The sequence below is a fragment of the Aphis gossypii genome, chromosome 3, assembly GCF_020184175.1.
Source record: "Aphis gossypii isolate Hap1 chromosome 3, ASM2018417v2, whole genome shotgun sequence".
NCBI classification, from domain to species: Eukaryota; Metazoa; Arthropoda; class Insecta; order Hemiptera; family Aphididae; genus Aphis; species Aphis gossypii.
The window spans coordinates 5,066,307-5,129,451 of NC_065532.1; the positions used below are offsets into that span (position 1 = coordinate 5,066,307).

Here is a 63,145-nt window from a genome sequence, read left to right on the forward strand (position 1 = left end):
TAAATCAAGGGAAATACACGGTAAATAATTATTTTTCCAAATTTTTTTATTCATTTCTATTTTATATATTATTTTGTATTAATTTTTGGTCGTGCTTTTTATTTGCTTTTTTAGATTTTGCTTTATCCTCAAACGATTTTAATTATTTGTAATTATTCAAAAAGTATAAGTCGCGCGTAGTCCGTAAATAGGTACCTGAAAATTTTCTAATTATTTAGATTAGTTTAATTAAAGTTTAGATCTTTACACGATTTAATTTGAAAAATATTTCGCTTATTTTAATGCTATTTATAATTTGAAATATTTGTTTTTCTTTAGTTTTTCTTTCTTTTATAAATATCGATAAATTTTTTTTGTTGCGTCTAAATACTTGAACTTTTATAATACAAATTTCCTCTAAATTATTTTTATAGTGATTCAAAAATTATAAGAATACATAGGCACAATTTTTTTCTTTATTAGCGTTTAAAGTTCAAATATTGATAAAAATTCGTTGAAATCATAATTATTTGAAAATTATTTTGTGGGTAAAATACATAAGAATGTTTGTAGAAGTAGATAAGAGTTGAACATTTAATACAAATATAAGTTTGGCTTACAACAATCATAAAAACTTAAATTTTGATACATTCAAGTCATTAAAACCAATTACCTTTTTTCACCACCTAATTTTAAATATATAATCTATATAGAATAGATGGAGTGTTACTAACTTGATCACACTTTTCTCAAGTATTTTTTTTTTTTTTTTTTGAAACGTCAATAAAAATCTTGAAAATTTAATACAAAATTGCTGAACGGAGTGATGAATGTATTGATTTTACAATGATGTTTTTTTTTTTGTGTCTGTCGACAACATTTGGAGCAGTAAAAATGCTTCGATTTTTTACTTCAGCCCCTCTTTGAAATAGAAATTGAATCTTGTTGGTACTTTGGGGGGTTAAAAGTTAAAAATTTTCAATATTTTTTAAATGAATCGGGAAAAACCCTAAAAAAATTAGGGAAAAACGGGATTTTTTACGCAAAACCAGTTTTCGTCAAAATCGAATTTTTTATTTTGCTTTACCTAACTCAAAAACTAATCGATGTAAATACTTGAAATTTTCACCAATTGTTTATATTAGCGTTCTCCATACACAGTTAAATTTTGATTTTTTTGAACTATTTATAGACAGTTGAAATTTTCAATTTTTCTAAGTAATTTTTTTTTTAAATAACGATAAACATTTTTTGGCTGACCAGAAAATCTTGAAAATCTAATTCAAGGTTTCTTATAAGTTGTTCTTAAAGTGATAAAAAAAATCCGGAATCGTTAGTTACAATTTTTTTTTTATAAGTGCTTAAGTTCGAATTTATACGAAATATGTCAAAGTTGCGAAAATTTGCAAGTAATATTATGATTGGAAAATCGTAAAAATTTTTTCTTTTATAACTAAGTTTTGAAAATTTGGTACAAGGTTCTCCATAAATTTTTCTTCAAATATCTGTAAAAAAACTCTACCGGATTCAGACAAAAAATTTTTATGAGTATTTGAAATTTAAATTTTTACAAAACCGCGTTAAATAACGGTTTAGCCTCAAACAATTTTTGATATTTGTTGTTATTCAAATAGTATGAATCGTAAATACTTAAAAATTTTACCAGTTATTTAGATTGTCGTTTTCTTTACGTGATTTGATTTTCAAAATATTTTGAGTTTTTTTGAGCTATTTATAGACAACTGAAATTTTCAATTTTCTGAAAATTTTTTTTTGAAGTGTCGATAAAATTTTTTTGGCCCTATCAAAATACTTGAAAATTGTATACAAAGTTCCTCATATGTTATTCTTATAGTGATTAAAAAATTATAAGAATACATAGGCACAATTTTTTTTATTAGCATTTGAAGTTCAAATTTTGACAAAAACTCGTCAAAATCATGCATATTTGCAAATTATTTTGTAGTTCAAAATTCATAAAATTGTTTATATTTATATCTAACGTTAAATATTCTGGACTGACAAATCATCTTCATTCAGAATCGTTTTTCGTATACAATGATACCTATCATTGCATTCAAATTTAACCTACTCTAGTCCGAGGTCCATCCCATCCCCTAATGTACAGTAGAGCGGTACCCACTTGCCGACTTTTTAATGTCGTTCTTGTTGTAGTTTAAAAAAAATCGTTAGTCACAATTTTTTTTTTTTTTTTTTTGAAATAAGAATTTTCTAACAATTTTCCAAAAAAAATCAAAAAAACAAAAAAGTGACGGAAAAACGGGAATTTTTACGTAAAACCAGTTTTTGACAAAATCGATTGTTTTATACAATATACGGTTGTGTCTCAAAAATGTATCACTGTAAATACTTGAAATTTTGTCTAAATGTTTATATTAGCGTTGTCTATATACAGTTAAATTTTCAAAATATTTTTTTGAGCTACTATATTATAGACAACTGAAATTTTCGATTTTTCTGATAATTTTTTTTTGATATAAGTCGATCAAACATTTTTGGGTGCCCAAAAAACTTGAAAATTTAATACAAGGTTTCTCATAAGTTGTCCAGTGTTCTTATTGTAGTTAAAAAAAATTAAAAACCGTTAGTTCCAATTTTTTTATTTTAAGCGTTTAAAGTTCAAAATTTTACAAAATATGTCAAAATCACGAAAACTTACAAGTAATTTTGTAGTTGAAAAATCATAAAAATGTTTGTGTTCATTAATAATTAATATCTTAGGTTAAAAAATTCAACTCCTAAGTTTTTTATAGGGTTTCCTTCAAAAAGTTTTAGAGAAAACTCTAAGTGTCATTATAGGAAAAATGTTATGAGCGTTTAATTTTTTACGAAATTACGTAATGAAAACAAATTATCCTAAAACGATTCTAAGTAATTATTTGTTATTATTCAACAATTTTACCAGTTATTTGGATTGGCATTTTCTTTACATGATTTAATTTTCAAAATATTTCTCTTAATTTAATGCTCTTTATAGGCATTTAAAATATTATTATTTGTTTAATTCTTTTTTTTTTTTTTTTATAAATATCGATAAATTTTTTTTTGGCTTAGTCAAAACACTTGGAAATTTAATACATGCTAAGTTCTTTGTAAGGTCTTAAAGTAATTCAAAAATTCTAAGAATACATATGCACACAATTTTTTTTTATTAGCATTTCACCGCCCAATTTAAAATATAGGTATATCCTAGGCTGACAAATCATCTCCGTTCAAAATCGTTTTTCGTATACAATAATAGTAATACTATAAATGGATTAAAATTTAACACTCCTATGTATAATAGTGACACGACAACTAATGTACAGCAGAGCGGTACTCACTCGACCACCCTTCTTTTTTATATTGATAAAAAAAATTTTAATTTTAAGTAAAAATATCTACAAGTTAATAATTATGAAATCAAAATATTTAGAAAATTATTTTAAATTTTGACACTGCATACATATTCGTTTTTGAATTACAACAAAACACCAAAATCGTTAAAGGAAAAATATTTTTTTCAAATAATTATTAAAAATGTAAGTGACTTTCCAGTTCTAATTTTTCTTATAGGCAGAATAACTTTTAAGAAATCTTATATTCAATTTTGAGATAGGTTTGGTTAACTAAGTAAAAATAACTATTTCAGTTTTGTGGTTGTAATTAAAAAAATAAATAATTTTCCTAAAACTAATACCACTAATAAATTGTCTTAGATTATAAACGTCGAATTTTTTTGTTACATTATTTTGGATACACATACATCAACATTTTCACCTTCACTTTTTATATACATACAAATATCAGGTTAGGTTAATGCCCTAAGGGGCAGGCATGAACTAAAGTCAAGTTGAATTCTTCAGACTGATATTTAAAAGTAGATAACCATGATTGGTTTAACCTGCTGTTGCCGTTGATTCTAATTCTAAAAGCAACGGAAAAGGTTTCTCAATCATTGAAGTTTTTAATGGCACTGTAGGTTTTGATTTTTACCAAATGGTATTTTTTACTATTGAATTGTATTCAATGTTTTACTTCTACTGTCACCATCACTTTTCTTTTGAGTATATTTACTGGAGTTTTACAATTTCAAAAACTAATAAAATCACTAAATAAATTTTTAACAATATTAATATAACATAGTGTGATGAATCGAAAAAATAAAAATAAAATAAAATAGATAGATGGAGCAAAAGAAAGGAATAATATTAACAGACTAAGCTAAATTATTGATGTTTTATTTTATTATTTTTTAATTAAATAACATTTGAATTGACTTATTGTCCATGCATTTTTTACATTTCAGCATACAATAGTTAGGTATCTTAATTATAAATAATAGTACATTGTATACTTTCACATTAAGTGATTGTTTCATATTTAGTAAATAGTAAATAGGTATAATAAGTAATTTAGATAAAAAAAAAAAAAAGAAAAAAACAATATTTGGCAAATGTTTAGAAAACATTATACAAATAAAAAATAAAAGTATATCAAGAGTACTTTTAAAAATATTGCGAAAAAACTTCAATACAAATAAAATTAGACTCCAAGTGGAGTCTAAATGATTAGGATATTTAGTGATCACTTAGACAATATGTATGTATATACAATACATACATTATATTTATATATAAACATATTGCCTCATTGATGTACACATTACTTAAAGCTATTAAATAGAAAAAAATACCTCTTCAATTGAGTAACAATAATAATAATGATAATATAACAAAGAAATGCACATGTAATTATTATTTACTACATGATTAATATAAATATTATTCTATTGAAAAAAAAAAAAAATGAATAACATTACTCCTAATATAGGAAATAGTATCACGAGAGCACTAGTAACAAGTTAACAATATAAGAATAAATACCAATAAAGAAAAAAAAAAATTAACATTATAAAAGTTTATTTTACTTTTTTCCGTTTTGTGTCTTTTTGTTTGGTAATAAAAAAAATTGCATACCCTCAAAACACGTAGCTTAAGTATTTATTTTATAATTCTGTTATAATAGGATATATTTAAATAAATATCCATAAAAATAAAATATTTTACGTAATATATATAATATTATAATGTGTTTAAACATAATGCCTAACAAAATTTAACTCTAACCTTTCAGTGAAACATTTCAACAAAATTGATTACTTCAAAACTGTATTCAAAATAAATTATGTATGTTTACTTAATTCTAATAATAACCTTAAGCAAAATTAGTAATATAAGACTTGACATTTTGAAAAATTAAAATACTTTGTGACATTGTAATATACTGATATCACATATTATTTTACTATTAATTAATTTTTTTGTTCAGTTACATGCATATATAATATATATAAATATAAATACATTTATATTTATTATTTTTACATAATAACTATGCGATAAATGTAATATAAATTAAAACATCTAGTGAACACATAAAAATAAAAGTGAGATCCATTAATATATCACTTTATCTCTTAACCTAATAGACTTTGTAAATGTAAATATAAAGAAGTTTTTCTCCGGGAAAAATATTTTGTTTAAAAATCAAACGAATAAAAATACTTTATAGTTATTTAGGAGTGAGAGTCAGTCCTGATGTAAAAAAAAAAATATTAACTTATAAACATTTTATGAATTTAATTTCTTTTATCTTTATATATATATATTGACGTCTTTCGTTTTAAAAAACTATTAAAACCCATCCTGGACAATTTACATGTTCTAATGAAAACGATCACCACTCAATTGATGAACTAAATGTTGATTTTGATCACCTAAAAACCGAAAATGGAGTATTTTGTATACTTGATTACTATAAAAACTAATTTCTGTAGAATTATTACCTTGATCGTTGGTATTTGATAATTCATTGTTGCCCACTATTGGGCAGCAAAACTGATTGTCATTGTAATGATTGTTATTGTTGATTGTAGTGATGGGTTTGTACTTGTCACCAAACGGAGGACACAATTCAGTTGGCATGGGCACCTGCGATGGATGAGGAGCTTGTGGCGAAGTACAGTTTACCAGTGACATAGGACTCATGTTGAATATGTTTGGATGTAACTTTAGAGCTGGAAGTTTTACCACCACAGGTGTCTAAAAAAATCATAAGATTGGTAAGAAAACAAAATATATAGATTATTTTTATTTGTTTTTTTTTTAATAATATGATGATCTTTAAGTTCAGATACAATTAAATCGCTCCCGAGAGTTGATCACATGAATTGGTATTTATCTACTGATCAAGCTGTACTAGAAATCTGGAAGTTGAATAAAAACCTCTACGGATTTCTCGACACACTTTACATAGTAAGCAAATACCTATCATCAGCTCGGCCTATTGAAATATCATCATGTCTTTATTTTGATCAATCATAAACATACACCACAGTAAACAATTTCTTATTTTATAATTATTTGGCTGAAAAAAATTGTAATATGCATATATTTTTTAAATAAGTTTCTGTAATGTATAAATTATTAATTAAAATTTTAAAATTGTTTGTACTTCTGCAGGTGTTCCCCAAGGCAGCAGTGATATCGCTCCTTTCTTACATACAATCTACACGTCGGACCTACCCACATCTATAGATACTACAGTTGGTACATATGCTGATGATACCGCCTTATTATTGGCCATATCATAGCATCTCAACGACTGCAAACTCGTCTGAACACTCCACAATGATTCACCAATTGGAACACAAAAATTAATTAATCCAAGTCTTCCTTTGTCACTTTCTCATTCAGACCTCATAACTGCCCAGCTGTATAAATAAACAACATCAACAACCTCCACTACACTGAAGACAAACACTTGACAGGAGCTTAACCTGATCTCCTCATCTTAAGAATAAGCGTAAGAGATTCAATTCCAGACTCCATTTGTTAAAGCCCCACTAATTCGCTCTTTAACTATACCAGTAATCATTTTTTTTATAAGTCTTCTTCGACCAATTTGGACCTATGGTATTGTAATTTTGGGCTCTACTAAAAACTCAAATAACCAAAGTATACAATCATTCCAAAACATCTGTTGACGTGTAATCACTGGTGCAACCGGGTTCGTCTCTTGGAGTCTTTAAATTCCGACCTCAAAATTACCATCCATCAACAACACAGCTGCTAGCTACTACGAACACTTCTACTCAGAAATTCATATTCGGAGGTGTCACAAATGTGTGATTTTCCCCCCTCGTGTATATAACCTGTAAAATATCTGTTAACTATTTATATTACCTATTGTACAAAATGTATAGATTGTAATTCTTCAAAATAAAGTCAAATATTTAAAAAAATAAACATTTGTGTAAATTAATACCATCCATATACAAAATCAGAATTTGGTAATAAGCATATAGTAATAAGTTTTTTTAAACAAAGGTAAACTAGACTAAACACGTCAACGGATCTATCATGTTATAATCCATTTTTATCATATCACCCCAAAGTTCATCATATTTAGAGTTCAATGTAAATTACATTTTATTAGATGACATTTAAAATATAATAACCCCATCTAAGTCATCCAACAACTTCAGAAGTGGGGGATGACTTATGAAGTTGGTCAATAATTAATTATAAAAAAATGAACTGGGCTGGTTCTAACACATTTACAGAAATAAAAAATCAATTAACACTGTCGTTAGGCACAGTACGTGGCGCACACTATTGTTCACACACTGCCCGAACACTGGTTGACAGTAGACTGACTATATAAAATAAAATATGAGGGAAGTCCTAATAATATACCGATACCCTACATCTTATCTTACAATATATATGTTACACTATAGACATATTTTTAAATATAAAGCTAAAATATATAATAATTACTAATTAATATTTTTTGTGTAAATTAATACCATACATGTACAAAATCAGAATTTGGGAATAAGCATATAATAATAAGTTTTTTGAACAATGGAAAACTGGACAAAACAAGTCAACAGATCTACCATGTTACAAACCCATTTTTATCATATGGCCCCCAAGCTCATCATATTTAGTGTTTAATATACATACATTTTTATTAGATAAAATAATAATACAATAACCACATCTAAGTAATCCTACTTCTGAAGTTGTAGGATGACATAGATGGGGATTGAACTGTACTGGTTCTAACATATATATATATATTATTATGTATAAAAAAAAATACTATAGGTTATAATGCATTTACAGAAATGAAAAACACAATAGATTATAAAATAAATTACCACTGTCGCTAGGCATACATACTGCCCGAACACTGGTTGACAGAAGACTGACTATAAAATAAGATATGAGCGAAATCCTAACTATATATTGATAGCCTACACCTTATCTTATCTTATAATATATCTTTATATCACTACAAGCATATTTTTAAATATGTAACTGAAATATATAATTACCAATCATTATTTTCTGTGTAAATAAATAGATATTTATACAAAATCAGAATTTGGGAATAAGCATATAATAATAAGTTTTTTGAACAAAGGAAAACTGGACAAAACAAGTCAACAGATCTACCATGTCATAACCTATTTTTATCATATGGCCCCCGGGATCATCATATTTTGTTTATTAATTACATCATAAAATTAATTTTAATTTTTAATATTGATTCGTATTATACAAATTTAATACGATTTTATTCATTAAGGTTTTTAACTAGCAGTAGGTTATCAAAAAGTTAAGCGTAAGACTAAGTAGATACTTAAATGATTGTAGTAAATGTGCATATAAGAATGATCAAAAAGGTTAACTGTTAAAACTTAAAAATATTTGTAATGTTGATCAGTTATAAATCGCTTCCGAGAATGATCACGCAAACAATGTTTTTAACAGATTAACATAAATTGCTCAATATTGGGAAAATGATCTCGACCAACAGAGATTAATATGAAACCTTGTTTAATACATCAAGTCAGACTCGGCCTGTTATCATCATTTTCAACATTTATATACATTTATGATTTATTCAAATTATTTATTAATATACACTGTTGTCTTGAATAAAAATAAAAATCTGAGTAAAAATATATTGTTACCTTATTCTCGTCTGATAGCAAAACATTGTTCTCACTGAAACTCTCATTGAGGTTCATTAAGCTCGTATCAGGTTTACTACAATGATTCTTTTCAGTTTGATCTTGCATGGGCGATTTCATTATATTGTTAGGCAAATGAATACCTACGCCTGTTTAACAAGCATTAAGTTTTTAATAGGATTTATTATAATTATCACAATAATATATTATATGATAATTGCATTTATTGTACTCCGTGATCCAAATGACTTACTGGCAAGTTCTTTGTTGAGCACAATGTACCGTTTTGGTGGCTTGTTTTCAATGAGGACTGTATGTGAAATACTATTTATCAGTGCCATTACGGACTGATATCCATAAACAGCAGGCTGGATGGCAGTGCCAAATAGACGTAAATAAGCGGCTTCAAGGGATGTCAACAACAATCGACCATCTGAGATCATTAACAGACGATACATGTCTTGAGCGAACAATTGTAAAGGTGTCAACTGTACATATTCTTCTCCAAATTTAGTCTTGACAATCTAAATACACACTTTGCTATAATAAAAAATATCTGAAACATCACTAGAATTCTATCTATTATTACCTTAATAGTTTCACTAAGTTTCTCTTGCATGGTTTCAATGTTTATGGATTCGCCAAACATTGTTTGGTACACAGACTGAAACTGCAATACAGACATCTTATCATTGGACGAGTGTTCCATCAGTACACGACGAACTTTCAGAGATAATCTTTGGGCCTCTTTGCGATCCACTGCTATCAAAAACAATTCACCATGGTTGTCTATTACCTATAACACAACAAATTTTTTAAATTATTAAAAAAAAAATTCATACAGTCTATACTACATAAGCCTATAATTTTCATCAAATATAGAGTAAAATATACTATAGAAAGGATTATAGGGATAATAGACTAAAAGGCTAATGTTCTTTAGAATTAATTAACAAATCACTTTTCTAGATCATAAAATTCATAAATCATAATTTATGTAGACACAATCAAAAATAATGGCAAAAAAACTGGCATAAAATAAATTCAGACTAAGGAAAAACAAAATCACAACACACGAATAACTGAATCTTGAATTTCAAAAAATAAAAGAAAAACAATACTTAGAGAATTAGACGCACCAGAATAACACATGGTTTTTTGTTTATGTCAAATATCTATGTATATACCGAGTAACACTAAAAATCAAACGTCATCTACTGACAGAATATTTTATACACAAAGAAGAGCTCAACGAATGCAAAATACCAAGATAACCTAAACACAGTGGTAGATCCCAAGCCTGAAGCCTGAAAACAACTAAAATTTATTAATATTATTATTAAAAAAAACCAAATTATACAGTTAATTAAAATTAAAAAAAAAAGTATTTAATAAAAAAGAGAACTACAAATGTAATTAACTAACGTACAACATACTATAAAGTATATTTCAATACTTTTTTTTTTTTTAATCAAAGAAAAAAATATTTAAATATTGATTGGAACAAATAGTTAATTACATTTGTCAGTTCTAGTGGAGTAATATATCACTCTATATAATTGTAAACTAAATCATAGCTGGTTATTTCAATTCAATTTACAACAAAATTAAAACCAATTAGACTGAATGAAATAGTGACAATTCATTTTTTTTTTTTTAAGTTAACAATTACTATTTATAGTTTTATTCAGAAAAACCATCATTATCAATATTGGTTTCAAAAAGCTTAATTATCTAATCAAGACCAGTTATACAAATATTCCGTGTTCTAAATATAATAATTATCCAAGATTTATCAACATTCAAGTTCAAATTGTTATAACCTTCCAATTGTTTTAATAAACATGACATTTCATTGGAAGCTAATAATCTAGCGGTTTCTAAACTTTCGTAAAACACAGATTCCTGATGAAAGACTTTTAGAAAATTATGGACTTGACTTATCAACTTTTTTTAAATAAAATATCTCAAGTTATGTGCCTAGACTTGAACCACCGATAGAGTGCTCACAGCTTCCAAACATAAGTGTCACTCACATTTAAGAATCATTGGTCTAAAATATTATTATATTATATTCTGTATTACCTTGACAGCATCATCGAGCTTTTGTAACAGTTCAATAAGCGTCTCACATTCATACACAGAAGGTTTGAGACCATAGCCGTACTGCCATAAGAAGGCGTTTTGTAGCTGACTGATTTGCAATGGGTAAACAGCTAAAGCGGCCAACTGATCACCAAGCACTTTTTGTTTCACTTCAGTTGTCAATGAGACACGGCGCTCTCCTTCCAAATCATCTTCAATCTATAATAGATGATTATTAATGATTGTAAAATTAGTTATAACCATACCATATTTCAATAAATTTAGTAAACGAACAGACAAACAGATTTTTAAAATAAAAATATATGACACTTATTTACAATATTTTATGCAATAATATTGAATATCGACTATCTAATAAAAAAAGAGTTATCATTTGAACATAATACTTAAATAATCAAAACTCTTATTTAACTATATATTTTAATTAATTATTATTTCAAAAAAAAATAAGTTAAGTAGTTATAAACTTATAATGCAAACCATAGGTGTGCGCAGGGGGTATGCAGGGTATGCAGCTACATACCCTGAACGAATACAGAGCTTCACAAATATCAAAGACCATTTTTCAATATCCCCCCCATTGCCCCTCCCCTGTATCCACATAGTGGCAGCTTTCTGCATACCCTGGAAAAGAGACCTGCGCACGCCTATGATGCAAACTGTTAATTAATTTTATTTAAATAACTTAATTTAAACATAACTTAAATAACTAAAAAGTTATAAAAAATTAAATAAATTAAAATTAGATACCAAATACACATAATGAACGTAGACACAGTTAAAGCAAAAAATTTAAAACAAAACATTTTTTTAAATCATATTAAGTTTTAAAAATGAATAGATTTTTTTTTAAGTTTTAAGTTAAATAGATAAACAAAATACATATAATTTACAAATGTTATCATTGTTCTCATATCTCATTTAATAATATTTCGAATTAAAAGGAATTATAAAACATTGATGAATTTAATAGGATTATCGGAATCAGAATTTAAGATATACAAAACACATCGCGAAAAATGACAACTACTGACCGTTCAATAGCCATGACACGTAATATACTTACGTGTAAAATATACTTTAATCCACAATTATTAACAAAAATAATGGATACATCTTAGAACGTCGTAAACACGTATTTATGGGTAAATATTACACAAACCGACACCGAAAAAACTCACACAAACGAAATAATAACACCTTGAAAATACCTTTACGATGTGCGGTATTGATTCAAACAGTTCAATTAATTTTGTAAATCCGAAATCGGCTACTTTACATTGATGACCGAAATGATGATGGTACGAAGGTATGAACTTATTAAATAATAGACAACACTGCGGAGCGTGACTTAGTAACTCTATTACCTAGATAAAGATTATTATTGTAATTAATATTGTTTCAAAATTCGATTGTACCAGGTATCACGAAATTTTTCCTCAAATCGAATCGCCAACAATTATTATTGAAACTTACTTCTTTTGCAAAAGCTTTAGTGCGTTCAATCTCCTCTGGAGTTTGTTCTCGTTTAGGGATCGCCACTGATTTTTGACCGTCCAGATGACCAATGACGACTGTATTTTCAGATACTTGCGACAATAGATCATCGAGAGAACACAACCCATAATCGACTGGGTCAAAAGCGCGACCCAAAGTTTTCTCGAACAGTGTACTAAATTCAACGATGGGAACTTGTTTGCTAGCCACAGATTTAAGCACGCGCAATAAATCGGAAGTAAATCTCCGTACTTGCGCTTTGTGCGACAACGTCATGAAACGTTTGTTACCCTCACCAAATACCTGGAAAAAAAATGTATTGCTATATCCTTACTAGTTATTAACGTATCGTGGAAAAACATATAGGGATTTTAATAACTTATAATATTAAATACTATGTCTACTCTCATAATATAAATTTGAAAAAATTTACTTAGTTTTTGCAAAATTCTGGATGACACTACACTTGCATTTGTTCTCTATCATACAAATGTACGGTAAATTTACAATTAATGAAATTTAATAATAAGAACATTATTTGTGTCGGCATACCTACACCAATTTTGTACGATATTAGGTATGAGCATTTTTATTTCGCTATTTTATATACGTAAAATTCGTTAAAAAAATATAATTATCTTGTAACCTGTTAAATGTTTTTACCATTAATTTTATAATAGGTAAACTCACTTTAGTTTTTAAGCTAACGAAGATAAAAATGAAATACTAAGTGTGCACTTGCTATGTTATACATTTGTAACTTGCAAAACAAAAATAATTAATCGGGGTGTTAAAGGTCCTAAATATGTGTATCATTTAAAAGTAATTTATTATTTTAATCTACGTTAATTATTAATTACATATTATACACCTATAATAATAGGCTATAAGCTGAAATTATCAAAAATTTGAAAATAAAAAATATAATTGAAAGTAAAATTACTTCAAACACTAATATTTGACTTAAATTTAATTCACTCATAAATTATCTTATCTAAAATATACAAAAAGATAAATAAAAAAAGATAAAATTTAATACAAAAAAATACTATAAAAAATGTCAACATATTGTACAAAACTGTTGTATATATTTTAGATAAGACAATTTTGAATTTTCATAATATATGAAAATAATGATAATAATGAAGTCTAATTAGGCAATGACTATATGGTAATATATTAATGTTTATAAAAACTTCATAAAATAATATATATTTTAAATATTATAAGAATGTGTTAGGAGGAAAGAGGAGCAAAAATCAAAATATTTTATTTTCATATACATCAACAACTGCATATTATGTAAATTACCTGTACGATGTTAGGTAGTGCTTCTAAGAGGTCGATGAGTTTGGTAAAACCATAATCAGCAACGCGACATTGACGGCCAAAATGGTGATGGTATGCTGGGATGAAGCGATTGAAAGACATAGTACAATGAGTACAGGTCTTTAACAAATCAACTAGTTCACGGCTCAGCAAAGCCAAATTATTTGCCAATGGTGGACTAATGCTTTTCAATCCACTTACACTGGCTATGAAACATTCAGTGTTGGATAGGATCAATAAATATTAAACATAATAAAACAGATCATAATACAATAGATCTAACATTATAATGCATTACCTTCTGATTTAGTGTCAGACTCTTGAGTAGAAGACCTGACAGACATATTGCCAATGTCAGAAGCCGAAGACGTTGTAAGGTATTTGATACCGATACTACAACTTTGCAACAGTTCAACACCACTGACAGCAGTCACAATATGTTCCAAAGGCACACCATCTTCATCTACTTGTAATGTTTCATTGAACGAAGCTTCGTAGCAATCACAAATACTAATAACATTTTATTTTTAAATTCATTACACATGGGTTCTTCAAGACAATACAGCTATAAATTAGTAAAAAATGAATTGTTTATTATTTACGTGGCCAAGATTAGATAATTATTGTGGGATGATATCAGTGAATGTAAACGTTTAGAGAACTCATTTAGCGACACTTTAACGTTGGGCAATGCAGGCATTTCTAATTCTGCCCAACCCTTATCGTCGGTAGGTTTTGTAATTTTGGCGTGAATCGGACAGTACGAAACCGCATCGCCTTTGTCCTAAATATATAATACACATTAATAATATAATAAACAATAAAAAAATAATAATAATATAGAAATATATTGATCAGGTATTCTGAATACAAGCAGATAAATGTCACATTGTGAAACTTACTAAATTAGACATGGGCATAGAAGATGAAGAAGAAGGTTGGTGGTGAAGGGGCGATGGAGTGTTACGGTATTCTGGGTTTAAGCTAATGATCCTATGATTTGGTTCTTCGGTGATCAAGCACACATCCTTCATTTTATAAAGATCCGATACGGATACTGAAGTCATGAAGCGGTTTTCAAACATTTCACGGAATTTGAAGAGGGGTAGACGTTGCCCAGGAACTTCCATCAGTATATATGCTATCTGAGACCTATAAGAGCAAGCACACACAATATGATTAAGGAATTTGAATCACAGTGAAACAATGTTGTAATATATTGTTAGAATCGTATATTTACCTTAGCAACGTGGGATTTTGAGGGTAACCTGAGTGAGCATAAGCGATCATAATTCTTTTGAATCCAATTTTACGTCTGTGAAGTTTAGAAATGGCATACTGTGCATCCTGAGGACTAGACACACGGACAGCTGCTGCAAAATTACCGTCAGACTGATAAAACACAGACACATGTAACACCTGTAAACATTTTAAACAACATAATAGAGTTTACATTCAAATCTCACACATCATGTTTAATATGCATACCATAACATGTTCCCTGAAAGTGTTAAATAATATATTTTTCATCTCAACAGAGTCAATGTTCTGATCTAAATTTGTAACATGCAAGTCTACTGGATTACTCTGTTGGGCCATAAGTACTGGTGGTGCTTGATTTGTTGCCAAATTGTTATAAGATGGAGATATGGGGTGAAAGTATCGCTGAAGAAATGTTGAAAATATTATATATTATATTGTTTATATGTTTTATAAACTAAAACATAGAATAAAATAAAAAATTTTCTCACATCTGGATTGGTATTCTCCATCAAAGTTGGTGGACTAACTCTCCTAGAAACATTGACTATTGGGGGTGGTGGAACTGAAGTGTTGACACCAAACATCATGTATGGTGGTGGGCCATTCGAACTGATCATGCTAGCAGTTGAACCGACCTTAATTCCAAATAAAAAGTTAGTACATAAAATTCAAAGTTGCGCTTAAAATAATTAAAAAAATAATAAATTATTATAGTCTTGGTTTCTTACTTGAGTATCCATTTGTGATGTTCCGCCGATTCCTCTTTTTAAAATTGTTATTGGTGTACCGTGACCCATTGTTGTTGGATAACCGTGTCGCATCCAGTTTTCATTTTGTTTTACTGTGGAAAATTATTTTTACAATTTAGTTTTACACCAATCAAAATTAACACTATAATTAATTTTAATAGTATATTACAAGGTATTTGTGGAGTTAATGGTTGAGTGTGAGTAGTATCAAGCTGTTCCTGAGTGTCCTTGGTCATCTGTTTTCCTTTATAATTAATTGGACCTCTTACCCCATTCTAGTAAAAAATTAGTTTATAGTTAAATAATATTATTAACTATTAAATATATAATATGCTGTCTAAGAATAATTCTTATTAATCCAATGTTAGAATTTCAAACGAACCACCTCTCATAACTCAATCCAAACAATAGTTGAGAATAGATGCAGGAAATACATTATAATAATTAAAATATTTTGAAAATTGTATCATGCAAAGAAAATTCGAACATAAACAATAATAATAATATGTAATAAACAAAATAAACAAAATAAATTTTATTAAAAAATGGTTTGTGTACATTTTTGGTTTAACCCATATATTTGTTTGGTTATTGTTCAAAAAAATGAAATTTTTAAATTTTTACTTATAACTCCCTTCCATTTGGTTACCAAAACAGATTCTATAAATATTATCCAGCATAAAAATCAGTTGAAAACCCAAAATAGAGGAATGAAATCCTTAATTATGATTCCATTTAGAAACCTAGTTAAAAAGAGAAGCTGACTTGAAAAAGTTTGGTAACTAATAACGTAGGTAATACATCTACCCTGATAGTCTGTCATGACATTTGAAAATTTAATACTACAGTAATTAAATAATGCAATATTAAAAATAATAATAATAATAAATTAGTTTTTAACTCTTATATAACTAGTTATAAATTACTTAATATAAAAAAACACGTTTTTAACTAACAATAAATTTATTATATTAAAATGTATTATTATAAATTTCAGACAAACTATTATGATTTCTTTTTTTTTTTAATTTGAATGGTATGTTGTTTAGTAAAAATGATAATATGAATACACTTGTTTTTAAAATAAATGTTCCTTACACTAGCAATAATAAAAATTCCAAAAATGTATTTCATAAAATTACTTACTACAGGTATTTGAGGTCCATTTAACCATGTTTGTATACCAACAGAATTTGATGTCAACCAAGGATTATGATTTCTCATTGAGTTATCAACACTAGAGTTCATTTGTGACATTCCAAAACCACCTTTGATTTGCTGACCGTACAAACTAGATAAAATAAAATATAAATTGGTTAAGTATAAAAACCATGAGCCAATTAATACTAGAAATAGATTTTGTTTAACATTTACCCAAATTTTCGATTTTCAAAAGTGGCAGGGGGAGTAACAGGGGTCATATTGAACCGGGAATGCATATTGTTTGTTGAAGAATACTGAATAGTAGTGGCAATGTGTTGTATATTTTCTTCTCTAGTCTGCACAGGAACAGGTCTACCTAAATGAATTTAAGAATTCAATATTAGAATAAAATAAGAAATTTGGATGTAATTATTGTACATACTTATGAAACTAGTGGACGATGATTCTTCTTTAACTGCAAATGGTAAACTAACAACAATTTGACTATTAAACACACGTTCCTTATTCATTCGTTTTTGAGCTCTAGAGAGTAATTATATTAAAATAAAAATCATTAAAACAAATTTAATTTATTTATAATAATATCATATTGCATTATATAATAAGTACAATTAGTAATAAAAAAATTACCATGCTTTTTAAAAATTTCTATGAAAAAAAAGGACTAGATAACATTAAAACAATGATAAATATAAATCACAAATTTAAATAAACTATAATAATTAAATTAAGACACAAAGTATGAAATTATTGAACAAATAAATTAAAACTCAATGAAGTAATTGAGTGCATGACTGCAACGAAAGGCTGCTCCAAAAATACTATTGAAAGTTCAATGGTAACAGAAACCAAATATATGTACAGGGAATACCACAGGGAAAAATTATATAAAAATAATCATACAAGATTGTGAAAGCAATAAAAAGATATTTAATGAGATAAAACTGATAAACATGATAGTTGTGCTAAATTGCTTATCATCATCATTATTATTATTTACCTTGCAGCCATTTCTTTGGTAGGAAATCTAATTGTTGTTGAACAATTATTTATTACACCAACACGTCCACCACAATTTTCAGATAATCTCTTTAAACGATTTCTAATTTTTGCTGGATCAATACCAACTGGTAGATTAGATACAATAACTTCAACTGGTGTGTTCCCACATTGCTAATAAAATAAATACTAAATAAAAGCTTTTTTTCCTGTATATACTTATTAATGTTAAAATAATGTAAATTCCAAGGATTATGATCTAAAAATAAGGAGAAATATACTAGAGTATAATAATTTTAAAATACATTATACATCAGTTATTGAAATTAAAAAAATTAAAATAAAATTAAAGATCATTACTACCAAACTAATATTTTTAATTTCTAGTTAAAAAAATTAATTTAAAAATAAATCAAATTAAATATATGTGATGTTATAATTAATAAATGTTAAAAAATTAAGAGTATTATAAATCGTCATTATCAAAAATAATTTTTTACATTAGGTAAGTTAAATTATAATTAATTAGCAATTACAAATAGGAAAAGAATCACTAGAGAACTTAATAAATAAAACCAATTAATTTGTATACAGAAGACATTATGTGGTCTATTATCATTGCTTTTATGATGTATTTTGCATAATATAGAAGTCTAGTTTTAACATAATTTAATAAGACAAGTCAGTCATTTTAGCATATTTAAGCTAAACAAGTGTACATGTCTAAGGTAACACAGGTGTATCAAGACTAATATTTATCATACTACATTAAAATTGAAACAGATTATAATAATCTTAAAATCTAGGTTTTTTAAAATAAGGCTAAAGATTATGCTGAGTATATCAGTATACAGAAATTTGATGCCCAAGTGTTAATGTTTTTTTCACCCCCACCTCCTCACATTAAAAAAAAATGATTTGACTTTTTCCACATAACGAGCACTTCGGTACTTTTCAGCGATCATTCGTTATTGTATATATGCTAATAGTAAATTTTTAAGTTTGTTAACTAATTTTTTTAAGAATATTATGAAATTTTAAAACGGTACACATTTTAAGTATACAACTTTTAATGGTGATAAAATGCAATTTTCGGGATTAAAATTAATATTAACAAAGTACTTATTTAAGAAAAAAGAATTACTCTTACAATACTCTTATTGGTTATACTGATCATAAAAAGACCAACAATAAACTTTATAACTTAATTAACATTTAGAATACTATTTTTTCAGTTTTTTATTTATTTGACTTAAAATTTATCAGTAGAGCAAATAAAATTATGGGAATAATATTGAAATTACATATGAATTTAGAGAAGATATTTATATTTTTGAATTTGTTGTTCGGTCAAAAAACTAGGTAGTTAATACTAAAATCTGATTCTGTATAAAAATTATATTGTGTATATTTAGGGTTTTTTTTAAAAATATTTTAGGATTTTGTAGATTTATAAGACTTATTTTAGTTTCTCTTTATAATATATACTACTAAAGTGCTCTTTTTATAACTCAACTAATCACAAAATATTAAACATTAATTTAACTGATTCAATACACATCAGCAGGTGACAAAATCTTGCCAAGCTTGACAATTTGTGTAGACTATGACTTATATAGAGTAGAGCGATATTGATTTGTATGAAAACAAAACTAGGAAGTATAAGTTCTAATATTCAGATATATTTTATGCATAATTATATTACAGTTTAATTGTAACTTACCTAACCTATCATTATGCGTATAAAAATGTAAAATATACTGTATTATAAGACTGTGCATAAAGTAAGACTAAGAAGTAATAGCAGTTATAAAATAAATTGTACTTACTCGAAGAGCATTTCTTAATGGTAACATTTCAACTAAATGAGTATAATTGTAATGTTCATTGGCACACAAAATAAGACTTTCAGAACAAAGTTCATTATGCAATAATATTACATGCATTTTTTTCCTGAAAAATTAAAATTTGAATGGTTTATAATTATAAGACTTAAAGCAAATAAAAGTATGCACGTACCTATGTCTAATATCACAAAGATCGGATGCAAAATTCACATCACCAGAAACTAAAACTACAGCTGCAGGGGAACCATGTAAATCAGCAAATCTTCTCATTGAAAGGCGAAGTTTCTCGTCGGCTGCGTTTTTGCATACAGATGTAACATGAACTAAATTGACCTAATTATAAAATAATATAATAATATAAAATTATAAAATTATATGAATACAATTACTAGTGCTTTAATAGATCATTGTAAAATATTAGAATCAACTTACTTGAGCATCATTTAGTTCTTGAACAACTTGTGCATTTTCTTTTTTAACATCGCAGACGACGAGAAACTCAGCTTCTCTATAACCAATAAAAAATCTGTCTCTTATGGCTTGGGCTACAGCTACTGCAGATCTTCCCTTGGGAACCTAAAATTATTCATAATATTATATACTTTGATAATATTCACTATATATTGATGTGATAACTTACTTGACAGTTCTCAATATCCCAAAAAACACCAATAGGTGGCAAATAATGAGCAAATGAATGCTTATGACTATATGGAATTGAATTATTTGTATATCCACGTGAAGTATATGAAGAACGAAGTCTATTTACAGGCTTTTTGTTTTTTTTGTATGGTAACAACTGGTTATCATACGCAAAACATTCTTGTTCATACACATCAGAATTCGAACACAGTGAATCAGATTCTGATGCAGAATCTGAATCGCTGTGTGAATATGATGACGATGTAGTATTATTTTGAGGTAAAGGTTCATTTGGTGAAATATAATATCCATTTGTAAGATGTGGTGGTGATGGAAATTTAAAATTTGTTTCTATTTGACCGTCACATGGATATTGTTCTAGGTTTCCAAAGCAGCCAATATTTTCTTGACGATTGAAAGACACTTAAAAATTAAATTATTATTCAATAATACGTTTATATAGTTAACTATAGGCATCAACCATGGATTCAAATTTTCAATTTTAATCAGATAGCTAAAGATTCAAAATCTGTTAGTATATTACCTAGACTAGGGGTCGACAATTAAATTTTATGGAGGTCTAGACAATTTAGAAAACAATTTTTGAAGTCATATAAAACTTGAATATTAGGTAGTTATTAACTATTATTAACTTAACTACCATTGTAATCTCCAAATAAATTAAATACTTATTATAAGTGAAAATCAGTATTAAGATATATATTTTTAGCAATAGTTATTTCCACTCTATGGGCAAAATTAGACCCGCAGACTGCTTATTGCCAACCCTTAACCTAGAGTCTAGACTAATTTATTTTTTATTTTTCTAACAGTCAATCAGTTACCTAATGATTAATTAATTACCAAAACCAAATGTTTTGAACTGAGGAAAAATTAAATATTTTAGCAAAAGAAATAGCTGTGGTAAAATTATTAATTTAGCTAAATAAATAAAATGAACTTACATTTTCTTGTACAGACAATAAGATGATCCATAATAGGTCCAACAACTTATAAAACTTAAATATTATACCCCGATAAAAAATATGAGGTATAAAGCTTCATTTACTGATGAAAGAGTATGTTTTTAAATACTAGAAGTCTAAATTAAAATCTTGGTATCATTTTATGTACCAACTGAATAGACCTGAAAATAAAATAATAAAATATTAATAATCAATTTAGAGTTAACAAACTTGTTTTGGGGAGTTAAATCGACGACCGGAGGGAACCGCTTTCGCATTGCTTCCTCCCAGATTTAACAAACTAAGGTATATTAATTAAAACTTAATTTAACTTCTAAAATACTATTAACTTTAATTATAATTTTAAGAACACTAAAATACATTAACTTGAAAAAAATTGATACCTAGGTTTAATCATAACATGATTCACAAAACATATTTAAGTAATAAAATTACAAGTAGCAAAAAAAAACACTAATAATTTCTTATTTAATCATTATAAAACATTTTTGAACACAAACTCGAAACAAATTAAGGGTAGGTAGTTAAAACTTAAAATGACTATAATTAATTATCAGGCAATTTTTGTTAGCACCATTATTCTATGATGAAAAGCAAAAAAGATTATAAAATTTAAAGGACGCGGTTAATTAGAAATCGCACCATGACATTTCTACTAACTGTCAAAATTTAAAGAAAATAATTTTTTTACAGATACAATTTATAAATGAAACAACTGCATTCAAACATTGATCGCATGTACACAATCCACTAGATGAACTTAATATTCAACAATCCCCTTCACGTTATCACCGATATTATACATAACATACATTTAATTATAAGTTATAGAGCAACGTTTCGATTTTAAACGCGTAGTCAGCAGTACAATAATATAATATTACAACTAAATAATAATAATATAGTCTAAGCGTACATTATACTTTACCTTTTCGAGCGGAAAAAATAATATTCGTAAATGTATTATATCGAGTAGATCAAAAACAGTATTGAAACGGAATTTTTCTTTATAAAAATAAATTTGTTAACCCGACGAAAACAAAAACACGAATAGAGATTTACTGGACACAATTGTACGATACTCTTTACTCTGGTAAGTTATTAAATATTAAGTCGGTCACTATACTAGGTAAATAGCTTTTTTTGTCAAGGTTCTAGATAGACTGCAACCGTGGTTTTTATACATATTACCGACAGATAGTAGATATCATGATAAAATAACAATTAGTTACCTTTTTTTCCCCAATTTTTATTTTTCTTTTTCGTTATTTTATCACGAGACTATTATATTATGGAAGTGTAACTCGCTTTAAACAGTTTTTAACGAGTACCCTGAGTCTGAAATCAGTGAAATCTAAACCTGAAACACATAAAGGCAACTCGTGAAAAATTGAAATTTAGTGAATATTTTGAACGGATAAGAATATAAGATGTATTTTGTAACGTACTGATGTTCGTGATGTTGGTACCACTGATGAGGTTTCCCTACGATTTTAGCGAGTAAATTTTAAAGGCGGAAAAATTTTTGTTTTCCAATTAATAGGTACTAGGTAGTTACTAGTTAGAAAAGAAAAAGAAGAAATTCATTGTCCAAAACGCCCAAATCGGTGTGAACAATTGTGCACTGGTGTGTGTGTTTGAAATACTTGGCAGTTTTGCACATCATATCTATTATATGGTTCACATTGTTCATTATACCATACTACTACAGAATAAATTAAATAGATTTGGTTAGTGTATAAGTTATTAACTTGAGCATTTGAAGTATGCCCCAAGCTCATCAACTACAAAGTTTAAATATATTTCATGTATATTGGGGTAATTTCCCATAAATACTTTGAAAAATAAAGATAAAAATACTTAGACAATATCAAATGATATGTACATCACCATCGGCAATAAACTTAAAAAGTTAGTTTATTCTGTTTATAAAGGTCAATCACCTACCCTAGTATCCTACAAATATATATATATATATATTGTTCTATGAGGTCAATTTAGAGTCTTGATATACCTGTATAGCGTCGATGTATCAAAGCTCTTTAGGTCAATTTTTCTTATGGCACATGGACTAAAATACTATACAGGAGTAATAAATAAAGAGATAATTTTATATTTTTATGGTACAAAACGTTAGTTGACCGAGTAATACGTAGGGCAGTAAAGTTCTGGCATCGCCGCATCAGGAAATTTCGTTATTATTCATTCAAGTCATCAATCTGATACTTGAAAGTTTCATAATATTTCGTAATATAATCACTAACCAGACGTACCTCATTAATTTTGTAACCATTATACCACAAAACATACCATCTACATTCTGACCGTAATGATAAGATACCAATCTGTAATCAATATTTATTTTATACTATATTTATTATTTTAAAATAATTTTTAATTAATGTTTACCTAGCTCACAATTATTGGCTTTCTAAAATCTATATAGAAAAATACAATAATTACCATCGTAAATTATCACTTATCAGATTTGGTAACTGTTTTTAATTTTTATTGTCGTTTTTATTTCATCTTTGTAGCTTGAACTAATTTTTCACTGATGCAACTGGTTTTCGTCTAGGTACCTACCTAATTTTTATTAGGGATGGCGGCGGCGTTTGAAGAGATGGGCGTTTTGCCCGAAATAGGTAAAGCCATCGACGAAATGGACTGGCTGTTGCCTACGGATATTCAAGCGGAAGCGATACCTCTAATACTCGGAGGTGGTGACGTGTTAATAGCCGCAGAGACTGGTAGTGGTAAAACGGGAGCGTTTTGTCTGCCGGTTATTCAAATAGTGTGGGAAACTCTCAAACAAGGCGGCAAACAGCGAAATAGTTTACCGGTCAGTGCGTCTAGTGTCACAGATCCATGGGCCATGAGCGTGTGGGACCGTTCATCTTCCATAGCCGTGACGCCCGATGGTAAAAAATGCCAATCAAGAGAGCAAAAGGATTGGCATGGTTGTAGAGCTACTAAGGGCGTTAAAAATTCGGGAAAGTATTATTTTGAAACAACCGTCACTGATGAAGGTCTGTGTCGAGTTGGCTGGTCTACACCAGGAGCTGTTTTAGATCTGGGTACAGATAAATTTGGTTTTGGTTTTGGTGGAACAGGCAAGAAGTCGAATAACAAACAGTTTGATTCTTATGGAGAAAGTTTTGGTTTACATGATACAATCGGCTGTTGGTTAGATCTGGACAACTGGACTATTGGATTCAGCAAAAATGGTACATATCTTGGTGATGCATTTAAAATACCTGCAAATTTAAAAACCTCTGCATTTTATCCAGCTGTAGTACTAAAAAATGCTGAAATAGCATTTAATTTTGGTGAGTCATCATTTAAATATGATATTCCCAAAGACTTCATTGCTGTAAGTAAAGCAGCTAGCAATCGCATTGAACTCTCTCAGTGTAATGCTCCAAAAATAGATTCTAATACAAAAAAACCAAATAATGCACCATATGCAATAATTATTGAACCTTCCAGAGAATTGGCTGAACAGACTTTTAACCAAATAAAAAAATTTAAAAAATACCTCGAAGAGCCACAAGTTAAAGATCTCTTAGTAGTTGGTGGTTTTAGCATTAAAGACCAAATTGCTGCCTTATCTTCAGGTGTTGATATTATTGTTGCTACCCCTGGCCGTCTGGAAGATCTTATATCTGGTGGCCACTTATCTTTATCTCATTGTAGATTTTATATATTGGACGAAGCTGATGGATTATTAAAACAACGTTATACAAAACTTATAGAAAATCTACACGAGAAGATGCCAAAAGTTGCATGCGATGGTAAAAGACTTCAAATGATTGTTTGCTCTGCAACACTTCATGATTTTGAAGTAAAAAAATTGGCGACGCGTCTCATGCACTTTCCAACTTGGGTAGATCTTAAAGGTGAAGACGCTGTTCCTGAGACTGTGCACCATGTTGTGGTTACTGTTGATTCCCAGAAAGATTCGTCGTGGACTTGTTTGAAAAATCCCATTCCAACTGATGGTGTACATGACAGAGATAATATAAGAGCACTGAATACATCTGAAGCTTTATCTCAAGGAGTAAAGCTTTTAAAAGGTGAATACTGTATTAAAGCTATTAACAAACACAAAATGGACAAAGCTCTCATATTTTGTCGTACTAAACTTGACTGTGATAATTTAGAAAAATACTTTAAACAACTTGGTTCTTTTTATACTTGTTGTACTCTTCATGGATCGCGAAATGTTAATGACCGTAGAATGAATTTAGAAAAGTTTAAAAATGGCGAGATCAAGTTCTTAATTTGTACTGATGTAGCAGCTCGTGGCATTGATGTTAACGGGTTACCTTTCATGATTAATATGACTTTACCAGATGATAAGACAAATTATGTACATAGAATTGGTCGTGTGGGTAGAGCAGAACGTATGGGATTGGCCATTTCATTTGTAGCTACTATCCCAGAAAAAGTTTGGTATCACGGCGAATGGTGTCCATCCAGAGGACAGAGGTGTTCTAATACTAATTTAACTACTAACAAAGGCTGTTGCATATGGTACAATGAACCCCAATATTTGGCTGAAATTGAAGATCATTTGAACATAACTATACCTCAAGTTGGATCAGAACTGGATATTCCTATGAATGAATTTGATGGAAAAGTAGTTTATGGCAAAAAAAAAGAAAATAAAGGACCCTCTTATAAAAATCATTATGACCAACTGTTGTCTACTATCAATGAACTCACTCAATTAGAAACTAAGGCTCAATATTTGTATTTGCACATGCTTAATAATTAACTGTAACATTTTGTACAAAGTACTTGTATTAAAAAAAAAAAACATACATTTGTATATTAAACAATTCAGAATATAATTTTCTTCTCTAAATTCCTGACTGGGTTTTATTTTCTAATTTTATACACTGCTGTATAATTATATACTGTGTGTTAAAAATCATGAATTACAAACTATCTTTCTTCATTCCAGTTCCAACGGGTCCATGACGTCTCTCCCATATCATGCGATTCAATTGTTTTGCATAACATCTTTCAGCAGTAACAGCAACGCCCAAATCACCATCTACAAATTAATTATTTTAAACATAAATATATCCATTTTACTGTATTAAAAATTAATTCTACACTAACATTTAATTGAATAATTTTCCTCGGCTTCTTGATAAATGTCAGACAATGGTTTGCATTTCCTTATACCATCAGGTGATTCATAAATCCGACAATCCTCGTACCTCTGCCTTAAAATGGATAGAATATTGCTATCTATCAGCCTATAACATTTAAATTAACCAATTATAAAAATTCAAACAATAATCTTTGTACCAGAAATTTAATATTTCATTAATATATGTATATTTTAGATTTAAAACAAAGAGATAAATGTATTGGTTCAACAAAGTACATTATTTTTGTGATGTCACCTTTAGCAGTAGTAAAAATGCTTTGATTTTTAATTTTGAGGGTGATTTCTGGTAGAAAATTGAATCATGTATAAAAATGACATACTCAATGACAAGATACACTCCACACTTACTATAAAGAATAAATAATAAGTTTTTATAACTTGATATAAAGTTATATATAAACCTAATTTAATTTTGTTGTCTAAAAGAAAAAAATATTTGAAATACATAAATTATAATATGAAGTAGGTAATACTTAATTAAATTAAAATGAATAAAAGATAAAAATATAAATGTTGAAATATGATAACAAAATTAACAATTTTTATATTAGATATCTTTTAAGACGTCGTTGTATACCCATGAGTAGTCTACATCTTACTAACATATAATAATAATATTATAGGTATAGTATATTTTTGTTCAGTAAAACAAATTGTGCGTTAACTTAAATATGAAGAGTAAAATTACATAATATGAAACTAAAAGGTAAGAATATTATCAGTGTTATTTTGTAAGTTTTTTACTGTGTTTTAATCTTTAAGTGAATTATGAGTATAAAAAATATTAAATATTTGAAAATACTTATAAATCAATTTAAAAATAAAATATCATAAAAACCCAACAAGTGAACACAAATAATGTTCTTACCTAAAAGTTTAATAATTGGTAATTGCACTTTAATATTTAAACAATAAAATAATGCATTCAATTTGTAGGTACAACACATAAAAGTATGACATTCTCAGTCTGACAACTGAGATCTGTTCATCTACAAATTTCATAATAAATTATAAAATTGTTCAAATATAACTATGGATAAACTGTAGTATTTGTTATATAAGTTCAAAAATGTATCAATAACTACCTATAAGTATAAATTAATAATTTATACATTTTGAAACGATTAATTTAAAAAAAAAAAATTTAATTTTAAAATAAAATAAAATACTATTGCTTTGCAAATATAAATATTTTTTTATTTGTTACACATACTTATCCCGAATTAATTGTTGGTTGGCTTCCCATTTGCATAGTCTATCGTCGTCATAACACTGATCAACTGTGGGCACTCTACGCAATTGTTCGTGATAATAGTTGTAATCTTTCTGATTGGGCTTTACAATGGTTTCTAAAAACAAAAGACATGTTAATGTAAATAAGAAGACCCAATAACTTTTTTTTTAATAAGTACAATGTTGAGTAAATGAAAATAATATTTGTAAATAACAAATAAACAGTTACGGTGTTACCTCTAACCCAGATTACTGGTCCAAGGATTATGCCCTTTAAGTTCTCTAAAAAATCTTCGATTGAGTTCCGACCAGTATGCACTTGTTTTTCGTAACCGAAAATCTTCCCGGGCATGGCATCTGAATCTGAAGACATTGTCGTCGATCTAATATTTTATTAATTGAAAAAAAATTCTTAAAACAATGAAAATTTTGCGAATGTCGCCGTGTTAAGTGTTATCAGCAGATTCTCAATTATACAGATAATCAGTCGGGAAAACGACCTTTGGGAACGATTACCGATGAATTTGATAGTGAGGCTCACGGTATTTATGTACAGCACTGCTGGTGAAACTGTACCTGTACTTACTACTTATCAAGAAACTAAAATTTGCTAATAAAAATTGGGCGGATAGACAAACTCAAGAATCAAGATTACAATAAATAAATTAATCACTTGATTCACTTTCAAGGTAGAATCGTATCTCGATTTTTCGATAGTGCTTTATATTCTACCATCCAATTTTAATTTAATTAAAAACCACACGCTTAAACCAAACGCCATGAAATTCTGTGGACCTAAACTATCCCTATGCGGGATCATTATCAGCATTTGGGGAATAATCCAATTGGTAAGTAAATAAATAGATTTTTTCAGTCGATTTTAACTGATATTTTCATTATTTAACAATTATCTTTGCACAGGTCTTGATGGGATTTTTCTATTACATCCGGAGTGTAGCTCTTATTGAAGACTTGAACATCCCTGAGGAACACAAGTTCACTGATCAACAAGAGTTCTACAGCTATGCTGACAAAATGTATTCTTTGGTAAGAATTAATAATGGCTTATATAATAATAAATAAATAGATCAACAGATTTTATACTATACAAAATCTACAATTACCTACTGTTAATTTGTTTATGAGACAGTCTCTTGTGTTATGTCCTTTATCGTACTTGGTTTTAAAAATGGGCGTGGGTTTTTTTCTATGCTTGGTTGTACACTTGTACCATAAATTTAAATAAATCTTCTTCTATTATCATACATTGTAACAGATAAATAATTACCTGAAAACTCTTAGGTGACATTAAAAATATATGATTAGAATTAATTTGTCTAGTAAAATTGTTTGATGTATATCAAGCTATCATAAAGTTAAATACTATCTAAATACTATTTTTTCCCTTATAATCCTTTGATAAAATATGTATGACATTTTAATTTGAAGTATTTAATGAAAATGGTTTGGTACCATATTATAATACCTTTATTATCTTAAATTTATTTTATCCGTGTTGGGTTGAAATGTAGTAAAAGAGAATATTTATGAATTAAAATTATTAAACATTTCTATGCATAAATATGTTAAGTAAAATTGTATACGATTGTTAAACAAGAATTAAATATAATAGTATAAAAATATAATAAATCAAAAATATGTAAATCATAAACATCATTGTTAGTTATTAACATGTGCTAGTTTCTCTTTGTATTTCATTCAATTTCAAAGAATAGTTAATCTTCGCTTTTATGTGGATTATTATATTTTTGTACCTTGTTCAATGTTAATTTTTTCATAGATTACCTGTTTTTGTAAATTTCAAATTTTTCTTTAACAATTGTTTTCACCTAATACCTATTTGAAAAAATAATTAGTGGTGATTTTTCGTATAAGTTACATACTCAAGAAAAATTGGAGTTTAAATATGTATTATTTCTAACATACTGATAAATATAGTAATGTGATAAGGATTCTGAAAATATATTTGAATTTTTCATCAAGTCTACTGAAGATTCACTTTCCATATTTTTCAGATTTTATACCCCCCAAAATCTAAAAAAGTAAAAAGTAAAATATTGTTTATTTAAATTTTTGGAGAAACAGTTTAAATGCATTGTTACTTACCACATAGTTTTCATAATAATATGTCCAGTTACTATAACATTTATAAGTAAATTAATTACAAAATTATGAAGGAGAATAAAAATTAAACATATTTTTTAAAAATTTCTGATAAAAATATTGAAATACGTATTTTATTTATGCTATTTGCATTTATTTTGTTCAAATAAAATTTTACGCAAATGTAGGTATAATGAATCTAGAGTATGTAGAATATATTTTTTTAATCAAGTACAAGAGAAAAACTATTTTAGTTATACTTACTTAACCTAAATTTTTAGGAAAAATATAAGATCATTAATATTATGTATAATGGCCAGATATTTCTGGATCTTAAGGTTTATTTTATCAATAAGTAATTATAAGTTATAGCTTATGGTATGAAATGTACTAAGTAGAAGTGTGTTTGTTAATGTTAGATATATTCAAATATATATTTTGAAATATTCCCTTAACTAAATATTTCGTTGAATTCGTTACACAATCTTATTTTTATCCTCAGATCTGACATATTAAAACCAAAAATTATTTTACTTGAAAATGTCACAAAAAAATCTAATGATTTTCTCATAATATTAAACTACCTATTACTAATCTAAAAAAAGACTTTAAATATTTTTCTTTTCTTTTCACTTAGTTCTTTTTTCTAGGATTCCTCAATAAGCATGTGTGAGAGAGGGTAAATTTAACTTGAAAAGAGTTTAACATTATTGTTATTATAATATATTTAAATTTATAATGACCTTATTTACATATTTTAACAAACCATTGAATTGTTTAAGTTTTTGTAATTGTTTTGTGATCAACATACAATGTAAACAATTGATAACCTTTTCATTTTTTTTTCAGAACGCATATAACTGTTGGATTGCTGCCTGTCTTTATATATTTACACTGGTTGTATCAGGACATCAATTCTATATGAACAATCGCAACACAATGAGTTTGTAAAATGTTATTTTTATTATATGTTACAATTTTTATTATTTTTTAAGAGGTTTTTTTTTGTTTTCATTTTTTTTTCAATTGCCTCCATGATCACATTTGAGTTATTCCACATTGTTAACAGATTGTAAAATTATTATTGGGTTTTCACATTGTCATATTGTCAAAAAATGTCTTAGGTTTTAAGAAGTAAATATGAAATATATTATATAATATAATTAAAAATACATTTTGTATTTTATACTGTTACGACCATAAATTGTAAATTATTTATCATCTGTAGATTTATCTTTTATCATTAATGAATATTTATAAATAGTAGGTTCAAATTTGTGTGTTAAATAATGTAAAAATAAAATATGGCTAGACACTATATATTTTACTTTTGAACTCATATATATATATTTAGTCATAGATAAATTAAAATAAATTGCATTTAGCCCTGTGATTTAATTGCATGCAAATTTGACTAGAAATATTGATTGTAGTAATATTTATTAAGGAATATATGCGAATACAGTTATTAAACATACAAAACTCTAATTTTATGCGCATTGCATTTTAAATTATAATCGGTTGGTCTGTGGCTATTGTAAAGTGAAAATGACTACCAAAAAATGAATATGCTATAATATTCTATATTGTCTTATTCAACTGCTCATTGATTAAACTTTGTTAGAGTGTATACGATAGTGGTAAAATTGAGAGTAAAAATAATGATTTTTTTAAGAAATTTAAGATTGTTTTGAAATTTTAATTTTCAAGAGTAAAACAAAAAGTGTTGTCAAGTGAACTCCATTCTGCTATATATATATATATGCTGTGTGGATCACTATTATATGTAGAAGTGTTAAATCTGAATCCAATGATAAGTATCATTGTACACGAAAAACGATTCTGTACTAAGATAATTTGTCAGCATAGGATATATATTTTAAATTGGGTGGTGAAAAAGGTAGTTTATGTTTTAATGACCTGAATAAACCAAAATTTAAGTTCTTTTAAAATTATTGTAAGCCAAACTTATGGAAAATCTTGTATTAAATTTTCAACTCTACTAAAATATCTACTTCTACAAACAATTTTATGAATTATTATTATAAATTATTATAAAAAAATTTTCAAATAATTATGATTCCAATGAATTTTTGACAATATTTGAACTTCAAATGCTAATAAAAAAAAAACTGTGCCTGTGTATTCTTATAACTTTTGAATCACTATAAAAATAATTTAGAGGAACTTTTTTTAAAGTTTTAAGTATTTTAACTCAGCAAAAAAAATTTTATAAAAAAAAAAACTAAACAAAATCGATTTTGCAAAAACTGGTTTTTCATAAAAATTCACGTTTTTTTGTCACTTATTTTGTTTTTAACGATTTTTCGAAAACTACTGGGAAATTTTTTTACCTCTTTAATGCACCAAGGATATTCACTTTGCAATCGGAAACTACCCTGGAAGTTTGAAATTTCGACAAGTTTGCTGTACAGACACAAAAAAAAACACATCATTGTGAAATCGATACATTCATCACTTTGTTCAGAATTTAAAAGAGCAAATAAAAATCATGACCAAAAATTAACTGAAGCTAGTTATAAAAATTAATAAAAAGAAATTGAAAAATGAATTTAAATTAAATAAGTAATTATTTACCATGTATTTCCCTTGATTTTCAGTAATGAAACTGACTCCATTGTCCGATAGAATATTTATATACATTTAAAACGAATATTTCAAATGCCTATAAATAGCATTAAAATAAGCGAAATATTTTTTTAACTAAATAAGGTATGCAAAGAAAATGACAATCTAAATAACTGGTGAAATGTTCAAGCATCTACTACGACTTATAATTTTTGAATAAAAACAAATACTTAAAATCATTTGAGGATAAATCAGAATCTAAAAAAGCAAATAAAAAGTATGACCAAAAATTAACATAAATTGCTTGTAAAAATGAATACAAAAATTAAAAAAAATTAATGTAAATTAAAAAAAGAATTATTTACCGTGTATTTCCCTTGATTTGCAGTTAGAAAACTAACTCTCTACATCCACTTTCATACAAGAGCTAAGAGTTTCAAATTATAACAGTAAATCTTAAATTTTGAAGTGGTCGATATCGATGTTAAAGGCATACTGATTACTGACCGACGTAAGGTGCTGCAGCCTGCAGGCTATATAAATCGACAATCTATAAACATTTAATCCGTATTCTGGGTTTTTTCATTTATTATTATTATTTTTTATTACAATAACATAACATATCATATTATAAAAATTCTACAATTAAAAGAACTGAAATAACAAAAAAAAAAAAACATTTATTTTTATAGTTACAAAAATAACTAGTGAAATTTTCAAATACCTACGACATACTTTTTGAATAGGTAATAACAAATATTGAAAATATCGTTTGACGATGAATCGTTATCGTTGTATCATTTCGTAAAAATTTAAAATTCAAATGCTCATAAGATTTTATTTCTTCATAGGAAAAATCCTATGATGACGGTTCGGGTTTTTTTTAAAACTATTTGAAGGAAAACAGTGTTGAATTTTTTAACCTTAGATATAAATACAAAAAGTTTAATGAATTTTCAACTACAAAATTACTTGTACATTTTCGCAATTTTGAAATATTCCGTAAACTAACGATTATTAATATTTTTTTAACCACAATAAGAACGACTTATAAGAAATCTTGTCATTTTTTGGGGGGCAGTTCAAAATTTTTTTATCGACACTTCAAAAAAAAATATTTAAAAAAATCGAAAATTTCTGTTGTCTATAAATAGTTCAAAAAAATTTAAATATTTTGAAAACTTAACCGTATATAGATACCTAACGCTAATATAGACATTTGGTAAAGATTTCAAGTATGTACTTTGATTAGTTTTTGAGTTACAACCATACAAAAATATCGATTATCAAAAACTGGTTTTACGGAAAAATTCCAGTTTTTCTATTTTTTTATTTTTTTTTTATTTTTTTGAACTGTTGGAAAATTCTTACTTAAAAAAAAAAAATTGTGACGATTTACAACAAGAACGATTTTAAAAAATCTTGTGTTAAATTTTCAAGTTTTTTTTCGACGCATCATAAAAAAAAAATACTTAAAAAAATTCCGCGGTCTATATTGAGCGTAAAAATCAATGGTTACAATACGAAAAATTTGATTTTTAAAAAAACTGATAGAAAATTCTTACTTTCGACCATTAAAATTCACCAATGATATTCACTTTTCCATCAGAAACCATCCTCTAAGTTTGAAATCAAAGTAATATTTCAACAAGTTATGCTGTACAGTGTACAGTGTACACAGACACACACCATTGTAGAATCAATACATTTATCACTTCGTTCAGAATCTAAAAGATATTGCATATTGTAAATGCCTCAATCACAGTTTTTTGTAAGCAAATAATAAATAAAATATTTGAAATATAATAGTGGATCTCATGAAATTGTGTGTTCAATAAGTTCAACATTTACAATTACTTGTATTTATTAGTTCCAAAAATAATATAATAGTATTAAAACTATGAACAATTATATCTTAGAGTAAAAAAAAAAAAATATTATTTAATAGCTGTACAATAATATATTATTCAAGTATAAAATAACTTTAACATCACATAACATTTTAAAATATGAGAAAACATTTCATAACAATGTTTTCGTAACTGCATTTTGAACAATATATTATTGGTTTTTTAAAAATATATTATTTCAATCATTTAAAGTTATAATAATAATAATAATAATAAAAATAAAAATATCTTTGGGACAATAAATTATTCATTTAAAAAAATAATAATAAAATAAATTACACAAAATTGCCCTTAACTTTAACATGAAAATATATTAATAACAATTTGTTAATTGATTAGCTACTAATAAATAATAATAATTATATTATTTATATTTGATTTAGGTAAATGCCCATTAATGCATTTAGATAGTTTTAAAATAACTAATTAGAGTGTTCTTTTATAAATCTTTTCCAAGAATTTGAAAAACATGTCTTGTGACAAACCTCGTGACAACTGTTGAATATGAGTACATATTAATTTATAACTTTCTTCTTCATAGAGGTGAAACGTGTTTGGCAATTTCAACTGTGCATACAAATCTTTAATGATCGCAACATTCAATGGATCATCAATACCATAGTTCTCCTAAAACAATACTCAATAAATTAAACTTTTAAACCAAACAGTAATATAAAATTTTACCTCCATAAGTTTTTTTTGCTCAGAATTAACCTTTTGCAAAGCCACTACAGCTAACCATGAACATTTGCCATCTTCAATGTCTGTACCAATTTTTCCCATTACCTCTGGATCACCATAACAGTCTAAAAAGTCATCCTAAAAAAAATATTTACTTTAATTATTTAAATTTATTGAAATAAAAAGTTTATACCTGAACTTGAAAGAAGTGTCCCATTTCAAGCAATATGGTCTTTGCTTGTCGGAAGATTTCTGGGTCATTGATGTTTGTCTATAATATTATATTGAGTAAAATCTAATAGGTATATTGTTATTATAAATGTGTTGTCTTACCATGCGCATTGCGAGACACACGGGAAGAAAAAACGAATAATAAGCAGTCTTATATTTCACAATAGCTGTATAATTTTCCATAGTATATTTTTCAAGTTTTTTTGTCTTGAAACTATTGGCAGTTAACATATCAAGGCATTGACCCATCGAAGTTTTCATTGTAACCTAATTATTGAATTGTGTCAGGGCCGTATTCAGGGCAAGACTCGGGCCCTGGGACCCATATTAGTTTAATTATATTTAAGTCCGCAAAATATAAATTTTTTAGAAAAAATGATATTTTTATTTTTTGATATTGAATTAATAATATAAATAAGTCATGTAAATATTTCCCAAGGCCCTTAAATATCCTAAGCACAGCCCTAAATTGTGTTATGAATATTTTTATTTCATACGTCATAGAACAGCTCCAGAATATGTACATAATAAGGCTTATCCTTGAAGTACTTTTTAATTAACTGGTAAATGGTCTGTTCTAGGAGAATACCATCGTTCACTGCCATTAGACCAATATCATTGTGTCTATACCAGCATGGACGTCCACGCCTAGTAATAGCATTATCCATTATATCATCCAACACTAATTGATAAGCTTGTAGCTAAAAAAAACAAACATAATATATTATACCTAAGTAATTATTTATTGATTTCCCATCAACGATGCACCGCATATATTAAGTTACTAATTAAGGTAATAGTATAAAATTAATCCTGTACTTCATGAAATATAATTATTATAAATAAAACTATCAAACAATGAATAATTAAGATTAAGTTCACATCGACACAAATATTTATAGACATAATATTAAATAACTGAAGCATTTAATTTTTTTTTTTTTCATTTTTAATAATCATTTAAATGGACTAATCATATTTTAATGTGTAATATATAAAACATTTTACACTTATACTTACACACACAATTAAAAAAATATTCATATTATTATTTTTTTATTTTTTTTTTTACTTTGTGTGATCTATAAGGGCAAGTTTTTAATAAAATCTTGTAAAAATATTAAATAAACAATCTATTAGCAATTATTATATGAACTATATATTTTATTCAAAACTTACTTTTGGGAAATAATAATATTTTTAAGTAGGTAGTCAAGATAAAATATGACGTATCATTTTTAATACCTATATAATTTATAATGTAAAAAAAAATTATTTTATAAAATGAAACCTATAAAAATAATAGGTAAGAAATTATATCAATAATATCCTACAATTGTTAGTATCATTAATTGCTTAATAATTAAAAAAATTCATTGAAAAATGATCATATTAAAAAAATTCTTACTTAGTAAAAATAATCAGTAACCAGATAGAGAAATATTTACTATGAAAAATGTGGCAATTATATATGTATAGTAAAAATATCAAATAATCATGTACCATAAAATGAAATGGAATTAACTATTACTTACTATATTTTTTGTAAAATTGATGATTTTTATTTAAAATAAAGTTATATTGTAGTATAGAAACATGAATTTATGATTTTTGATTTATATAATTTATATTTAAATAATCAATATTATGTATCTTGGAAATAAGACTTATTAATGTAAAAATTAGGTATTTTTATCCCATAATATTCATTATTAACTCACATATTTTAATTGTCATATAATTTGCTTATTAATGAGCTTTTTTAAATCAATTAGCAATTTTTGGTCAAAATGAATAAATTATATTTAAATTAAGATGGTCTAAAGAAAGAGATAAATATGTATGATAAAAGTAGTATTGTTTTCTAGTTACAACTCACAATTTCAACACACCATCCCAGTATGTAAGACAGTCTAAGATTTTCATCAGTCTGATCAGAAGGCGAGGAAAGCATTTTAAATGACAGTACCAAAGCCAATCCTCGGTTTTTTTTACCACCAGGCACATTGTATTGTAACACCTATAATAAAACAGAACATGGAATACATAAGTGCTTTATAACATTGTAGTAGTCACATACCTTTGCAAGCCATTTGGTGACATCAGGTATATCCAAGTTACGGCCGGTGTCCGTTAAATCTCTGACAACGTCTGGGAACACTGCCATGAAATCCCTGGTCTCATCCTTGCTGACGGCTGTACCCGTTATGACTGGAGGCACTGGTGGTGCGCGAACAGTACTCATGGACCTGAAACGGGATGAATTTCTTTTTAGTATACTTTATAATAATAATAAGTGACATACCTCATACAGTCTTTAAAGTAATTAGCAGAGACAAGCTGTCTCTACAGGGATACCGGGATGTTCCTAGGGCCTGACGATGGAATTTGTCATTGGCCTGACGACTGTATTACATTATTTTTTAAAATAACTAAGTATACGTAATTTTTAATTTCTTTATATTAAAAAAAATATATTAATATGTCTAATACATTTTTCAGGCCAATTTTTTTTTATCACAGGCCGTCCCTGGTAATTAGTATAATATACCGAAGACTTACCGAAAGTGATTCTTTTTAACGGCGCTCGCTTCGCCGAGTAAAAATGCGCTTCGACGGCTCAGGGATCTTGTAAATGTCAACATTTTATTCATTTTCTATAATATATACAGGTAAGTATATTTAAGGCCAAGTGGTAGCTATGTTGAGTGATCCTGTGGATAGTTTGTTGATGGATGAACGAGATGTTGCTTCGATGTGGAGACCTCTATTGAAACCGAACGCGCGACTAGTGAAGTTACAAGTAAGATTAGCGAACTCGACAGCCAAGACTAATAAGTAATAAGTGCTCAGACGGCCGCGGCTAAACTGAAACTGCGGACGTGCAGACGTCGCGTCGCGGCACAAATGAAATCTTGTTTTCGAATTTCAAAACAAAAATGTGCGTGCGACCACAGCGCTCTCTACACGGCAGAGCACGCAACTATCACGCACATCTTCACCAGTGAAGTTGCGTAACTACCTGACGGAGACCGGACTCGAATATTTTCGATTTATGTTCCGCTGCCGCGTACGAATCGGACGTTTCAAGCTAGGCTATATGACCTGCAGACTAAGATATTAATGATATTATATTATACACCCAATTCAACGGGTCGTCTACTTCTCGTACTGTTATATCCTTGAAGCTTGTCGAGAGAAAGTACGATAGTACCTATGTATGCGTAACAGTTTAAAAAAAATTTTAGTTTTAGAATCACAATTCACAATACGTAATTAATATTGTTTACCTACTATGTTAAGTTATTTATGAGTATTATGAGTATTAGGTTCTATTACCAGTCTGGTTGTTTATTTGTTTTTATATAAGTACTTATTTTACATTTTATAGTTAAATTTAGGAAGTATTTATATGTGAATTATAAAAGATTTGGACAAAATACTAAAACAATTTTGAAATTCTAAATCTAAATTCGTCGCATAAAAAACTTCAAAAACGTTTACCAAACAAGTCCGGTATAGCATTCTCGTAGAGAAATTAAATTGTAAGAAAATATTATTTATGTGAACGACAATGGTGTGATCAGAAATATTCGCACAGGCTTCCTTTTTAAATAAAATCATAACTATTTGAAGTTTTCCGTTTTTGCAGTTATTGATTATTGTATTGGTATTTGATATAGGTACTAAAGTACCTAATTATATATAAGTTACTAATTTACTAATTACAAACTTGAACTATACACAATATACGTAAACATGGCATTGTTTTTACTTTTTCTTCGATTTTTGAATTTTTTTCGGTACATTTGATGGTATAAATCGAAATTTTAAGTGGGCAAGTACCTGGATATAATTAAATTCTAGTATAGATACAATAGGGATAAAGACAACTGTAAATCGCCATTGACTATAAATCACTACCTACGTTCTACATTATAATAATGATTAAATATATATTATATATACTTAATGATAATGTTTTATGTAATATTATATAGTCTGAAGTAATGGATAAGTTAAAATTGAATTCAATGATAAATCACTGCATGCAAAAAACGATTCAAAGCGAAGAAAACGGGTCCGTCAGCCTGTTTGCTGACTTCTGAGTGCGAAGTATATATTTTCTTTTCCCCCAAACGTTTACGGAAGAAACTAAATACATGTTATTATAATATTATATATTTATATTCAATATTGCTATTATAATTATTATGCTTGTTAATTATTAATTTTACTATTAGTATCAAAACCATTTAACCATATTATGTTGATTTTATTTTTTACCATAAACATACACCATATGTACATATTAGGTACCTACCTATATCATCAATTATTAAGTATATTATTTAGAATAGTATTTATTATTTATGTATACAATTCTTAATTCTATCATAATATATTATTGTTATTGACTTAAATTTAGTTAATACTGTTACCAGTTTCGGTCGTGGCGGTTGTAGAATAATGTAATAGGCTTCAAAAAATTATTTATGGTATAATATTATAAATTATTATAGGAAATATGCCAATATATAGTATAAAATACTAAAATATAATAAATGTCTTAAGTATCTATTAATAATATTTTTAAATTACATTAAAATAGCTAAAATCATTATTATCCATCTAAATATCTAATTTCATAAATTTAAATTTAAATGGCTAAAAAATATACGTATGTATTTTTAAAAATTTTGGAATTTGGTTTCAATATATTAAGAACTTTTTATGTAGAAACTTTACTCTTGTATTAGTTGTATTCAATTAAAATGTTACCTATACAAATTGAACATTTTATTATTTTTATTAATATAACTATGATAACTATAAAAGTATTTATAACCTATGGTACAAACTTGATTCAATTAATTACCAGTAAAACCACCTTAAAAAGTTTAAAGATTGAATTATTTGAATTACTATAAAAATTCGAAAAACGTATTCAACGTTCCGCGTTCCGCTCAGAATCTAAAACTAAAATGCCAAAAGCAATTTTCACAAATCATTGATTTTGAAATTATAATACTTAAAAAATCTACATTATTTAATTATTAACCAGGTTATTGGTTTATACTGTATATCTCTTCAGTCAGCAATCGGTACCTATACTATACAGCAGAAGTGCCGCAAGTTGATTTTTCCTGTTATTAACATCATAGGTAAATGCACATTTGCAAAATATTTTTATTAGTATTTGTGGATGATTGTGCTTTGCTTTAAAAATAATTATGCCATAAACGTTTTAAAAGACATCGGCATCTCAGTTCAATAGTTAGTAGTTACTAGTTACTAATATATATATATAATATATATGTCTACATTGTGCGTCATGCAGTATGTATTATACAGTATTTATACACTATACATAATAATATGTAATATTTTGATAATAAAATCGGTTATATGTTAATAGGTATTTAATAGCAATAATAGATATCTATAAAATATAAATAAAACATTTAAACATTTAAACATACGAATTATATAAGACATAACTATAATTTAAAATAATATTGATGTTAATCTCTTTTAGATTCTGAACGAAGTGATGAATGTATTGATTTTACAATGATGTGTGTTTTTTTTTTTTTTTTTTGTGTCTGTGTACAGCATAACTAGTCGAAATAATGCTCCAATTTCAAACTATGGGGGTGGTTTCCGATGTAAAAGTGAATATCTTTGGTGCATTATAGAGGTAAAAAGTTAACATTTTCCAACAGTTATCAAAAAAATCGAGAAAAACAAAAAAAAAATGACGGAAAAACGGCAATTTTTACGCAAAACCAGTTTTCGACCAAATCGATTTTTTTTTATGGTTGTAATTCAAAAAGTAATCACTGACAATACTTGAAATTTTCATCGAATGTTAATATCAGTGGTATCTGTATATAGTTAAATTTTCAAAAATTTTTGACTTTTTTTGAGTTATTTATAGACCACTGAAATTTTCGATTTTTTTGAGAAATTTTTTTTGAAGTGTCGATAAAAAATTTTTGGATGACCAAAAAGTTTTGAAAATTTAATACAAGGTTCCTTATAAGTTGTTTTTATTGTAGCTAAAAAAAATTAAAAATCGTTAGTCACAATTTTTTTTTATAAGAGTTTATAATTCAAATTTTTACGAAATCTGTCGAAAACGCGAAAATTTGCAAGTAATTTTGAAGTTGAAAAATCATAAAATTTTTTCTTTTATAACTAAGTTTTGAAAATTTGGTACAAGGTTCTCCATACATTTTTCTTCAAATATCTGTAAAAAAAACTCTACCGGATTCAGACAAAAAATTTTTATGAGTGTTTGAAATTTAAATTTTTACAAAACCGCGTTAAATAACGGTTTAGCCTCAAACGATTTTTGATATTTGTTATAATTCAAAAAGTATAAGTCGTAGATACTTGAAAAATTTACCAGTTATTTAGATTGGCATTTTATTTAGATACTTGATTTAATTTTCATAATATTTTGAGTTTTTTTTGAGCTATTTATAGACAACTAAAATTTTCAATTTTTCTGAAAAAAATTTTTTGAAGGGTCGATAAACTTTTTTTGGCCCTATCAAAATACTTGAAAATTTTATACAAAGTTCCTCATATGTTATTCTTATAGTGATTAAAAAATTATAAGAATACATAGGCACAATTTTTTTTTATTAGCATTTGAAGTTCAAATTTTGACGAAAATTTGTCAAAATTATGAATATTTGCAAATTATTTTGTAGATATAATTCATAAAAATGTTTGTATAAGTAGCTAAGAGTTGAAAATTTAATACAAGATTTTTCATAAGTTTAGATTACAATAATTATAAAAGAACTTAAATTTTGGTGTATTCAGGCCATTTAAACATATAGGTATCACCTTTTTCACCAACCACTGGAAATTATATCCTAGGCTGACAAATCATCTTCGTTCAGAATCGTTTTTCGTATACAATGATACCTATCATTGCATTCAAATTTAACCTACCCTAGTCCAAGGTCAACCCCACCCCCTAATGTACAGCAGAACGGTACCCACTTGCCCGCTTTTTTTATCTGCAGATTATAATATTAAGTTATTGATTATAAATAAATACAGTACCTAAATACTAATACAATCATCATATTTTTATCAATGTTATCAATTTTTTTTCGTTTTTTTTTTCGATAAATATCGATATAAAATTATTCAGTAGTTCAAAAATCTTGAAAATTGAATAAAAAATCCTACATACATTGTTCTATATCTCTATAAATACATTAAAAATACATAGACACAATTATTGTTAAGTGATTGTTAAGTGTATTTGAAATTAGAATTTTGACAAAACTCGTCAAAATTAATAATAAATACAAATTATTTTAAGGTATTCATAAGAACTTTTCGTTATAATATATCAAAGTCTCTAAAACTTAATACAAGATTCATCTGCAGTAGTAGTTTATATTAAAACCATAAAACCTAAAAAATTTATAAAGTTAATTATTTTTTATAGACATTTTAAGCTCAATTTTGGATGAAATTAATTATTTAATCAATAATTAAAAATAATGGTTATTTTATTAAAATTTAAAGACATTATTCGTGGGAACTCACTGAGAGGGACTCATACATTTTACATATCTATATTATATTGTTATGAATTTATCACCTTATAACTCTATAAAAGGCACAGACATTTTTAATTTAATTTAAAATATTATCTAATTATACTATGAACTTTAACACTGATTTATAAACAGAAAAAACGTATTACATTTTAAGTTATATAATATGATAAAATATAATGTTAGGTATTATGCAATACATATTATTATAATACCTAATATAATAAGTTTATATTTTTGGAAAAATTATTTCAACCTATCTTAAAACTATATAATAAATAATAAACTCTAATAAACGGCTTTAATAACTATATCAAAAAAAAAAACATATTACAAAATATACTTTATGGTATATTAATAAAGAATTCATATTTAACACACCCATTACACTAACCCACTCGACATCATGTACCTAATACACAGCAGAGCGATTTCTATTTGCCAACCTTTATTTATTTATTAATTCTATATTAAAACGCTTGAGTATGATGTAATATTAATAATTATGTTCTTAATAAATTAGTTTTATATTAAAGTTTATAATAGTTATAATAGTATTATAATAGCTTTATTAGTTAGTTTTATAGCAATTTAAATATAGGTAAGTACTTATCAACATTTCAGTCACAATTTATTTTTAATAAGGATTTCAAGTTTAATCACGCTTTATAATATAAGATATAAAAAATTAGGCAGTATAATATAGTTTATGAATGGTTCAAATTCTAACGTGATTCCAAAATTAAACGAAAGATAATGAGTATCCCTATGACCCTTTAACAATTTTATTTATTTTGTTGTAATTTAAAAATATTTACCGGGTGAAACTTTAATTATGAATATGGCATATTATTATTTTCCATGGATGATTAAATTAAGAAAACTATTTAGACGAATTGTACGTTATATCCATTACATTAATAAAACACTTATAAATTTGAATTATAAGACTAAATATAATAAGATGTCTTTAGAAACAGATACTAATCACACGTCATTTGTTTTCTCTCTGAATCGTTTATTACAGCAGTTGTTAGTGGCTTATTAAAAAGTAATTAGTAATAAAAGTAATCTTTTACCTATATAATACATTAATATGTATAATATACATTATACGAATATACAATATGTATTCATATAAATTAAAACCATATAGTCTTCTAAACGTAAAACAGAGTTCTCCGGTATCATTATATTATATAGTTTTATAATTAATAAAAAACTATTGATGTTCATTATTTATAAAATTATAACCATATTATACTGTTTAGCGCTTGCAATATCAAAATTAAGGTTATTTTTTAAAATTAAACGTGTCAGTAATTATGCGAGTAAAATAACTGTAATATTTGTATCTAATTTTACTGCAATAAATACAATAGAATATACACTATATTATATAGTACATTACGGTATAATTGTATTTATATAAATGTATTTACAATTTTACAAAATAGTTTGTATATAGTATATACTTTAAATAGCTTAAATGATATCAATTCGTTATTACTAATATAATTATATAAGTACATAAGACATAAACTAGACAATTATTTTTTAAAACTCTTGATTCTCGAGATTAATATATTAATATATAGATATACCTCGTCTATTTAAGCAAATATTACACATAAGTAGTAATATCTGTCTTACAGAAATAGGTCACATGACTTCTGGAAGACGGGCGTGTAAACAAATTTATTTTGATTATGTTTGTTGTTACAAAATATGAATAGTGATATAATATATACCTACTGTACAATAACAGTACAGTATTTATAATACAATCAAATATTCACACATCCATTTTTTATAATTGTAGAACGTGTGAATGTAAAACGTATAGGTACAAAAATGATAAATACATAGGTATATTATGCATAATAAGCAATACCAATAGGTATTGTTGGTATATTAAATTAACTTTGCATTATAATATTGTATTAAATTAATCATCATTATGCCTACATTAAATAATGGGTAATTAATAAATAGTACCTATTCCAATGGAAAATGCAAATTAAAAATATCATGATTGTTACAACGTATGATAAGGAAATTTACGTCTGACTACAGGATATAATAAACTAATAAACAATAAATCTTAATAATTATATAATATAATATACTTATTAGTACTTATATACTAAAAAAAGATACGAATAATTATAATTAAAATGACCATAAATATTATAATATTATGTAATAATATACTATAAATAGTCAATAGGTAATATCATTGATTTTATAAAATCAATGGTAATATCTAATACCAAAATAATAAATATAACAGTAGGTACCTATAGTAAAAGTAATAAGTATCGTAATATTTTTATTAAAACAATTATGAGTATACTACTATTATATTAATAAAAATAAAAATTAAGTGCTTTAGATTTATCTACTAAATTATAGGAATAGCTCTTATATTGTGTAGTTCAATTAATAATAATTGCACAGAAAGTGCACCTACCTATATATATTTAGATACCATTCAAATTTCAATTGATGAGTTAGATACCTACAATAAGTTATAATGTTTAATATAGGTACTAATGTACTATAATATATTAAATCGTTAATAATTATTATACTTCAATCAAAGTATTGACAGTATTGTGATTATGTAACTAAATTACTAAAATATAGTTTATTAATATACATGTTTTAAATGTATTAGTTTATTTAATATACAATATATACTAAATAGGTACGTGTTTATGACCTCTAAATAATATCTATGTATACTATACGACTGTTTTTCATCATAGATGTATCGCTGCATTTTAGTAATGCATATTTAGATTCTCATTTGTAATTGTGGAGTGAAGTTATTGCGTATACTTACTAAAATAAATAAAACATATTGCTCATGTAACAGCACTAAGTACCAACAGCTATTGAACGGAAACGGTATGAAACACCTAAGTCAATCTATATCTTAATATATATTATGTATATAATTCATCATCTTGTGTGGCTTAAAATTTATTTTGGTCGTCGAGTCAATCACAAATCGACGTTGGGCTGGATGGCTTGGATGTCAACCCCCGAAAAAATAAAATGCTATGACAATGAAAATTCAAAATAGCAAAATAAATATTAATCATTATTCATTAAATACAGTAACATAATTCAATGAAAAGATTAACGTATACTCGTATATATTATATTTTAAAAATAAATTAAAATTTCTGTATATTATATTATGATATTATTATAAATATGCGACATACTATTTTAGGCTGTTAAGAGGACGCCACACCCGCACTGTTATTTCCACCTTACAAACGTACAACATAGAAAACATTTTAAAATAATCAAAATACTTAACAAACCTAACGGGAGAATATAGATAATGTTCTAACCTTTAAGTTTGATAATAGGTAATTACTAATTTCACTCTAATAATCAAGTTAAACAAACGAACTTTGTTATACTTATATACCTACTGAACGACAATTTACCATTTTGTACATTTATAAGACTATAAGATGGACACAATAACACATGCGGATGTGGCATTCTCATAACAATATAGTATAGGACATAGGTAATACACATAGTGTATAGACGTTATACCTACATTAAAAATTCTAATGTCAATTAAAACTCTAATTTAAGTCGGTTAAATTAACGTTATTTTATAATTGAACGGTAGGTGAAAAACATTAAGCAATATATGTATTTCTAAAAGTATAAAGTTAATATTATGTAGAAAGATATAAACCCCGTTAAAAAGAAGGATATATTTTTTAATATGTAATAAATTATTTCATAAAAAAAATATCTTCTTAACATTATTATATTATGCAGCATGCTGCATGCATCACGATAAAACAAGAAAAAAAATTAACTAAATAGTTTCCATTAGACATTATTTATAAATATGATTATTATGATTTTCACTAATCGTATTATTTTTTATATTAACTAGAAAAAGCTAAGTTAACTAAGATAATTCACAAACTAGGTAATTAAAAATTAAATTTTTAGCTTAATTTCAACTTTTTAAGTAGTTAATGTCCTTTGAACCTATATTATATTTTTCGTATACTTACAAACTTATTATTAGGTAAGACAAGTAGGTACTCATTAGGTACTCGTGTATTAAGTACAAATCTACCACCGATTGATATCGATCGCTTAACCAATTTTCCCCACCTAGCAATTTCCTATATGTACACTTATATATTGATTAATATTACTATTGAATACCATTGTAGCTGTAGCTGTTAGTTCATTAAATTTTGTTATCCAATTAAAAAAATAAAATTCACTAAATCGTTTCGTTTATACAATTTAAATAAATATATAAAAATGTAATTAAACAAAGCTACATATCTATAATCTATATCAATTTTAAAAATAAATTGTATGATACAAAATACATTAATTAAATAAAATATACAGAAAAATTCAAAAATTTAGACTTCTATGACAAATATATGTACGCAACTATAAATATATATAATATATATAGAATATTATATGTTATATAGATAATAGATATTTATTTTGGAGGTATGATGAATTATTTACCTTTTATAGTTATTAAACGAATAGACAAACTTAGTTTGCAGTGAGAATCCAAAAGTCAATAGTACAATTGCAATTCATAATTTGATATACGTACAGGCATATCAAACTATATAATAAAAATAATTGCAGGTTGTGAGATACATTCGAAAATATTATTTTAATAATAGTTTACTAACTAATAGTTCAAATAACTAAATAAAAATATACTGCATGCATGATGTGGATATTATAAATTATAGTAGGTACTACAGTAATTATATGAATATGCAATGGCACTATTTTACACACTTAGATTTTTTTAGGCAGTATGGCGCAGAGCACCGATAAATTGATAAAGAGCTTAACTGGTTTAATTGTTCATGATTCAAGAACTAAAAATAATTAAATGAATATCCGTATAACTGTGACACTCATTAACACTTAAATAAAAATGATAGTTACCCGAAAAAATCGAAACGTCGATTTCTCACCAAAAATCCGTAACCAGTAATCACAAACCTGTTTTATTCTCTTGGCCTGCTTTATAGTGTATACAAAAAAAGTAATTCATTGGATAGACCTGCAGGTTGCAATAGTGCATTTTAATATTATGCGTGTAGTACTGTAGTATAACACCCAGACGTATACTCAATAGTCATACTTACATAAAAATATATACATGCATATGTTGTTTGTACATACATTTTTATATATTATTTACAAATTTAAGTGGTCGAAAAATATATATATAGTAACTATTAATAAAGGTACTATGTATTATGTGTTGAGTATTTATTATACTTAATACTTATTAATACAGAATTTTTTATTTTGGCCATTATTTTATAAGTCTTATTTTGAAACATCAATAATAAGATTAAATTATCTAACATACCAGCTATTTGCAATGATCTATCTACTATAATACTATAATACTATAATATTATAATAGTTGTTACATACTTATTCTGTTATTCAAAACTATGTACCTACCTATATCGTTATAGGATATAGAATACCATAATAAAATGATCTCATACAAATGAAATTTCGATAAATTATTTTTGATATTAAAAAAAAAATAACTGTGGAATCTTACCGATGACGTATACTTGATATTATTAAATATAACATTTTATAAATTATAATATTAGTATGTATTGATTATAGAGTAAATCTATTCTATTATCTATGATATAATATACCTTATACTTATACATAGTTAAAAATTTAATTTTTTTTTCTTATTCTAAAGCAAAATATTTGTGGAGTATTTTGATTCATAAAAAAGTGGTGTTCAAGTAGGTAACTCTTTGCTGTAAAGTATAGGTATCGAGGAGACCTCGGATATGAAGTAGGTATGTCACTTTAATGGGTTTGTTAAATTTGAATCCAATTATAGGTATCATTGTATAAGAAAAACGACTCTGAACGGAGATGATATGTCAGCTTATAGGGTCTAGAGGCTAGGAATTAGGATATATATTTTATATTAGGTAATGAAAAATGTGGTTTATGTATTAAATACTTTTAATGACCTGCAGAATACCCCGAAATTAAATCTTGTACAGAAAATGTCAATTTAAACAACTGGTGTATGTTTCAAGTCTCTACGACTAGTCATATTTAACTATAACAAAAATCTAAAAAAATTTTATAGTAAATCGTTATTTTATGCATATATTTTGATTTTGTAGAAATTTAAACTTAAGATAATATATTTTTTTTAATTGACCAACGCTCAATTTCATTTATAATTATTGTAAGCCAAACTTAAGGGAAATCTTGTATTACATTTTCAACAAAATTTTTTTATAAATTTTAACTACAAAATAATTTGCAAATATTTATGTTTTTGATTAATTTTGTCAATATTTGAACTTCAAACGTTAATAAAAACAAATTATGCCTATGTATTCTTATCATTTTTGAATCATTATAAGACTGAATTATGAGGAACTTTTTGTTAAATTTTCAAGTATTTTAACTTAGCTAAGAAAATGTTATCGATTATTATATACATAAAAAAAAACTAAGCAAAAGCGAATATTTTAAATTATAAATAGCATTAAAATAAGTAAAATATTTTTAATATTAAATTATGTAAAGAAAATGACAATCTAAATAATTGGTAAAATTTTCAAATCTCTATAACCTATACTTTTTGAATAGTAACAAATATTGAAAATCGTTTGAGGATAAATCGTTATATCGTTACGCGATTTTGTAAACATTAATAATTCAGACGCTCATCTTAACCTTTTTAAATTTTTTTCTATAATGACGTTTCAAGTTTTCTCTATAACTATTTGAAGGAAAACATAGTGTTGAATTTTTCAATCTTAGATATAAATACAAAACATTTTATGAATTTTCAAAATTACTTACAAATTTTACTTGTTTCCTCATTTGGTTCTTTTGTCTATATTTATTATTTGTACATAATTTTTATGATGAAACTTTAACTTTTTTTTTGTACATTATACTTTGATTATATAGTACCCACTACCCAATATAATGAGTTTTAATAACGTAATTTATCAACTAAATATTTAATTGTATATTCCTTTTTTAATATTTAATATGTAATTTAAATTTGTTTTTTTATAATTAAATTATGCTTTTTTTTTGATTTTAGTGGCTACTTAAAATGTTTTTCAATGATTTATTTTGCTATTAAGTTCAAGTCCTAGTGATTATTTATTGTATACACTTATACTTTATAGGTATTGTTGAAAGTTTAATAGTTTAAAAATGTTTAATACACATCATTTATTAGGTACTAAAACTAAATATTATTGTATAATATATTTTTTAGTTTTTAATTATTATTGAAACCCTGCAGTAAATATAATATATATGTATTACATAATCATTATTATTATTATTTGGTTTCATTTTTCAGGTTTAATGTTCTAGGGTTATTTATTAGGGGAATCAAAATACCACGGACTAAGATATAATATCTATATATATATCTTAGTCCGTGCAAAATACAGATAAATATAAGTTATAGCCTATATGTATCTAAACACTTAATTCTTGTGCAATTGAAACTTTTTATTGCACGTTTTGGAACAATGTATAAGAAAAAGTATTATATTCAAATTAATCGAATTATATTAATTTGAACATAGTTTTATTCTGCAAACAATTATTGCATATTTAAGGGGTTTTGTATTTAAATACATATGTTCAATTTTATTTCATCTAAATGCATGGGTTTTCGTATTTATGATGGTTAATGGTTATAATTGGTATGCATGGTATGGTAGACATTATAGTTAATGTTACTATATCAATGTCGTTGAACTTGGATCTTAGTATAATATGAGTACGAGATATAAATTATATAATAAAGATAACGAAGATCATACAATTGACATATTATGGGTAGCTAGTTATTTATTATAGTAGGTATAGCTGGCAGGTATTTCTATAACACTAGGCACTAGTCAGTATATAGCATGTAAGAAAAAACTTAGAAATGTACATATTGTCATGCTACTATTCGTAAGACATTAAATTAAATTAGATTATTTTTCAGATTAGATAAGTAGTTGTTCATACAGATTATATTAAATAAATATAATTTAACGTATTTGACTACCTATGCACTGACAATTTCTATTTATAATCACCAAAATAGGTATCAAAAATTTAATTTTGTACATTTTAGAAATGTAATTGAAATTTTTGCCGGTGTTTGTTGTACAAAAATCTACTTTTTAGTTATATTTATTAAAATATTTTTATACTTAAAAATTTCACTGTGGCCACAACTAGCCACTGTATCAGTATTTCTCCTATAAGACCCAATCTAGACAACATAATACGTCACCTCCCAAATTCCTATTAGTTATTACTGTAACTGTATTCTGTATAAACCATTGATGTTAGTATTATACTATAATAATATGGTATTACATTATGGTATTAGGTATTTGTTTTTTCTAAACTACATTTATACTATGCATATTTTAATTATACGCGCTTGATGTATTGTTGTATTGAATCATTATTATTTCATCATCAGTATAATAGTGTAAAATACTAAAATGTAAATTAAATCTAGAAATTATTATATTTTGTATAATTACTTGAAAAAATCATAAATATCAATATTATATATTAATATTATAATATAAATTATAATTACATTATACACCTTTATCCTTGAATGTTAAAATATAATACGTATTATACAAATTACCTGATCAAGTAGAATACTATAACTGGAAATATTTTATTCTTCAGTCTTAGTATTGACTATTCATTATTGTTTAAATCTAAATGTTATTTTTGTTCATTATGATGTTAAAAATAATATTATATTTATGTTATTGATTTTTTTTTTAAAGTTCTTATAGTTTTTGTGCTGATTAACAGAAATTAATTTACTTTATTTACCAGTTAACTGTTTCACTATCAATAAATAATTTATAATTGTATTTTTTCATGAGCTTTAGTGGTTGGAGTAACTTTTTAAGTTAAACGTTATATAAGTAATAGAATTAGGATACGTAATATTTTTTTCCAAGTGTATATTTTTTATAATAAAAATAATTATTATCTAGTTAATTTTTATATTATATTCCCGCGCTTATCAGTGTCGCCAACATAATAAATTTGTTTTGTTTTGTTTTTTGTTGTGATAACAATGCGCCCTTTTGCGTTGCGGTAAAATGGCGGTTAAAACAATGTAACTGATAAAGGCATTATGGATTTTAAGTTTTACCTATGTTGATAGACTTTATACATTTTAAATTTGTTTTATATTCGTGTTCGTCGCCCGTCGGAAGTACTGAAAAGAAGTTTGTAATATAATATTTTGTTATTAACAGTTACTCAGTTTTTGCTTTTGATGTAATGATTTCGTTTTTCATTAATACGTCTACTTAAAAGTAAGTACCTAGCTCGATTACATGATTGTTATATGTTTTACTTTGTTCAATTAATTTGGTTTCCTATAATAAAAGAGTAATTACTAGAAAATGAATCATAGGTTAAACTATTAAGTTTTCATAATAAGTGTATGTGTGTTATATAATTAATAGTTATAAAATAATAATGTTGATAGTTAATGTTAAGACTATGATGACTGTAGCAGAAATGGTGGATTCAAAAGAAGTCATACCATAGGTTCTATGATACTATAAATACATAATCTGCGTCTTTTGGCCATACAAGAATTGAGAATGCAAATTTTGTATTTAAGTACTTTAAACAAGTAGCTGTGTGTACCTATCTAATGAATTCCAAATCTAAAATCTCACAGATCATATAAAATAATTAGTTCAAATTAAGTATCTGTTAAAATCTTTTCTTTCTTTTAGTGTTGTAAATATTTAATGTGACTCATTCTATATAATTTAAATTAAATAGTAGAGTGCTGATGACACGGTTTTTTTCGTGATTTTCTACTATTAGTTCTATTAGCTGTTTGGTTAATGATTATTGTGTTTTAATCGAATTTATAGATTTAAAGGACTATATCATCTTCTGTGTAAATTGCTTAGTTGATCTGTTACCAAATAATTTAAAATATTCAACTACTACACTGTATAGTAAGGTGGTTTGGTATTAAATGCAGTTATTGATAACTAGTGAAATTTTTTTACCTAAACATTATTAAACATTATTTAATTTGGTGAACAGAAAAATATTTTGAATAAGGATCACAGTTACAAAGAATTTGGTTATGATAAAATAGTACCTTAAGATATTGAGAGGACATTATACCTACTACTCGTATATGTTGTTTTTATTTTATTAACGCATAACATGGAAAATTTAATGCTAAAGAAAAACCATTTTAAACTGTTATTTTTAATATTAGAGTAAATGACCTGTTATTAAGTTAAGATAACATTTTCATTTAGATCCGTCAAAAAGTTTTTTAAATGTTTGCAGGTAATTTACTTTAAAATAAAATAAAAATAAATATTTTAAGGTAATATATTTACTTTAAAATTTGATAACACATTTTTTGATTCACTCAAATATCAAAAATAATAGAGTACAGTCTTTGCCAGATAAATTTAGATGGCGGGGGCGGTGCAATAACGAAAAACCAGAGGTTCTCCGTATTTCAATGTTACTACCAAAAGTTTATTAATATATATATATATTTATTTTTATACATAGATAGATTATTATTATTTATACATAGATTTTACACATTACGATTAGTTTGACATACACCTACTGAAAAGCGCCACCACTGCTATCTCAATTTATCCGACAACGACTGTAAAATGGGTTTTTATGTATGTTAAATTGTTCATTTTATTTATGCATTAATAAGGAAAAGACAAATACTTACAGGTATAAGTTTTTTTAAGACCGCAATTTTTTTTTTTATCAATTATTTTCTTCTAACCAAGATAACAACCATTTTTATTATTTTCTTTGTAGTTAATAAATATTTTTAGTTTTTGTTTCATATACATAAATTTTTTTTTTTTTTTTTGACACTTTGTGGTTTTACAATTTATATATATACCTTAGTATAATCTTATAACAAATAGTGATAGCAGTGTAATTTTTGCTATTGAGTATTAAATGAATTTTAAAATATTACTTAATGTTAAGTTAAGTTATTTTATTTTAACTTTGATAGACTGAATCCTTGACTGAATAATAGGTTGTCATTAAAATTTGTAATATTTTTTTTCCAGGTCTACAATGCATATAAAATCCTTGGTCATTGACGGCTTTAAGTCCTATGGAAAACGTGTGGAATTGAATGATTTTGATCCAGAATTCAATGCTATTACTGGCTTAAACGGAACAGGAAAGTCAAATATTTTGGATGCAATATGTTTTACTTTGGGCATATCTGCTATGAACACTATACGTGCTTCGACTATGCAAGATGTTATTTATAAAAGTGGACAGGCAGGAGTTCATACAGCTACTGTTACTATTACTTTTGACAATAGAGATAAATCAAGATCTGCTCCACATTATACACACAACGATGAAATTGTCATATCACGAGAAGTGGGAATGGGTTCTAAAAATACCTACAGGATTAATGGTCTTACTGTACCGGCTAAAAAAATCATGGACTTTTTTAATTCTCTACAAATGAATGTCAACAATCCTCATTTCATTATTATGCAAGGAAGAATTACAAAAGTATTAAACATGAAACCTATAGAAATATTGTCTATGATTGAAGAGGCTGCTGGCACTAACATGTATGAGTCTAAGAAAAGAAGTCTTGAAATGACAGTGGGCAAGAAAGATAACAAATTAAAAGAAATGCGAGATGTTGCTGACGAAGAGATTGTTCCAACTATGGAGACTATTGAAAAAGAAAAACAAATGTTGGAAGAATTAAATATGGTTCATGGTCAGTTAAGAATATTAAAGGAAAAGCTTGATAGTTGGAATTATGTACAATTAATGAAAAAAGTAAATCAATTTACTGAGGAACTAAAGAAACTAGATGGTATAAAACAGAAAAAAGAAGAATTGATTGAAGAATCAAAAAATCAGCTAAAAAGTATGGAGGAAAAATTAAAAGAAGATGAGGAATCACTAAAAATAAATGGTGGAAATAATTTGAATGTATTAAAAGTTAAACTTGAAGAAAAAGAAAAAGAAAAGGACAATATACAGCTTCAAGTAAATGCATGTAATACAAATATAAATATTGAGGTTAAAAAAATTAAAGATTTGGAAAAACAAATTAATAATAGTAAGAAAGGTTATGAAGCAAAGATAAAAGAGATGGATGACTTTAATGAGATGAATGCAGGCGTAGAAGAAGAGAATAAAAAGAATACAAACGATTTGGATGAGATTGATAAAAAAATACGATCATTAAATTCAGGAAATATATTTGGTGATGAAGATAATGGTTCAGTGCAGGAAAATATTAATAAATATAATTTAGAATTACAAAATCAGCAGACAGAGAACCAACAGTGTGCAATTAAAATTGATGGATTAAAAAAAAAGTTAAATGAACACTTAACTGGTGTGAAAGAAGCGCAAAAAACATACAACCTACAAATGTCTCAATTAACAGCTAAAGAAAAAGAATATGAGAAAGTTAAAGATGAATATATAAAAGCTAGCGAAGCATTAAATCAACATCATAATTTGAAATCAAGTCGTGATAATTTACTCAGAGAAGTACGCAATTTAAGTTCAAAAACTGAATCGTTTGAATCGAATAATCCGGGTTTATTCTTTAGATATAATGATCCAAGGCCTAATTTTGACCGACGTAAAGTGCATGGTCTTATTTGCCGTTTATTTACACCTATTGATTTTAGATTTGAACTGGCATTAACAACTTTGGCTGGAGGTAAATTATACTTTATTGTTGTTGAAGATGATACTGTTGGTAAAGATATTTTGGAAACTAATAAGTTTCCAAATCGTGTGAATTTTATACCTTTGAGCAAAATTAAATCTGATAGTTTGGATCCTAGAATTATTAGTAGAGCTCAGCAAATTGGTGGAGCTGATAATGTTTTTCCTGCCATGTCACTTATTAAATATGACAAAAAACACTTAAAAGCTATACAGTGGGTATTTGGACAAGCATTTATATGTACGACTAAGGGAATTGCTGAAAAAGTTTGTTTTGACAACCGAGTTAATAAGCATTGTTTTACATTAGAGGGTGATCATTTTAATCCTTCTGGAAGTCTTACTGGTGGAGCAAATACTCAAAGGCTTATTTTACAGTCAATAGCAAAACAAGATGAAGTTTCATTTGAGCTCCAAGCAAAAAAAGCCGAGTATGAAAAGGTAGATAGTAGCTTGCAAGCCATGCATAATTTGCCAGAAAAGGTTGCGCAACTTAAAGATCGACAAATTTCTGTTCAAGAAGAGTTGGACAAAATTAGATCAGATGTACATTTAGGACAACCTCATCAACAAGTTACTGAATTTAATAAAATTAATCAGCAAATAGCAGAACTAGAGGCTAAGTTGGCCGAAGGCAAAGCTAATGAAAAAAATTTACAAAAAAAAATTAAAGACTTGGAAAATAAAATGAAAAATGCTGAAAATATTCTAAAAAAGCAGCTAAGTGATGCAGAAAAATCGAGAAAAAATATTTTGGAAAAAATAAAAAAAAACAAAACAGAATATGATAAAAAAAAAAATAACTACAACAAATTAGAACTTGAAATTAAAGATTTAACTAGTCAGATGCAAGAAGAAGAAAACCAATTGATTGAGTTAAATGTTGAGAAGAAGCAACTTGAAGAAAAGCTTCTCACGTTGATGTCTGAATTAAAAATAGCTGATGACAAATGTAAGGAAGCATCTAAAGAATATGAGGCTCAGAGAGAAATTGCAATGAAAAATTCTAATGAAATTCAGCAACATAAATATTTGTTAAAGAAATTGATTGAAGAAATTTCAACTAATGAAGTTAATCTGGCTGAGCTTTCTTCAGAAATTACTAAAATGAATAATGGATCAATAGCTGCAAAAGAAAAATTTAAGGATATTGATAAAAGATTGCCTGATGAACAAAAACAAATGGCACTTAAAATGGATTTTATAAATTTTAAATCTGGTAAGATTAAATATAGTATACCATATTTTTTATTACAATTAAGGTTATTTAAAAATGTTGGTCGTTTTTTTATTTTTAAGAAAACAGCGTTGATTAAGTAATGACTATTGAAAGCTATAAAAATGTAAACATAGTAATATGCTTGATAGTTATAACAGTTCTAAAAATTTTCTATATCATGCACTTTTTGTATTTTATTTAAAGCAAACTTCGTTATCAAGTTATTTTAGTAGACATATTAACGCAAGTATTCCAAAAATTAATTACTAAATAAATAATTAAAATAACAGATATATAATATATAGATACTTATTTGTAACTTTCTATCATTGCTAGGAGCTTAGCTTACAGAAGATAAATAATTCAAATGTATAATGTATAATTGTATAATTGTTTTTAGTAAAAAAAATAAATAATGATATGTGTACTTATCATAGTAGTTTATGTATTTGGTGTTATGTATATATTTTGTAGGATTATAGAATTAATAAAATAACCATATTATTTATATAGCACACTTTGATCAATAAATTTAGTATAAAGTATTTAGAATAGTTTGAATAATTATATATTATTTGTTCACAGAGGAATGCAATCGGTCAGTTAATGAACTGCAAACTAGATATGATCAATTAGCAAAAGTTGTTGATCCAGGAAAATTGAATAACTTTCATAAACATATTCAAGAGTATAAGCGCCTTCAAAAAAAATTGGAAACAATTGTAAAGGATAAAATTAAAATTAATGAAATAATTGAAGAATTAGAAGTAAAAAAACGTCTTCATTTACAACACGCTTCAAATCGCGTGAATATAGAATTTGGAAAAATATTTAGTAGTGTATTACCTGGTGCTCAAGCTTGTTTAAAACAAACAAACGAAGAAGACATTACAGCCGGATTAGAGATTCGTGTTGCATTTAATGGACTATGGAAAGAAAGCTTAGAAGAACTTAGTGGTGGGCAACGCTCTCTAGTTGCGCTGTCTTTAGTTTTGGCAATGTTGCTTTTCAACCCAGTTCCTCTTTATATTTTGGATGAAGTAGATGCTGCTCTCGATCTATCCCACACACAAAATATAGGAAAAATGTTGAAGCAACATTTTAAACAATCACAATTTATTGTAGTATCACTAAAGGATGGAATGTTTAGTAATGCTAATGTATTGTTTAGAACAAAATTTGTAGACGGATCTTCTGCAGTAACTAGAACTACTTGTAATCAAACATAAATTTAATATATATATATATTTTTTTATTATATAATATTATAATGTAGTTGTCAAATTAACAGTTGTATCCAATTTAAATAGTATAAAAATAGTTTGACTTGTACCCATTTGATTTGTTCTAAAATTGTATTAATATGTTTAATTTAATTTGTATATTTTTGTATTAATTTTTTTTATTACTATCATTACTTAATAAGCATTTGTTTAAAGTTTAAACATTTTAATTAATAAACATAAATGTTTATAAATATTTATTTTTTATAGTTATATATATTATTCATGTTTTGATATTTAAAAGTACAACTATAATATTTTAGAAGATGATAGATTTTTATGTTAAGTTATTTCATACAAACTTTTTTTTTTGAAATAAATGGACATAGTTAATTTATACTTAACTCTCTTTACACAATGTTAAATGCTTATGTTACCAGAATAGATGATAATTCAGGAATTGTTGTGATATCCTAGTCATCTTTAACAATGACTGGAAAGGATAGGCAATGTTGGATATTTCGTAGTTTTATCAACATTTCTGTATTATATTAGACAATGTTATAAATCCATATCAACATTGCTTTATTAGTGATCGATCTGATTATGAAACATAGGTAGGTACCTATAGGCTATAGTATAAATGGAAAACTCTGTTATATGTTATTATTTTTATTGCTTAAAACTAATAATAAAATTGAAAAATTAAAAATTTTTGTGCTATATAACTGGTATTGTTATAGAATATAGACACAACCCGCAAGTGATTGCTCAGTACAAAGTGCAATAGTCATGTTTAATAACCTGTTTAAAAACGAATTTGAATGAAATGCACATACAATTTATTATTAATTAAAAATAAACGAATCAATGATTTTTTGAGATTAAGATTATGATTTATCTTCAATTAGTTTTTATTTCTAAAATAATTCAATCCTTATTTATTAATTTAACATAAAAATACAATGTTTATTGGGTGGGGATTTTCAAACAAAGTTAGTATTAGTGGGTTAGAAATTAAAATATTTCTCTGCATCACCAGAAATTGAGGTCAATTTACAACACTGGACTGAATGTCATATTTTCTGGTAATATATTCAAGTTGTATATGTACAATTATGAACATAATATAATAATATTATTTTCAAGTATCAAAAATTTTACAATTTTTAATTGTAGACCTTAGAATTAAGTGGTTTTATTGAATATTAAACAAGAAAACTAATGTCTCAAACTTATTTTTTTTAGTAAATTGTGTTGTTTATGCTTTAATACACTGATGATCCATTAAATTTTAATGGCTTAATATTAAATGTAAAATAATAACTTTCAGATTTTCAGTTGTACATATGTTATGTTTACATTGTAAAATGTCAATATTCTAAATTGTACAAAACATTTTAGAAATATAAGATTAATGCACAACATTGTGTTTTTTCATTATGTAAATGATTAATTATAATATTTTGCTTAAAGTTAAATATTATCTGAATATTCAGAATTTCAAATCCAATTATTTAAATTAAACATTGATTATGGACTATGGTAGATGTTTGGTCAAGTACCTATAAAATCTGGCTTATTGTATAAAAACGATTTTAAATTTAATATATCCTATTAATTGGTTGCTTTTTTTAAAAAAAAAAAAAACACTGAAATCTATTAACGTTTTTGAAATATTTGTATTAAGTTTCAATTGAAATACAAAAACATTTGAAAAATTTATATTTTTTTACGACCTCAGAAAATACTTGTTGGACACTGGATTTTGTGAATTAATATTTTCAAAAAATCATGTACCTATCTAACTATCAATTTTAAAATAAACGATATAATACATAAATAATTATTAGTAAAAAGGGTGTTTTTCACAAAAAAAATAATTTTGTAAATTTATACAGGCACGACTAGCTGCACAATCATTAAGATATGTTTGGATGTATTATCTTAATTTATGGTTTTAGCCTATACCTTATATAGTCATATAGACTCTTTAAATAGTATAAATATTAAAAAATATTACTAACGTTTATTGTATAGGACCTACTCGAGAATAAAATTTTTCGTAACACCTACACGCAGTATTTTTTTTTTTACCTACCTATGTATTTTACACGTTGTATGAACATAAATAATGTTCTATGATAATATGCAATCTAAAACGCACTCAATGGCACCTATATACAATATACATAACTATGTCATATATTATGTTAATATTTACCTACCTATGTACAATATATACCTATATTTTTAAACTTGTATGTCTACATTTTAAAATTATCAACTACTTATAATTATTTTAACAAGATTTTTATGAAGACAGTTTATTAAAAACTATACTATTTAAAGACAGCGTCCGTGATCTAATATTGTGATAGATAATTATTGGAATACACTACATAGGTACCAGTCCAGACTCAGAGTACCGAGTATATAGTATATACCTGCAATAAATATTAAAAGAAAGGTACCAACTTATTTCAAATAATTTACAACAGTGATTAAATTGTTTACTTGATCATTTATCAATAATTGTTTAAATGCAGTGGCGTTAATGCGTTATGCAGTTACGTAAGGTAATTTTTTTTAATCATTTTATTATAATTGTGTAGGTTCAGAAAATAGTGAAATATAGTACCTACCTACAGTTGATTGCGAAGGAGGTATTTATGATTTATCTAACATATTAATTCATATTCATATTATTTGTTAATACGTATCTATCATAAATGTAAACTTATTGCTGGTTGTATAATTGTGTCAATAATTATAAGCTGTATGCCTAACTCTATGTAGGATATGTCATGTAAGTACATAACTATAACTTATGTAATTATTGACAACTAAAAATTTAAATTTAAAAAAATGGATTTACCTATACATATCCAGGATTCATTTTACGGGACTGTTTTAAAATTTAATAGAGTAATGATAGGGGGTCTCCCCCCACACCACCGTATATATTAACAAAAAGCATGTACCTATTGAAATAAATTATTATATTAATGAAAATTGTTATAAAAAGTTAGCGTAAGTTGTAAGAGACTTTTTTATTCCTATGCACATAAAATAAATAATACAATATAAAATACTAATACTAAGACAACAATTACAACATAATACAGACGGTCGATGGGGGATGTTCTAACATCCATAATATCATATACCCTCCCTCTAAATACGCCACTGAATATATCAGCTATAATATAAAATATAATGTTTATGTTTAATAGGTATTATAATATTATAATACCTATATAATATATTTTATAAATATATTTATTTATATGTTATATATTCGTAGTTCCACATTGGTACTCTTACATCGAATCTATATTAAAAATCGTATAGAACACACTTTATATTATTTTGTACACTATTTATAATAATTTCTATTTTGATTTTATTATGCAGGAACTCACCTAATACATTTTAAAAACATCTGTTATTGATGTATTTTTATGTATTGATTTTAATATAATTAGAAATTTCTCACTTTGACATTCAATTTTTGATGAATACGAGTAGGTATATTGTTTTAAAAATGTGTCTTTTGGATTTTTGTGACTGTCACTACTAGGACTGTGAATTTAATACATTCAACAATCTAAAAAAAATTATTTAAAAACTCAAAATAACCACTAAAAAGTAAAAAACTGTATAAATAACGACTTAAAATCTTTAAAAATGTATTATAAATAGCATTGTATTTGTCATAACTTAAAAATATAAAAATCTCAAATGAAAAAATATTTTGAATTAAAGACATTATTAATTAAGTAATAATAACTTAAAAATATAAAAATCTCAAATGAAAAAATATTTTGAATTAAAGACATTATTAATTAAGATTTAAGTAATAAGTAGGTACCTACCATGTGTCGATGTGCGTATAGATTGTGTAGGTATATAGTATAAAATATTTATAAATCGAAAATGTAAAAATAATTCATCAACTGTGTGAAAAAAGTTTTAATTGACAGAAATTAATTAATAATTTTGAAAAAGTATAAAAATGAATAATGACTAACTTACCTAATTAAAATGAAAAGTAAACTAGAACAAATTAATTAGGTAGTTTAATTTTATGCTTGTAAAGTTATAAACTATAGTTATGTGGTTATATTTTAATTTTTAATAATACGATGATCAAAATCTGGAAAACTATATTATGCATAAATTGCGTATAATAAATATACTTTTATAAAAGGTACGGGTAACTCAGAGTTACTGGAGGGCCAATTTTTAACTTTAAAATATATAGAAACAAAAAAAAAGTCATTAAAATTTAAAATTCTTAATTTGTTAACATTTATTATTTATATTTACATCATATTTTTATGATTTGAGTATATTTTTGTTGCACATGATAATTCAACAAAATCTACTTAATAGGTATTAATAAATACTCATTTTCCTATAACCTGTTAAAAATTCCATATTCAGTACCTATTAAATAATTTAGCTTCAGTTCGATTTCAATACTTACTAAATAAACATTTATATCTATGTTTATAAGATAGGTAATAAAATAAAATACAGATAAACGTTAAAATTGTAAAAAGCAAATTAAAATTTGCAGAAAATGTATCATGTGTCAGATAAAAAAAAGGTATAATCAAGAGTCACTGTAGTTGCCTATCCCTGTTATTATATTTGTATTATTTTCATATCTAACTAAAAATTTTGAGTTCGA

General features: G+C 26.1%; 6 protein-coding genes and 1 long non-coding RNA gene across 9 annotated transcripts; 4 read left to right on the top strand and 3 right to left on the bottom strand.

Moving 5' to 3' along the window:
• Window positions 1-4,199: 4,199 nt before the first annotated feature.
• LOC114119993 (meiosis regulator and mRNA stability factor 1) lies at window positions 4,200-22,796 on the bottom strand. Of its 3 annotated transcripts, XM_027981749.2 has the most exons (27): window positions 22,539-22,796; window positions 21,590-21,771; window positions 20,623-21,047; window positions 20,415-20,558; window positions 20,155-20,315; window positions 19,965-20,088; window positions 18,137-18,309; window positions 17,558-17,658; window positions 17,347-17,491; window positions 17,119-17,263; window positions 16,142-16,247; window positions 15,952-16,064; window positions 15,712-15,858; window positions 15,449-15,625; window positions 15,201-15,379; window positions 14,863-15,112; window positions 14,563-14,744; window positions 14,259-14,470; window positions 13,943-14,166; window positions 12,611-12,934; window positions 12,346-12,501; window positions 11,114-11,332; window positions 9,618-9,824; window positions 9,282-9,552; window positions 9,029-9,177; window positions 5,828-6,083; window positions 4,200-5,758 (listed from the first exon to the last, which is right to left on the bottom strand). In XM_027981749.2, exons 2-27 carry the CDS (start codon window positions 21,618-21,620, stop codon window positions 5,706-5,708), a joined length of 4,674 nt encoding a protein of 1,557 aa, XP_027837550.2. In that variant the 5' UTR covers window positions 21,621-21,771; window positions 22,539-22,796; the 3' UTR covers window positions 4,200-5,705. The 3 variants fall into 3 exon arrangements, with proteins under 3 accessions (XP_027837550.2, XP_027837551.2, XP_050060573.1); XM_027981750.2 differs by lacking the exon at window positions 12,346-12,501; XM_050204616.1 differs by lacking the exons at window positions 21,590-21,771; window positions 22,539-22,796 and having other exon boundaries at window positions 20,155-20,265; window positions 20,487-20,558; window positions 20,623-20,668.
• Window positions 5,971-6,620, top strand: LOC126551420 (uncharacterized). Its single transcript, XR_007605317.1, has 3 exons — window positions 5,971-6,103; window positions 6,170-6,296; window positions 6,504-6,620. It is a non-coding gene; the product is annotated as an uncharacterized LOC126551420 (long non-coding RNA).
• Window positions 22,797-23,945: 1,149 nt separating the features above from the next.
• LOC114119994 (ATP-dependent RNA helicase Ddx1) lies at window positions 23,946-26,480 on the top strand. Its single transcript, XM_027981751.2, has 2 exons — window positions 23,946-24,101; window positions 24,189-26,480. The coding sequence occupies exon 2, from the start codon at window positions 24,213-24,215 to the stop codon at window positions 26,388-26,390; it is 2,178 nt and encodes a 725-aa protein (XP_027837552.1). The 5' UTR covers window positions 23,946-24,101; window positions 24,189-24,212; the 3' UTR covers window positions 26,391-26,480.
• On the bottom strand, window positions 26,343-28,491 carry LOC114119995 (NADH dehydrogenase [ubiquinone] 1 beta subcomplex subunit 10). Its single transcript, XM_027981752.2, has 4 exons — window positions 28,266-28,491; window positions 28,009-28,144; window positions 26,741-26,880; window positions 26,343-26,672 (listed from the first exon to the last, which is right to left on the bottom strand). The coding sequence occupies exons 1-4, from the start codon at window positions 28,399-28,401 to the stop codon at window positions 26,554-26,556; spliced, it is 531 nt and encodes a 176-aa protein (XP_027837553.1). The 5' UTR covers window positions 28,402-28,491; the 3' UTR covers window positions 26,343-26,553.
• Window positions 28,492-28,637: 146 nt separating this feature from the next.
• LOC114119996 (ribonuclease kappa-B) lies at window positions 28,638-31,346 on the top strand. The gene is made up of 3 exons (XM_027981753.2): window positions 28,638-28,876; window positions 28,950-29,075; window positions 31,002-31,346. Exons 1-3 carry the CDS (start codon window positions 28,808-28,810, stop codon window positions 31,101-31,103), a joined length of 297 nt encoding a protein of 98 aa, XP_027837554.1. The 5' UTR covers window positions 28,638-28,807; the 3' UTR covers window positions 31,104-31,346.
• A 3,561-nt stretch (window positions 31,347-34,907) lies between these two features.
• Window positions 34,908-38,440, bottom strand: LOC114120037 (farnesyl pyrophosphate synthase). The gene is made up of 8 exons (XM_027981807.2): window positions 38,126-38,440; window positions 37,644-37,812; window positions 37,443-37,583; window positions 36,061-36,264; window positions 35,666-35,830; window positions 35,526-35,603; window positions 35,336-35,470; window positions 34,908-35,278 (listed from the first exon to the last, which is right to left on the bottom strand). Exons 1-8 carry the CDS (start codon window positions 38,215-38,217, stop codon window positions 35,078-35,080), a joined length of 1,185 nt encoding a protein of 394 aa, XP_027837608.2. The 5' UTR covers window positions 38,218-38,440; the 3' UTR covers window positions 34,908-35,077.
• A 13,943-nt stretch (window positions 38,441-52,383) lies between these two features.
• Window positions 52,384-59,873, top strand: LOC114119992 (structural maintenance of chromosomes protein 2). The gene is made up of 3 exons (XM_027981748.2): window positions 52,384-52,577; window positions 54,354-57,223; window positions 57,809-59,873. The coding sequence occupies exons 2-3, from the start codon at window positions 54,361-54,363 to the stop codon at window positions 58,450-58,452; spliced, it is 3,507 nt and encodes a 1,168-aa protein (XP_027837549.2). The 5' UTR covers window positions 52,384-52,577; window positions 54,354-54,360; the 3' UTR covers window positions 58,453-59,873.
• The last annotated feature ends 3,272 nt before the right edge of the window (window positions 59,874-63,145 follow it).

Bases quoted from the DNA above. Each gene is read 5' to 3' on its own strand.
- LOC114119993 (XM_027981749.2), bottom strand. From the start codon at position 21,620: ATGGATCATCTTATTGTCTGTACAAGAAAAT. The intron at 20,316-20,414 runs GTAAGTTGATTC...TTTTATAATTAG, and splicing joins AAGAACTAAATGATGCTCAA to GTCAATTTAGTTCATGTTAC. The intron at 6,084-9,028 runs GTAACAATATAT...TGATTTTTTTAG, and splicing joins TGCTATCAGACGAGAATAAG to ACACCTGTGGTGGTAAAACT.
- LOC114119994 (XM_027981751.2), top strand. From the start codon at position 24,213: ATGGCGGCGGCGTTTGAAGAGATGGGCGTTTTGCCCGAAATAGGTAAA.
- LOC114119995 (XM_027981752.2), bottom strand. From the start codon at position 28,401: ATGTCTTCAGATTCAGATGCCATGCCCGGGAAGATTTTCGGTTACGAA. The intron at 28,145-28,265 runs GTAACACCGTAA...TTTTGTTTTTAG, and splicing joins ACCAGTAATCTGGGTTAGAG to AAACCATTGTAAAGCCCAAT. The intron at 26,881-28,008 runs GTATGTGTAACA...TAAATGTTATAG, and splicing joins CAACAATTAATTCGGGATAA to GCTGATAGATAGCAATATTC.
- LOC114119996 (XM_027981753.2), top strand. From the start codon at position 28,808: ATGAAATTCTGTGGACCTAAACTATCCCTATGCGGGATCATTATCAGC. The intron at 28,877-28,949 runs GTAAGTAAATAA...ATCTTTGCACAG, and splicing joins TTTGGGGAATAATCCAATTG to GTCTTGATGGGATTTTTCTA. The intron at 29,076-31,001 runs GTAAGAATTAAT...TTTTTTTTTCAG, and splicing joins CTGACAAAATGTATTCTTTG to AACGCATATAACTGTTGGAT.
- LOC114120037 (XM_027981807.2), bottom strand. From the start codon at position 38,217: ATGAATAAAATGTTGACATTTACAAGATCCCTGAGCCGTCGAAGCGCA. The intron at 36,265-37,442 runs GTGAGTTGTAAC...TGTTTTTTTTAG, and splicing joins TGGGATGGTGTGTTGAAATT to CTACAAGCTTATCAATTAGT. The intron at 35,831-36,060 runs GTATGAAATAAA...TTCAATAATTAG, and splicing joins TTCTGGAGCTGTTCTATGAC to GTTACAATGAAAACTTCGAT.
- LOC114119992 (XM_027981748.2), top strand. From the start codon at position 54,361: ATGCATATAAAATCCTTGGTCATTGACGGCTTTAAGTCCTATGGAAAA. The intron at 57,224-57,808 runs GTAAGATTAAAT...ATTTGTTCACAG, and splicing joins TTTTATAAATTTTAAATCTG to AGGAATGCAATCGGTCAGTT.